This window comes from Lissotriton vulgaris, chromosome 2_1, assembly GCF_964263255.1.
Source record: "Lissotriton vulgaris chromosome 2_1, aLisVul1.2, whole genome shotgun sequence".
In the NCBI taxonomy this organism is placed as follows: Eukaryota; Metazoa; Chordata; class Amphibia; order Caudata; family Salamandridae; genus Lissotriton; species Lissotriton vulgaris.
In genome coordinates, this window is record NC_141687.1 from 1,234,793,196 (window position 1) to 1,234,865,284 (window position 72,089).

The 72,089-nt window shown below is 41.1% G+C and overlaps 1 protein-coding gene across 1 annotated transcript; it reads right to left on the minus strand.

Moving 5' to 3' along the window:
* Window positions 1-10,474: 10,474 nt before the first annotated feature.
* Window positions 10,475-22,682, minus strand: LOC147732423 (uncharacterized). The gene is made up of 2 exons (XM_086956954.1): window positions 22,578-22,682; window positions 10,475-18,507 (listed from the first exon to the last, which is right to left on the minus strand). The coding sequence occupies exon 2, from the start codon at window positions 18,466-18,468 to the stop codon at window positions 12,010-12,012; it is 6,459 nt and encodes a 2,152-aa protein (XP_086813080.1). The 5' UTR covers window positions 18,469-18,507; window positions 22,578-22,682; the 3' UTR covers window positions 10,475-12,009.
* Between the last annotated feature and the right edge of the window lie 49,407 nt (window positions 22,683-72,089).

Here is a 72,089-nt window from a genome sequence, read left to right on the forward strand (position 1 = left end):
CATTCTAAATTAAAATTGTACATCCTAGCATTAAGGGCCAACGGCAAGGTCTTAACCGGTGTCAGATCCCTACTACCAAAACTCTCGCCCTCACGGTGTGAGTGGCGCATGCGCAGAGGACTCTACCCTCATCGCCAACTGTAATTTCCCTTGTCGTGGTGGGGGCCCCCTTTCCACTCGACGCCTTCTTAAAGGTCGTCCGAGTTCCCGTGTGAGGTATCTGTAGGAAGGACAGCGTGGACTCCCCCCATCCCCACACTCTCTATCCGCCGTCGCGGATATCCGGCCCCCGGGAAATTAATAGGAGGGGCATATAGCCGCCTCCTCCCCTGGGAGGGGCCTATGGCCGTCTCCCCTTAGGCGACCCATCCTTAGTGGGTGCCGCCTCCCCGTGGGAGGGGCCAATGGCCGCCTCCCCCGGGCGCTCCCATCCATTCTGGGTGGCGCCCCCCTCTAGGGACCTTGAAATTACTGCTCACCGATCATGACCTTACCGCCCGACCAAAAAAATAAATACGACAGTTGTTTACCTACTAAAGAAGAAAACATTCTGACATTGCCTTGACGTGTCATCGACTGCTCAATCCTACAAAGGAAAAAACATTATCCTACCGGCAGAAGTCACATCCTTAACTTAAACATTCCTTTACTTTCTACAAAGGAAAAAAGGCCTATCTTCAGCAAAACTTTATTAACAAACAAACATTGCCATAAGGGGCTGGTGGGTGGGTCAAAATTGCTGCTTGTTCCGTCGAGGGCTCACGAGCAACGAGTGGGTGCAGCCTTCAGAGCACAGGAACAAGAGGACGCTTCTTCGGATTCCCGCTCTATTTATTCTTCTGCGGGAGGGCGTGTACCCTCCTCTGGTACGCCTACTGGGCGTGGTCATCGGTGTAGGTGTCTAGGACAACCCCTCCTGGGCGGGAAAAGGCGCGCCCCGGCTACGCCGCTTCGGGCATACCAGCCGAGACACGCCCCCCGCCCAAAATGGTTTCCTGGGAGGATCGGGGCACCCAACCATACGTTCGGGGGGACCGAGTGGTCGCCCCTTTCCATATGGCCGGGATGCCCGTCACCCCCTCCCAACACAATACCCAAGGATGGGAAGTCGGACGCAGCTTGAACTTTTGGAAGGCGGGAGGGAATCACCCTCCCGGCCGTATTTATTAAAATATGAAACAAAATTTAAAACGTTAAATAAAAGTTTCATAATCATGTACAATTTTACAGTTATTACATTTCGATGAAGACATGTTCTTTGGCTAACCTTAACAGATCTCTAATACAAAGGTTTCCTAGCCGAGTCTAACATCCTGCAAATGCATACATTCTAAATTAAAATTGTAGATCCTAGCATTAAGGGCCAACGGCAAGGTCTTAACCGGTGTCAGATCCCTACTACCAAAACTCTCGCCCTCACGGTGTGAGTGGCGCATGCGCAGAGGACTCTACCCTCATCGCCAACTGTAATTTCCCTTGTCATGGTGGGGGCCCCCTTTCCACTCGACGCCTTCTTAAAGGTCGTCCGAGTTCCCGTGTGAGGTATCTGTAGGAAGGACAGTGTGGACTCCCCCCCATCCCCACACTCTCTATCCCCCGTCGCGGATATCCGGCCCCGGGAAATTAATAGGAGAGGCATATAGCCGCCTCCTCCCCTGGGAGGGGCCTATGGCCGTCTCCCCTTAGGCGACCCATCCTTAGTGGGTGCCGCCTCCCCCCGGGTGCTCCCATCCATTCTGGGTGGCGCCCCCCTCTAGGGACCTTAAAATTACTGCTCACCGATCATGACCTTACCGCCACAGGCCGGATAGTTGACCGACTATCCGCCCCCCCAACTCCTCCTAAAGGTCATGCTTCCTCAAACCCCTTAGCCATGCTATGAAGTCTCCTATGAGTAAATCATTCCCCTCCCGGGACAGGTGAACCCCATCATTCAGATACATGTGATCACCCCGAATAAGCCCATGAGGAATGCTATGCAACTGCGCAGAGCGAAACAATCTACCAATTTTATAGTTCACCTTCTTCACTGAATGGTTCAGTGCTGACACCGAAAGGCCCCCCCGCCATACCTTCCTGGGAATCATGTGGGACCAGGCAATCGTGCACCCCGGGATTCTTTTCGCCAACCAGCTAACATCAGACAAAACTTGTTCAAACAACACTCGTCTACCCAGTGCCACCAAGTCATTGCCCCCCAGGTGTACTATGACTACAGATGGCGGTGACCTTTGCCGCCCTAAGAGACCGTCAACAAATGACTCGAATTGGTCAAAACAGAGCCCGCCCTTCCCATGGAAGGCCACTCTGTACCCGTATTCCCCAGCTGCGTGAGTCGCGTCACCTGCTTTGAATACGTCCCCGGCACGCCTCACATATGAGTGGCCCACGACCCATACCACTCTTTCTCCAGTCGGTGATCCTTGACCGCTGGTCTCCTGGTGCTGGGTCGACTGCAAATTCCGCCCCGCGTGACAGGCTCGCGAAACTGTAATCCAAACAAAAGACAAGAAGCATGAGTGCATGTCAATTGATCATTACAACATGTGCAATCGCACATACCTTTTGAAGCAATTCGAGGACCATCGTCCCAACTGTTTCACTTCCTCCGCCCCTGGCTGTAGCCTCAGTAGCAGCCCCTATCCTAAAGGAGTGGGTTCCAAAATCGCACGGGTCCATGCCCGCAGCAGCGATTGTCAGTGCTAGCACCCTCTGGAACTGAAACCTAGTCAGTGGGGTGCCATCCTTGTGCCTAAGCAAACTCCCCCCCCATGTAGCCACGCTTAGTGCCAAGTATTCCTCTATACACTTATTGAGCACGTGGGGGACCCTCGCGTGCGCTGCACGACAACACTATCTCCCATAGCCCCCTGGTCGGTCTTGGACCTGGCTATCGAGACCACCATCGAATCACCCCTAATTTGGACGTGATCCCTGCACAAGCCTCCCTCAACGTATTTCTTATTTCTTGCGACCATTTCGCTCACCCGCATAGCCCCATGGAATGCTAATGCGAAAGCTGCCCGGAACAGAACTGCTTCGAAATGGGAGAAGCACGTCTCATCCAGCTTTGCTGAAAGCAGAGACAATCTGTGTAAGCCAATAGGGCGTCTCGCATCTTGCTTGCGACCCTCGAGGCGCTGCCAGCCGCGAAGGGCCTTCTTAACCAAAAAGGAATCCGTTGGGTCTCTTATGCCATGTACCTGGGCCATAAATGAAATGGCCGCCCTATGCCTACTGGCCGTTGCCGCTGATCGGCCTTCTCTGTGCAGCGCTACCAGGAACCCCAGGAAGGCTTCCTCCTGACCCCAGCTCTGACTCCCTGTTGGACCCAAAAATGTGCAATAGGAACGAAACGCTCCTTCGTATGCCATCCTTGTCCTGGGGGCTAAGCTTGCTGCCACAAGGTCTTGTAGTCCGGGGCACCGATTAGCCATAGTGCTTCGGGGAATGGTGCCGCCACTAGGTCCGCTGTAGGCAGATAACCCCTAAACGCCTGCATATGTGAATGAGAGAGTGCATCAGCTGCATGATTCAGTACGCCTGGCACATGTTTCGCCCTAAACTGTACATTCAGTCTCATGCAGAGCAGCACAACTTCCATCAACAATCTCAAGATCCATTTGCAGCGTGCTGCCTGTTGGTTAATGCATTCGACCACAGTCATATTATCGGACCAAAACACCACTGCGCGGTCCCTGAAGTTGTCAGGCCATTCCATCAGAGCAACCCAAATGGGGAACAACTCCAAGAACCCAATGTTACCTGTGAGCCCGCTGGAGTGCCACCAGGACGGCCATGTTTGTGCCGACCATCGACTACCTAAGATGGCGCCAAATCCCACGCTCCCCGCCAAGTCAGTCCACAGACCTAGTTCATCTGATGATACTGGCGGTTTGTTCCACACGACTCGACCGTTGAAGTCTGCCAGAAATGCCAACCAAATGCGCATATCCTGGTGAACCTCTGCCGACAGTCTCGTACGGTGGTGCCCCTCTTTGAGACCGACCATAGCTTGTGCAATAGAGCGTGAGAAGGGGCGGGCCATAGGTATTACCCTCAAAGCAAAGTTAAGCTGACCCACTGTTTGCTGTAACTGGTGCAGGGTCACTTTCTCTTTACCCAGGCATTGCATCAAGGAATCCCTAAACTTGGCCACCTTTTCCATCGGTAAACGGAAACATCCCTCCACAGAATCAAGCTCAATTCCCAGAAACTCCAGTGAAGTAGATGGTCCAACCGTCTTACCTGGTCCAGTGGGACTCCAAACTCCCTCATGAGGATGCAGAAGTTGTGCAGCGCCTGCGCACATCTTGTGTCGCCGGCTGCTCCCAAGAACAGGAAGTCATCGAGATAGTGCATAACATGCCTATGCCCTGTGGCCTCGGTGAATGCCCACTCTAAAAAACAACTGAACATTTCAAAATAGGCACAAGAAATGGAGCAACCCATAGGCATGCATTTATCTATGTAATAACTTCCTTGAAATGCAAAACCTAGCAAGCGCTGATCCTGTGGGTGTACCGGGAGCAACCGGAACGCCGATTCGATATCTGATTTCGCCATCAGCGCCCCGGGGCCCAGGCGATTCAACATGGCCACGGCCTCATCGAACGATGCGTACCGTACCTGAACAAACTTCTGGGGTAATGGCCTCATTCACCGAGGAACCCCTTGGAGCAGATAGGTTATGGATAAGTCTAAACTCCCCTGGGTCTTTCTTCGGGACAACCCCTAACGGGGAACAGATGAAATCCGCCACCGGTGGGCGATGAAAAGGCCCTGCCACTCGCCCTAAGCTGACTTCCTTTGCAATTTTCCTCTCTACCACACTTGGATTATGCTGCGCCGATAACTGGTTTTTACAAAAGGAGTTCCCTCAAAAATCCCCCGCCGGGATGTGGAAGCCGTGCAAGAATCTCTTCCTCAACACCCCAGCGGAGACATGATCGGGGTATTTGTTCAACCAAGGAGTCATAGCCATGAGATCAACGGGTGTAGGCAATTGGTCACAAGGTACTACCTCACTCCTGCTTGGACCCTCCCTTTCCTCCCGCCCCGTTATTTTTTGATCTACATGAACTCTCTGGGTGTGAGGAATTCCCACAGCCCGCACACACATGCTTGAATCTACATGTTCCTTGCGGTCTGTTACAGTTGCCTCGATTGAAGCCCCAACAGACCCCCCGCTTGCCGCCATTCCCGCCGGTTTTCGGCTGGTGATCGATACCGGCGCCTGCCCACTGGCTTTTGGCGGAAGGCCCCTGACCCACTCCCGCCCGGCGAGGATGTTCCTGCCGCCCCCGGCTGGAGCTGCTTATGCCATGAGACCGAGTCGAGGCAGTCCCATGACAGAGAGGCATCATATTCTTTCGCTTTTCAGAATTTCATGTCATAACCTTTCCATTCCTCCCCTTCATACATTGCATAAAAATCCATAATACGAGTTTGATAGCAAGACAGTTCAGTTAACACCTCGGGTTTACGTTCCCCCATAACTGCAGTATAGATTGCAAAGGCCTTCGCCCAATTCGTTATCGTTTCATCAACCCTGAATTCCGCCATCTTGGCGCGCCACATGCTCGGGTGCCACAAATCTTTCTGGGTTTTAGCATACTCCATCTCGCGATGGTCAGTTAATAGCGAAAACATATTGATATACTTGTCTCCCCATATTAACTCTTTTGTGGCCATAGGGATGTGCTGTGCCACCCTCTCCCGCCTTGAGGGTAATGAGCCCTCCCCCGCCACTGGGAAAGCGAGCTTACCCGGTTCGCTCGTTGTTCCCGCCGTTTTCTCGAGGCCAACTGCAGGTCCTACCGGTGTCACCTGTGGGGGAACAAGAGGAAGATTCGCCTTTGCGGCATCTCGCGACTGCCGCAATTGCTGGATTATTAGCTTGGCCTCTTCGGCCGTGTCTCCGGGCGCCTTGGCACCCCCTGCCTTTGTATTGAGCCATGCGGCCAACTGGGTGGCCAATTCAGGAGGCATATCTTCAGCGTTAGCGGGGGTAATTACTACCGGGATCGGTTGACCCGCGTCTGGGATTGGTACCGGGTTGTCTGCCGGTGTGACAGGGGTGGCCGGGGGTACCTCTGGGACCGGAACCTCTGGGACCGGAGCCTCCCCTGAAACCGCCCTCCTCTTGACCCACTTCCCTCTACCCTCGGGGACGATTCCCGGCAAGGCCGGGCCTATTACCTTCTTAGGGTTACCAGGATTGCTCAGTGCAGCCAGTTGTTGCTTGACCTCCGCCAAACCTCGACCGATCGATGGGACTTGACCGAGTTTCCGCTCCATGCCAGCCATCCGGTTCACCAACATGCGTAGCACTTTATCCGTCTCAGAACCCTTTCCTGCTTTCTTGCCAGGCATGGCTTCGATTATCCGCTCCTAGACGATCAACGAGGTCCTGGATTCTTCACCTTCGAGCAACTGAAAGAGAAACACAAGAATTACAAGTTCTCAAAATTGCTGCTTGTTCCGTCGAGGGCTCACGAACAACGAGTGGGTGCAGCCTTCAGAGCACAGGAACAAGAGAACGCTTCTTCGGATTCCCGCTCTATTTATTCTTCTGCGGGAGGGCGTGTACCCTCATCTGGTACGCCTACTGGGCGTGGTCATCGGTGTAGGTGTCTAGGACAACCCCTCCTGGGCGGGAAAAGGCGCGCCCCGGCTACGCCGCTTCGGGCATACCAGCCGAGACACGCCCCCCGCCCAAAATGGTTTCCCGGGAGGATCGGGGCACCCAACCATACGTTCGGGGGGACCGAGTGGTCGCCCCTTTCCACATGTTTTACTAAAGGTTTACTAATAGGATATGAATGATCACCAGATACCTGTTGCACAGTGTATTAAATGTATAATATTGGCAATCTATCCAATGCCACTAATTGAAGGAATTAAACACAGTTGCTGCTAGAAGATGGGAATGATTAATATTTTTAATCACACAGGTTTTATTTTCCTTTTGGGAGTTGTAATGTGGGTTACGTACATTAGAAGAACCACATTTAGAACTTCTGTTACACAATTTTACCTGGTGATCAGCACAGTGATTTTTCAATTTTAGAAGCATTGACCTTATACAGCTAATATGTGATATCGGTTGTAGACTCATAATAGCAACTACTCATACAGGAGCTATACAAATGTAGGCACGTCGCACTTTATACAATGTTATGATATAATTGGCCATTCGGCATCACTAGTGGTACCATTTGCTACCGTATGAAACATTGATCCTGTCTGTTATTTGAACATATGAGATACATCAGTATACCATTTGCTACTTTGCACAAATTTGCATTTTTTGCACATATGAATGGATACATTGGAGAAGTCATTTATTATAAGCATATAGCAAAGTGCAGTTGGAAAACAGATTATGGTTAGTAGATTATTGGAACCAAGTATTATGTCTGTATTCTATGCACTTTCAAATATTGTGACATATTGAGAGATGTTATTTTCATTGCGGAATTGCACAATGGAGTACGCACTTGCACTTTATCAGATATTCAGATTTTGATCTATGATGATTTATAATGTTTACGTTGCAAATTTGCACAACTAAGCAAGAACTTGCACTTTATTAGACAGACAGAATCTGATTGATATAAAACCATTTTGTGATCAACCATTGGTTTTTTTAACGAACTATGATGATATGACCTACAGGGACGAGCAGTATTTTACATGTATTTTTTGGGTTTTTACATTGATTAGTTTGGTTGACATTGATTTTTTATTTATTATCAATGGTTTTAATCAATGTGATGCAAGTGGTTTTTATCGTACCAAATGAAGTGCTGCCTTAATAACATGTATTTTACTATTAGAATGCTGAATATTAACATCAGACACAAATTGTTATTATTTAAAATGAGATATGCTCCGCCTTCTTATGAGTGATATATACCTAACCATACAAGTGTATATCTTCAGGTCATTCTTTCTTTTATATCTATTTTGAGTCACTGTAACGTGGTGTATTTGAAAACTGTCACTGTCACTTTAAAGAGGAGCATTTGTATGATAGACGTTGTCATGTGAGCAAGGCTCCACGAAGCCGAAACGTCATGCGGCATATATCTGCTTTAAATAATAAATAGCATTAACTTTATGGTCCGTGTCCGAGGAGTTTTTTGCGACAGGGCGGGAGCTGCTCTCTGCTGCTGAGACGCGGTGTTGGAGTAAGGATCAAGGCCTCGCCAGGCCGAAACGCGTCATGGCAGAGTGGTGTTGGGTTCAAAATAAATAACACGCACCAGATACTGGGTTTGCCTCGTCTTTTTATCGAATCATTCGCTGCTGAGACGACAACGTACCAGATATATATATACATACATATATATATATATTCACTGAAAAAACCATAGGTTTCACACCAGTTATAGTTAGGAATTAGCATTTAAAAAACCTATTAAATTCACTGAAAAAACCATAGGTTTCACACCAGTTATAGTTAGCTGGAAATTTTACTGATATAAAACCATTGAAATTCCCACGTTATAGTTAGTCGGACTCACTATAACTTGCGCGTGCAATGCACTGCTGATGACATCACATATTACATCACTCATGACATGGTCAGTGACATCACTCATGACATCACTGATGACACCATCCTTGTGACACAGTGACAGACCTCCTTTCAGTGTAATGTAACCCTTGAAACACATATTCAAAAATAGAAACTAATATTTTCAAAAAAGTGGATATACCCATACCAGTTACAACAACCAATTCAGTAATACCACCATCTAATACACATCCACTCATGTGTATGTATATGGGTTATTAGATATTTTTATTAGTATCAGTATGAGTGTCTATATGGTTTGGTGGGGGTATTACTTAGCACATAGATGCATGAGTGACTGACTCTTTGTTTGTATGTGTTTTGAAGACAGCATATGTACAGGACTGTATGGGTGGATGAGTGTCTATATGTGTTTGTTAGTGAGTGAATGACTGTCTCACTAGTGTCTTTATCAGTAACTACATATGTTTTAATCTAGTATATATGAATATTGATGTATATAAGTGAGTATATGTGAGAGTAAGAGATTGTAAGAGTTCCTGTTTAAATAAGTATGTGTTTCTATAAGTGATTGTTTAAGAGAATAAATATGTGTAATTTTAAATAGAAGTAAGGTGGAAGTGTGTGTATAACTCTATATTCAAATAAATGGATGTTCAATAGTTTATTTGCACGTGTGAATATGTGTGTGAGTAACTTTTGGATGAATGTCGGTGTGTAACAGGATGTATAGGTGTATCACTTCATATGATGAGTGAGTATATGTATGAGTGACTATATAGAACTGTTGGTGAATGAGTGGATGTGTATATAGATAGTGGAATTACTGAATTGCTTGTTGTAACTGATATAGGTATCTCCATTTTATTAAAAATTTCAGTTTCTATTTTTGAATATGTGTCTCAAGGGTTACATTATAGTGAAAGGAGGTCTGTCACTATGTCACAAGGATGGTGTCATGAGTGATGTCACTGACCATGTCATGAGTGATGTAATATGTGATGTCATCAGCAGTGCATTGCACGCGCAAGTTATAGTGAGTCCGACTAACTATAACGTGGGAATTTCAATGGTTTTATATCAGTAAAATTTCCAGCTAACTATAACTGGTGTGAAACCTATGGTTTTTTCAGTGAATTTAATAGGTTTTTTAAATGCTAATTCCTAACTATAACTGGTGTGAAACCTATGGTTTTTTCAGTGAATTTCATAGGTTTTTTAAATGCTAATTCCTAACTATAACTGGTGTGAAACCTTTGGTTTTTTCAGTGAATTTCATAGGTTTTTTTAATGCTAATTCCTAACTTTTTATACAGACTCATACCTATGTGTTTTTTAGTGAATTGCTAAAGTATGTTTTTGTAAAAATGAACACTATAATGTATATTGAGATAATATTTTTAATTTAAAATATTTTTTTTTATATTTCGCTTTCGGTGCGCGCACCGGTGCGCGTACCGTCAGCGCACTAACAAAAAAAAAGAAAAAAAAATGAAGGAGGGACTGTGTAATAGATAGTAAGACAGATAAAAAGTGTAAAAGGAAGTAACTGAGAAAAGAAAAATGAATAAGGGAGCAAAAGAAAGAAGAAATAGGAAGAAGACTAAAGCAGAGGTTAAGGGAGATTGTAAATGGATGTTGAAAGTAAAAAGAAGGACAGTTAAGTATGGGAATGTCAGGTAGTGACGGAATCAGAGGAAAAGAATAGCAGTGATTGAGGGAAAGTAAATATCAGTGAATATAAGTAAAAAGGGGTGAAAGAGGGTACATGTAAGTGAATAAGGGTAACACATGGGGAGTAATAGAGACAAACAAGAGAGAGAGTAAAAGAAGGACTGTCACAAAGGGACTAAGTGAACCAGTAAAAAAGGTAAGTGAAGGAGTGTGCATAGGCAGAAGTACTGAAAGAAATTGAATGTGGTCGGAAGTAAACATGGAACAAAAGAATAAGTGAGGGAAGCAAAGTAAGGAAATAGGGGTGCGGTAGGGTGACAGAAAAATAGTGAAAATAAAACAAAAGGTGATAACAAAAAAGATTTTGTAAACACACTTACCATATAATCAATGCAAACTTGTATCTATGAAAGATAAAAGAAAAAACACGTTATAATTTCTTAAAAATATATAATAAAATAGAAACAACAGTTCATGAGGTTTAAAAATCTACAAAAGTTTACTAAGAAATGATGCAATAGTGAAGGATACAAAAACAGAAAGAAAGTAATGTAGAAAGAGAAAAAAAAAGGAAAAAGAAATAGAAAGAGAACAAATTCCTAAAGGTAAATAAGATACTAAAAGAATGTAAGATATCAAATCAAAATCAGTAAAGATAAGAAAATAAAAGAAAAATGAGTGAAAAGGAGAGAAGTCTGATTGAGAAACTATAAATAAAAAAGAGGAATAGAAGATGATTGAGAGTGAGTGAAGTAAAGTAACAGAGTGAAGGGATGAAAGGAATGAAGTTAGTATAGAACGATGGATAAAACAGGAGTGAGAGAGTAAGTACACAGAAAGACAAAAGGAAGAACTAAGTGAACTACAGTACAATGGATGCGAAAGAAAAAAAAAGGAGAAAAAGAAAGAGAGGGTTAGGAAACTAAAGCAGTGGTACTGTGAGAATATGAAAAAGATAAAAAGTGGTGGAAGGAACAGAGGAAATGCAGACAGTTCCTATTAGATTAAGAAGTTGTGAATGAAGTGCACTAAAGAAACAGCGATGAAAAAAGAGTGTAAATTAGTAAAGAGAGGTAAATAAGGGTGAAAAAGAAAATGAGTATAAGACAATGTGAACACAATATAAATTACACAATGCAAACTACACAATAACTTCTACAATATGTTACATTATTTATTTTTGCTGTTCTCAGAATATATTGAATTTCACTTAAATTAGTGAGATCAAAGTCTTCATCATATAACAGCGGGAAAAAAAAAACACAATCTAAAAGATTGTGTTTAAAAAAACCCATTCAAACATACATCTCATATAAGTACACTAATCTTTGATTCACTTACTTTTCCGTGAGACCAAATTGCAGATAGTGAAGGTCCTTTTGGTGGAAAAAAGTCTGCTGTGCTCTATAACTTCCATTTCATCGACTTCCTATGAAAAAAGATCTAACAACATCATATGTTACACTTTCCTCACGGCCAATTTGTGTCAGATATATCAGTATTTTTTACTTTGAGATCCACTTAAAGTATCTACATGAGATTGCAGATAGTGAAGGTCCTTTTGGTGAAAAAAAGTCTGCTGTGCTCTATAACTTCGATTTCATCAACTTCTAACAACATCATATCTTACATTTTCCTCACGGCCAATTTGTGTCAGATATATCAGTATTTTTTACTTTGAGATCCACTTAAAGTATCTACATGAGATAAATAATTTCAAATATTAGATTAACTAACTAACTAACTAACTTTTATTAACTATTCCCGTCTTCAAAGGCCAATTCCCTTTACTAAAACTTTGGTTTTAAAAACACTAGATAAGAATTTGTAGAGTCATAAGGCAAACGTTGTTTATAAGTTAAATGAGAATCATTGCAGTAACTCCATCCATTTTCAGATTTTAAGTAGCATGTATAATGTCCTGAGGTGGTCGAAGATCCATCATGATAAATAATAGCTTCAGTTGTAAAGGTCCTTCCAGAAATTGATAACTGAGAAGCCACAAAATTTTTGATAGAAGTTGTCAATTTAGTTCCATCAGGTCTACATCGTTGGAAAACTAAAATAATATACTGCCCATACCTTTGTATAAATAATGTGGACAGCATTGTACAGTTACATTGGGTACACACCATATTATGATCTGCTGCTTTAACTAGATTTTTAAAAGACACTGATTTACAGTCTGGTAAAGTCAAATATATAAATCTTTCAGTGTCTATTGTAGTAGTACTTGATAAACTACAATTGTGGCAGTCATGCTGCCATTGATAAGAAAGACTGAAAAGATTATCTACATCTACACCTTCATCTTCCAAAACACCAAACATATACATTAAAAATTCCTGACAATCCTGCTGAATGTTCTGTGAAAATTTATCTTGACCAGAACACAAATCTAAAATATTTCGAATTTCTGTTACACTTTCTATTTGTGCTGTAACACTGCTACATTTCTGAAACACAGAATTCAATAAACCACACAATCTTTGATCCCGATTTTCAACAATCTGTTCTTGTAAACTTTTAAGAAAAAAAACAACATTAACCACTACATTAGCATAGCAGTTGACACCAGAACTGTTTTCAAACTGAAATCCAACAACATTTTCTCCACAATTCTTTTTCTTCCTGTTTTCAATTACAGTTTTCTCTACTTTTTGTCTTTTTGCAACTACCTCACTACAATTATCCTCATTTCTTCTTTTTCGGCCTACCACACGTTTTTCAAACAGAGGATATTGAGGCAAATGTGGAGCATACTCTCTTCTTAACCTATTGTATTCTTTAACACAATCTAGATCGGCAGAAATCTTTGTCTCATCACACGCAATCAAGTACAATCCTGATAAAGTTCTGACTCGAGATAATGCCACATATGCCATACCCTCTTTAAACACAGATCTTCCAATGTTCACCAATGCACTATCTACACTTAAACCTTGAGATTTATGAATTGTCACTGCATACGCCAAACAAACAGGAAACTGTTTTCGGCGAACATATAAGTCTTTTACAAGTAAAAATCTAGCAGAACAACGACTTATTTGTTGTACTTGTTCAATGCCATCAAATTTTATTTTTAAAAATTCAATTCCATCTCTATTTCTGTAATTCACAAAATCAACAACATAACCCATTGCTCCATTTACCAGACCGCTTTCAACATTTAAATTCCTTCTCAAAATGATACGACAATTTAAACACACATTCAGAGTCTTTTCAAAACCAGCTGTTTTTGAAATACTTTTCTCCAATGAATGCAATTTAGTTTTCAAATTTTCTGACAAAACAATTGTTGCACCCATATGCTCTATTTTATCTATTGCTTCCAGTTTCACAATCTCTTCATTTTCTAAGTCTAACATTTTTTGATTGAAGATGGAACATTCTTGCAGAGTTGGCATCAAACATATCCCAGATTTCTTCTCAGTCATTTTTTTAAAAATATTCTCTGGAAGAATGTTTTCATTTGCATACAAATTTGAAATTAATCGACTATGCAAAGCTTTTTTCCCTTTCTCAGTCATTTTTCCAATTCTTACATCTTGTAGAATATTTTTATAATCTTCATCCTTGGCCTGTCGCATATTTTGAAGCAGTTCAGCATATTTAAAATTTAGCCATATATTAACATTTCCAATGCTTCCAAGGGACTTCCTGGTATCTTCATGCGTGAGCATTTTAAACACTGGTTGTCCTTTTACTGGAGTCAACTGCAATAGATCTCCAAAAACAATAATGTGTTTTCCTCCAAATAACACATCATAGTCTGTTTTAAGAATTTCTTGCATTCTCAAATGCACAAAAGCAAGCATTAGATTTGAGACCATGCTTACTTCATCTATGATAAGAAGTTTCATTTTCTTCAAGACTCTTGAAACTTCAGAACACGCATCTCCAGATAGCTTGTTGTAATGCAATTTATTATCATGTTCAACTGGCAGCATCAATAAACGATGTAGAGTAATCCCTTTAATGTTATGTGCTGCCAGACCAGTTGGAGCAGTTACAACACAAGACAGTGGTGAATCAGTCCTTTTCTGCAGATAACTTGCAACGGCTTTAATTAGAAAACTTTTTCCTGTCCCCGCTTCTCCACTTACATACAGTCGGACAGGGTCAAATAATATACATGAGCACTCTTTTTTCTCATGTCTGAATCCATGTTCAATCTGCTCTGTGACTTCATCATATATCTTTTTCTGCTCAATGTTTAGTTGCGTTACCAAATCTTCTAAGTTAACTCCATCCTCTTGAGCTTGTTCCATAGCTCTTTCCACCTCATCCATGGCAGTGGCAGCTTCATTTTGGATAATTGGTCCTCCTAGTGGATCCTGGCTCAATGAAGTAGAACTCTGACTATCTTGAGAACTGTTTCTAGCTATCTCTTCAGCAATTGTGGTTTCTTGCTCCATTTCTTCATTCAACATTTGCAGATAATTTAGAAAAATAGGACATTCTATGGTATCCTTAGTTGCATTAAAAGAGTCTTCATAACAGAGAAAATCTCCAAGTAGTTCCTCTTCTGTACGCCATGGCTTAAAGAGTTGCAAAAGAGCTAAATAGTAAAATTCTCTTTTGTCTGGAACTTCACAACTCAATTTTCGATGATTAATCAAATGGCCTTTTTTCTGCTTCACTAGACATCCTTCATAGCCAATGAGTGCATATTTTCCATTATTGATATCTTCTGTGATGTTCCTCTTATAACTGTAGTTTTGAAGAACTTCATACAAACATGTGTTCTCAAGGTGAGTACTTCTATTTGGATAGTATGTATCCAACATATTTGTCTTCAAAATATCTGTACTGTTTGGTTCTTTTTCCGCCAAATATTCAATTTCTTGTACAGATTTCAAAACTCGGTTTCGTGTTGCAGCAAGACCAAGACTCACCCAAATGATTGTTCTTGATTTGGCATAGAGACTTGCTGATGATAACCGATCAGAACATTCATATGCTCCAATTTCTCGATGCGACAACATCTTCAGACTGAAACTGTATAATTTCTTGCTTAGACTCTTTTCATGTGAAATGTCCTCCCACATTTCCTTCAGTTCTGTCTTTTCTTTTTTGGTGATGTAAGATGTCACATATCGAGCCACAGCAATAGAGTTGTCAGCAACGAACTGAATATCCATGTTAGCATTCCACATGGACAAAATCACTGGGTTGTAATCGTTGATGTACTTAGATTCTTCATTTCTTTTCAAATTATATGTGTTTTTGGGAGATTTTCTCGTCACAGTATGTCGTAGAGATGACATCAAATTATTTACTCTTCCTTTAGAAATCACTGGTCGAGGAAATGCAAAACGACATTTCGTGTAGTACTTTTCCTTGTTTTTAAATTTTCGACGACAGTACTTTCCACAACGATGAGATTGAAAACGTAAAACTTGTTGCCTTAAATTGTTTTCTTCAGTAGATTTTGGAACAGCACATGTTGAATACTCTTCAATGAAACTCATCACTGTTTCATCTGAATCTGATCCAAATTTGGGTGCATCTTTAATCCACAACAACATATGTATATGAGGAGCACCTCTCGCTTGATATTCCTTCCTCCAAAAGAAATCCAAAACCTCTCCAAGGGGAGGATTTTTTTTGTTGGTAATAAAAGACATCATAGCTTCAAATCTATGATTAAAATATCTGCAAACATTCACTGGATCTAAAGAACACAGTTCTCCTGGTGTTTTCAATTCTATATTTGGTATGTTTTCATTTGCCTCTCGTAGAAATTGAAGTAAATCGTCCCAGGCATACTCAGCACAGCTAAGAGTGAGGAACCATGTAGGAGTTCCTAAGTTTCTTAGCATACATTTCAATTCTCCATGACGACGAAACCAATACTCGTTGGTTCCACGTTGACATGCCATGAGATTGATTAGCTGAGATTCCAAAATACTGTCTTGCAGATTAACTTTCTCCATAAAGTCCCTTGCACATACATTTTGCAAATGAGGTCCACTTTTTAATATATGATTAACTGCATAAGAAAGCCCAGACAAATCACTTTCAAACAGTAGATGAAATAAATATGGAATGCATTGACGAAACCTTGGATCTTCTGCATATAATCTTAGAGTCCGGTATTCAGCTGCAGGAATTTGAACTGGTCGATCATCATATCGTCCACCACAACCTGTTGGAAATAATTGTGGAAAACAACGAGCTTCCAAACTTTCTTCCCATACACTAATGGGACTTCCTTTTGCTGCCTTCATTTGAAACAAGTCAATTGCATTTCCCATTACTTCTTTGGAATGCAAAGGATGAACAGTATAATGTTCATATATTTCTTCAGTTCTAGACACATCAACTTTTTCAATTTGACCAACTGAAGAATCACTATCTTCTTCTGTAGCTGTTTCCTCTACTCCAACACTTACATGTTTGTAGTACTCATTGTTTTTAACTAAATACAACGTTGCCTTCTTGACTTTTTTAACATCCACTAAATCTTGCCAAATTTTCTTACTCTTTGTTGGAACCCCATTAACTAGAATAACTAAAGGATCTTCTTCTACTCTTTCTACACCAATTGTATTAATATTTTTCTTTACATCTAGAGGCAAATAAACAACTCTTCCCTTTAATCCTCTCAGTAAATCTGATGGAGGCAATTTCCCTGTCTTAGGCTCCATGCGAACAATAGCCTGAAAAGGATGGACACATTGAATCAAAATAGATTCATAAGTATTTAGATCCATCAATTCAGAAGGAATATCTATCAACTGAAGATTATTATAAACTGCTCTTGCAGGCATTCTATTTTCATTTAATTTTTTCAAACAATAAGTGCAAATACGCTGATCCAAACTCAAATCAAAAGAATTCTCCACCAACAAATAACTTACAAAATCCTCCCATTCACTATTATTTTCCAATTCACTTTTTGCATATAAATCAACTAACCTAGTCTGAATTTTATAATGAGTCCGTCGACAACACACACAAGTTACATTAGGCCTCTCACTTGATTTCACCTTAAACTTGATAATTTCCTCATCAAACTTTTCAATACTTGAAATTTGTCCATTATCTTCTGCATTACCATCCATTACTATATCTATTTCTACACTGTCCTCTTTGTTCCCAAAATAACAAAACTCAATTTCTTCACAAATAGTCTTCACATCCACTTCAGATCCATGCAAAAGAGCACTATTTAACTGTTTAAGCTTAAGTGCAGGACTTTTTGCATAATACAACTTCCTCACTAATTTCCTTACGTTATTATGATGCACTGCTAACATCCTAAAATGATGAAAAACACTCCGACAAACTTTTCTAGAAAGACATGCTAGTGAATGCCCTTGCAAACCTGTGCTTTCTCTCACTCTGCAAGGATCTAACTCTTGCAGGATCTTCATTTTTTGTTTGAGACTTTTTTTACTATATGTACGTAAGAAATTTCGAAGCAAATCAATTGATTCCTGTCGCACACTACAAATACTACTGCATTTCCATGTGTACACTGGACCCTTAGTACGTCTCCCTAAAACTTCATCAGCTAAGACCTCTTCTGCATCTCTAGATACAAGTTTCTCTTTTTCCATCACACAACTATCTTTCACCTCATATGCACGACCACTGGTGTCAACTGCATGCACCAAATCATTTTCCTGAAAGTAACTCTCCTCATTAAAAAAAGGCTCAGAACTTGAACTATGCATCCATTCACCAGAAAATACTTCACAAAAATTACTCCGATTAATAATTCTTTTCCATCTACTGTTCGATTTGAAAACATCCATTGCCTTATTAAGTATCCTAATTCTATTGATTATTAAAATAAATAATTTTTTCTTAACTTCAAAAGCCTGATCAACAATCTTTTCTACACTTTTCTTTTTCTTGTAAAAAGCAGCTTTTAGTTTACTTTTCTTTTCATTTTTTAGCAAATTTAAAACTACCCTATTGCGAAACATTCGCCTACGAATGTCCCTAAAAACATTTACCCTTCTATTGCTAACCATTCTCTTCTCTCCTGGTCCAATGGAAACATTTTTTGTGGGCTTCTCTTTCCTTTTTAGATTTGTTGACTTTTTCTGTATATTCACATTAGCAATTTCATTTTTTTTCCTACGACATATGTTGCGAAGAAAAGACTTAATTGGCTTACCAGAAGCTTTTCTGGTGTTTTTTGAAGTAGTTGTTGAAGAGGATTCCATAAACTCTGTTGTTGATGTTCTCCTTTTCCGTATGGTATTTTTGATATTTCTTTGCCTTGAAGGCATTTTTGCTTCCTTTTCAGAAGTTGATTTGAATCTGTTGTTCTGTTAAAAAAACACATGAAAGACCACTATTAGCAAACAACAAAGTAATGTTAAAAAGCAAACAATATAAACAATAAATTGCAACATATTTAAGTTTATACAATAGCAACACATGGCTTTATTTTTAAAGGCCTTGCGCCACCAGTGCGTCACTTATTACCCATGTTTAAAGTCAAGCATCAGCTGCACATGGCATTCATAAATAAGGGCCAAATGCAAATACCAATCAATTGCACCCAAAAATCGATTTTTCAATAACATGTAAGAAACACTGCGCAAAACCTAAGTACAACCACTCAATATCATCAAACAAAGTCAGGGTCTGATTTATAAAGGCCTTGCGCCACCAGTGCGTCACTTATTACCCATGTTTAAAGTTTTGCATCGGCTGCACATGGCAATCATAAATAAGGGCCAAATACATATACCAATCAATTGCACCCAAAAATCGATTTTTGAATAACATGTAAGAAACACTGTGCAGAACCTATGTACAACCAATCAATATCATCAAACAAAGTCAGGGCCTTATTTATGAAAGCCTTGCGCCACCAGTGTGTCACTTATTACCCATGTTTAAAGTCATGCATCAGTTGCACATGGCAATCATAAATAAGGGCCAAATACATATACCAATCAATTGCACCCAAAAATCGATTTTTCAATAACATGTAAGAAACACGGCGCAGAACCTATGTACAACCAATCAATATCATCAAACAAAGTCAGGGCCTTATTTATGAAAGCCTTGCGCCACCAGTGCGTCACTTATTACCCATGTTTAAAGTCATGCATCAGCTGCACATGGCAATCATAAATAAGGGCCAAATACATATACCAATCAATTGCACCCAAAAATCGATTTTTCAATAACATGTAAGAAACACGGCGCAGAACCTAAGTACAACCACTCAATATCATCAAACAAAGTCAGGGCCTTATTTATGAAAGCCTTGCGCCACCAGTGGGTCACTTATTACCCATGTTTAAAATCATGCATCAGTTGCACATGGCAATCATAAATAAGGGCCAAATACATATACCAATCAATTGCACCCAAAAATCGATTTTTCAATAACATGTAAGAAACACGGCGCTGAACCTAAGTACAACCACTCAATATCATCAAACAAAGTCAGGGCCTTATTTATGAAAGCCTTGCGCCACCAGTGCGTCACTTATTACCCATGTTTAAAGTCATGCATCAGTTGCACATGGCAATCATAAATTAGGGCAAAATACATATACCAATCAATTGCACCCAAAAATCGATTTTTCAATAACATGTAAGAAACACGGCGCAGAACCTAAGTACAACCAATCAATATCATCAAACAAAGTCAGGGCCTTATTTATGAAAGCCTTGCGCCACCAGTGCGTCACTTATTACCCATGTTTAAAATCATGCATCAGTTTCACATGGCAATCATAAATAAGGGCCAAATACATATACCAATCAATTGCACCCAAAAATCGATTTTTGAATAACATGTAAGGAACACTGCACAGAACCTAAGTACAACCACTCAATATCATCAAACAAAGTCAGGCCTTATTTATGAAAGCCTTGCGCCACCAGTGCGTCACTTATTACCCATGTTTAAAGTCATGCATCAGCTGCACATGGCAATCATAAATAAGGGCCAAATACATATACCAATCAATTGCACCCAAAAATCGATTTTTGAATAACATGTAAGAAACACTGTGCAGAACCTATGTACAACCAATCAATATCATCAAACAAAGTCAGAGCCTTATTTATGAAAGCCTTGCGCCACCAGTGCGTCACTTATTACCCATGTTTAAAGTCATGCATCAGCTGCACATGGCAATCATAAATAAGGGCCAAATACATATACCAATCAATTGCACCCAAAAATCGATTTTTGAATAACATGTAAGGAACACTGCACAGAACCTAAGTACAACCACTCAATATCATCAAACAAAGTCAGGCCTTATTTATGAAAGCCTTGCGCCACCAGTGCGTCACTTATTACCCATGTTTAAAGTCATGCATCAGTTGCACATGGCAATCATAAATAAGGGCCAAATACATATACCAATCAATTGCACCCAAAAATCGATTTTTGAATAACATGTAAGGAACACTGCACAGAACCTAAGTACAACCACTCAATATCATCAAACAAAGTCAGGCCTTATTTATGAAAGCCTTGCGCCACCAGTGCGTCACGTATTACCCATGTTTAAAGTCATGCATCAGCTGCACATGGCAATCATAAATTAGGGCAAAATACATATACCAATCAATTGCACCCAAAAATCGATTTTTGAATAACATGTAAGGAACACTGCACAGAACCTAAGTACAACCACTCAATATCATCAAACAAAGTCAGGCCTTATTTATGAAAGCCTTGCGCCACCAGTGCGTCACTTATTACCCATGTTTAAAGTCATGCATCAGTTGCACATGGCAATCATAAATAAGGGCCAAATACATATACCAATCAATTGCACCCAAAAATCGATTTTTGAATAACATGTAAGAAACACTGCGCAAAACCTAAGTACAACCACTCAATATCATCAAACAAAGTCAGGGCCTTATTTATGAAAGCCTTGCGCCACCAGTGCGTCACTTATTACCCATGTTTAAAATCATGCATCAGTTTCACATGGCAATCATAAATAAGGGCCAAATACATATACCAATCAATTGCACCCAAAAATCGATTTTTGAATAACATGTAAGGAACACTGCACAGAACCTAAGTACAACCACTCAATATCATCAAACAAAGTCAGGCCTTATTTATGAAAGCCTTGCGCCACCAGTGCGTCACTTATTACCCATGTTTAAAGTCATGCATCAGTTGCACATGGCAATCATAAATAAGGGCCAAATACATATACCAATCAATTGCACCCAAAAATCGATTTTTGAATAACATGTAAGGAACACTGCACAGAACCTATGTACAACCAATCAATATCATCAAACAAAGTCAGAGCCTTATTTATGAAAGCCTTGCGCCACCAGTGCGTCACTTATTACCCATGTTTAAAGTCATGCATCAGCTGCACATGGCAATCATAAATAAGGGCCAAATACATATACCAATCAATTGCACCCAAAAATCGATTTTTGAATAACATGTAAGGAACACTGCACAGAACCTAAGTACAACCACTCAATATCATCAAACAAAGTCAGGCCTTATTTATGAAAGCCTTGCGCCACCAGTGCGTCACTTATTACCCATGTTTAAAGTCATGCATCAGTTGCACATGGCAATCATAAATTAGGGCAAAATACATATACTAATCAATTGCACCCAAAAATCGATTTTTCAATAACATGTAAGAAACACGGCGCAGAACCTAAGTACAACCAATCAATATCATCAAACAAAGTCAGGGCCTTATTTATGAAAGCCTTGCGCCACCAGTGCGTCACTTATTACCCATGTTTAAAATCATGCATCAGTTTCACATGGCAATCATAAATAAGGGCCAAATACATATACCAATCAATTGCACCCAAAAATCGATTTTTGAATAACATGTAAGGAACACTGCACAGAACCTAAGTACAACCACTCAATATCATCAAACAAAGTCAGGGCCTTATTTATGAAAGCCTTGCGCCACCAGTGCGTCACTTATTACCCATGTTTAAAGTCATGCATCAGCTGCACATGGCATTCATAAATAAGGGCCAAATACATATACCAATCAATTGCACCCAAAAATCGATTTTTCAATAACATGTAAGAAACACTGCACAGAACCTAACTACAACCACTCAATATCATCAAACAAAGTCAGGGCCTCATTTATAAAAGCCTGGCGCCACCAGTGCATCACTTATTACCCATGTTTAAAGTCATGCATCAACTGCACATGGCAATCATAAAAAAGGCCAAATAAAAATACCATTCATTTGCACCCAAAATCGATTTTTAAATAACATGTAAAAAACACTGCGCAGGACTTATATACTAACATACAATTTCACTTCTAAAACATAACTATCTGCTTCCAAATATTCTCCATAGAGAAAATAAATCTCTATCTAAATTAAATGAATCATTACTTACCTTTAGAAATGCTTTTGGAGATTGAAAACAGTGTCAGACACACACACCAATTTTTCTTTAGCAGAGGAGAAGGTGTGCTCTCAATACACTGAAACCAAGACTGGCATAGAAAATCTCTATCTTTGTACACATATGCCTTAATTCAACCAATGAAAACTCTTCCCTCACTATTTTCAAACCAACACCCATCCCCCTCTCAAACCTTTCTATCTGTTACCATAGCAACTCCCTCCTAACTGAACTGTAAGGTTCAAAAGTTTATCTTACAATGTTGCAAATTAACTCAGCAAGGATGTTTGACCTGTCAATACAGCAGCCTATACAGGGTATTTTTGCTTTTGGTGACTTTTTTTAAACCATTCAAATTGCTTCTTTCACACAACATAACCATACACCCTAACTTTCAGTTTTCAACTATCTGAATCCACCAATCATTGCTAGTGATTCAAGAGCACAGAAACTCCACAATTATTTTTTTGTGAACTCCTACTGTTCCAACTGCCATTTCATTCCCACACTTCATCTGACTGGACCAGAACCTTCTCACATCATGTACTCTGTTTGGGTTATTGGACATAGCTACATCCACTGGGCTCAAAGGTATGCAGCTAGCAGAAATTTTCATAACCTTGATTTATCAAATGTGGAAATCAAGTGGATTGGCCACAGAGGATTAAAATGTCACCAATTGATACCATTGGTGAAAACCTTTTTGCATCTGCCAGAACCTGACCTTATAATTGTGCACTGTGGTGGAAACGATCTAGGCACATTAACTGGGGTAGGTCTGGAAATGCTATTAAAGGACACCTTTCATCAATTGATGATACTTTTTCCCCACACTGCCTTGGTATATTCCAATATATGCCAAAGACAGAAATGGAACTGGTCCAACCAATTTGGTCCACAATTTGAGAAAGCACGGAAACATGTAAATAAATCTGTTTCTGCTTACATGAGAGACTATGGAATGGGTTCATTATACAATAATAACTTGCGTTACAACATGCAAGACATCTACAGAGGAGATGGAGTGCACTTCTCAGATGAGGGGAATAGAATATTCCTCCTGAATTTAAGAATGTGTATTGGAACCTACTTGTAGGTACCTAAATCAACCACAGAACCCAAAAGCTCTTTTCAGAGCTACCCTAACTCTGATCATTCAAAGCGTTTATTTTTTTCTAACTTTTTTCACTATTTTTCACCAAAGTACGCTTTCGGGTACGCTTAAAGGTGCGCGCACCAGGCGCTACCCCCGCGAAAAATTAAAGAATTTTTTTTTTTTTTTTTACGTTTATGAGCCTCCTAAGCCCCCCTCAGAAAACCTACAGGGTCAAGAAGTCTCTACAGTTCCCCCTTCTATCCATTCCGAACATTGTTTACCCTCCATCTTGTGTCTCGATTGTTCCGAAACACAAAATGGAGGACTCCCGTAACGCTGCCAGTGCGCGTAAAGGAGCGCGCACCCCTAAGCGCTCGTTAAAAAAAGGTGGGAAAGTAATTTACGGAAAACCCAATGGAGACACTTTCATCAAATATAGAATACGCCCTACTACATAGCAGTCCCTACCATTTGCCCAAATTTGGTGAAATTCCATTGAGACATTTAGGCTACAGGCCTGTCTAAATATCCTGAGGTAAATTACATGACAAAAACACACTTGTAATGTTAGAATTTACAACCAATTAAAAAGTATCTCTCATTTTCTACGATTATTTCCTGACGTTTGATTGGTTAAGTACAACAATATATATAAAAGAAGAGAGGGAAACACAGCCATTTTGACTACTGCTTCCTGAAGTACACTTGAAAACAAATTTCACTGACAACTTCAACTAATTTCTCTAAGGTAACTTCTAATTATGGAAGTATATTGTACACGTTAAGTTTATTTCTTAAAAAATATTCTGTTAGTGATATGCTATCCCTCTTTAATAGTTAGAGATAGAGATAGACTTCTCTGTAATAGTTATGGATTGAGTTAGGCTTCTCTGGTATACTAGCTCTACTAATATAGTTAATTTATATGCAATTTTCAGAAAGAAAATGGAAGGAGAAAATAAGGCAAATGATACTTCTATCAAAGTAAAGGTGGAAAAACCAGAAGATGAAAAAAAAGAAGTTGATTTCATGGATGACTCTTTGGATGAACAGTTTATAGAATGTTTGGAAGAAATTGAATCATGTACATATAATTATGAGGAAATTCCGGACAATATTATGTTAGAAATTTTATTAAATTATGAAAAAGAATCAGAGGAATAAATTTATCTTTAATAATTTCAATTGTTTCAGACAATATTCTTTTTTATATGTAATTCATGAAGTATTACCAAAAATGTTTAAAATATAAAGTGAGACTTATAGTATACTGTTCAACTATTTTTCTGTTACATAGTAAGTTTACTCATAGTTACTACCTTTCTCCCACTATATTATCTCATATGAATATTTTACACCTCATTTTCATAAGTGAACAGGATAGACTACTCATGATCCCCTAGAAATTCTCAGGGAGTGCTTAAAAGATCTGTTTCTCCTTTCCAGACAGACTATATTATGAATTCCATATACCACAAAAAATACAATAACAACATGCAAGATGTCTACAAAGAAGATGGTGAACATTAAATTTAAGTCTCTTCATTAGTACCTACATGTAGGTACTTACATAAAATAAAAAAATAAAAAAAAAAACAATTCATAAACATACAATTTTTGAAGTGATTATTTTTCCATAGTACCCTCCTCGATACGCTCCCCGGTGCGCGCACCAGGCGCTTCCCCCGCGAAAATCGAAAAAAAAAAAAAAAAATTTGAGGCCCCGCGGGGCCCTTTAATGGCCCCCATATCAAACCTAGGGGGTCAGGGGGGGTCTACCCTGCCCCCTTATGGTCAATTCCACCCTTTGTTTTTGCCACCTCTTATGACTAGATTTTACCGATAGACAAGATGGCGGCCGCTCCGGACTGTTTAGAATGTTTACAGACAACTGAGAGCCAATCAGCTTTCTGCGCGCAAGTCGCGTGTCGCGCCGGGAGCGCTCACCGGTGCGCGCACCGGAGAGCGCCTATAGATATATATATTTTTTTGAACGTTAATTTCTCAAAATCCACTGAAGCACATATCTTGAGACATAGCAAAGGCACATCGGGCTACCAGTCCCTACAATTTTGCCAAGTTTGGTGGAAATCCATTCAGCCGTTCGAGCTAAAAGTGAAATCGACCGCCCTATGGAAATTAACATGGGGAAAACGCGTTTTGGGACCCCCCTTTTATCTCGGCCCCCGCTTGACGAATCCCCCCCAAACTTTCAGGGAAGGACCGGACCGCCATGAGACCATTTTCCTGAAAATTTCAGGCAGATTCGTCAACCGGCGCCAAAGTTATTCAAAATAGAATGTTGAGATTTAACATTGAAAATTATCCTAACTATAACTACCTACTGGCGACCGCCAGTAGGTAATATATATATATATATATATATATATATATATATATACAGCAACAGTCGCGCCAAATCACCAACTCCAAAGGACGACAGCGCACCCAGAGGTTAGAAGTGCTTAGAATTTTATTGTGCTTTTCCCCGTACCTCCGCCATAACGCATTTCAAGCCTAACGGCCCTTGATCACATGTATATATATATATTAACTTTCTGTGTGTATATACTTTTTACTTTCGAACAGTATCCCTATACCAAATGAGCATAAGCTTCATCAATGAATGGAGATCTGGCATTGCTTTTTAAGCATGATCTTAATTACAACAGCATGTGGTTATATTTATTTTTAATCAAGATTGAGTACTGGGGAGGAGACAGTCTCAGGCGGTACTCTCTTGTCACTGACATGAAACTGATCAAAACAGATTTAAAAAAGATAAAAATAAATGTGAATGTAATGCTAATTGCAACATGAAAATACTGCACAGAATGAGTATACCAAGAGACTGGAAGCAGTTATTTAAAATTAGCCTGGTTATTTGAGAAGCACTTATGGTTGTTGAAGGTTTAATCATTTGTCGTTGAGAATGATAATAAATTGTGGATTCTAACCCCCTTAAGCAATTTCATTTGGTAAAGAAATGGATGTTTATATGTGAAACTGGATTTAGACCACTAAAAATATAATACACAGAAATGCACGTGTTCTGTAAGTAAGGATTATAGTTAGACATTTTTCCTTGATTTGTTCTAGACATGACTGAGAAGAACAGCACCACTTCCTGGACTCCACCCAGTGCTGGCTTCGCAGCAACCACAGCAGGGAGACGGCCCTCTTGGCAGCAACAGACAACATCTGCTCAATCATGGATAAGAGGAAACTGCTGCAGTTATTCTGCTTGACCTCTCGGCGGTGTTCGACACTAACTCCCACCAAACCCTCATCGTCAAACTTCAGGATTCAGGAATCCAGGACCCCTTCTAAGTAGGATTACCTCCTTCCTCTCCAACAAGACTCAACGAATCAGACTCTACACTTTCACCTTGCACATAAGAAGCTTGTGTGCGCACTCCCCCAGCGCTCATCTCCCAGTCCAACCCTGTTCAAGGTTTTCATGGCACCTCTTGCCGGTATCATAAGAACCCACAACATCAACATTGTCTCCTATGCTGATTACACTCAGCTCATGCTCTCCCTCACCAACATGAACAACACCAACTGGAACAACTTAACCACCTGCATGTCTGATGTGGCCACCAGAATGCTATAAAACTGTCTCAAACTCAACACAGACAAAATGGATATGCTTATTTTCAGAAACTCCGCCTCGGATGTCACCTGGTGGCTACCTGACCTGGGTCCTACACTCACCCTCACAGAACGGCACTGGCTCCCCATCCTGAAACGCCACTAGTTAATGCTTCTCATCCATGTCTACAAAGCCCACTTCAATGCAGTACTAGCCTAGCTCTACGACTGACTCCAACTCTCCAAACCCTACAGATAGCTATGCTCAACCACTCTCTCCCTTGCATAAATCCCCTGCAGTCAGAGAAGCAAAATAGGGGGATGCGCTTTATCCTTCATTGCTGCCAAAATCTGGGATGAACTCCCTCTAAACACCAGAACTGCCACTTTACTCCTCAATTTCCATAAGAAGCTGAAGACCTGGTTTTTTAACTAGGACCACTGCCGGACTTAAGCTCCTGGTCCAGTGGTCCAGTGCCTGGATCCCCCATACTAATCTACATAAAATACCATCAAATAACATAGAATAGCAAAACAAAACATAACATAGCATAGCATAGCATAACATAACATCACATAACTCATCGCATTACCTAGGGGACCAACTCTTCTAGTCTGTACGTAAATATACTTATGCTTGTCTAAGAGTCATCTCTACTTGTCTTTACCATTTCAAATGCATCGATTGTGTGTGCTCTCTTCCTTCAGTTGAGCATTTTTTGTGTTTTTACAACCGTTTCTTTTAGGAGGTAGAGCTTTTCAATGCCGTTCAAATTTACTACTTTCAACTTTAATTAATTGCTGTATGTCTCAGCAAATATGCATGTAAGACGTATCAACGACATTTTTATTTTTCGATTAGTTTAACTTGTGTTACATAGATTGTATTAAACTAATGTATAGTTCTATCAATTGTTATGTCCTGATAGTGACAGGGCCTGAGGGGCACACTTTTACACCGGCTTTGGAGTACCTCATTGTACAAACATTTTGGGTTTGTGTGAAAAAAAAGTTGGGCAATAATATAGGACCACCATCATGTTTGTATGTTTATTTTGTCTCTTGGATGATCAGTAAGTCATGCAATATCAAATACTACTTGTGAATTTGGATTCAGTGAGAGGGTTTGTGATAGTAAAGGTTTACAGTGATATTCATAACAATGATTCTGTATCAAGTTCTTGAAGGTGTGCATCTGGTTCAGTTAGCACAGGTGGTAGTAAGGAGGAAGAGTTCCTAGTGCAAATTGTGATGCCATTTGTATTAGGCAAGTAGTGTAAATGGTGGCTGTGTTCACATCAATGGGTGAGATTGCATTTCTAGTTCTGGGGCAAGAAGGCAAAGTAGTTAGAGAAATCTGTTCAGAGGCCTATATTAAGTCTGAAAATGTTTATTAACAAAAATACAAACAACTTTCAATCACAGAAAAAAAGACAAGAGGGTTCACTAGCTCATTAGTTTAAATGTTAAATACACCATCACACATCGAGCCAAACAACAAGACTTGCAGCGAAGAGGACAGGCCAGATCAATCTGTGAGTCAAAAAGCTGGGAAGCTCACCTCTACCCTGGGTGTAAGTTGTTCTTGAGTAGTGGCTGGTAAATGTGGAGCCTTGGTTCCTTCCTGCTCTGTTGAAGTACAGCTGCACTATGGTGCAGGAGGAGTATGCGTAGGAAAAGGTTGTATCCAGGGCCGGCGTTAGCGCTGGTGCCCCCAGTGTGACTGTCATTTTTGGTGCCCCCACTCCCTATGACCTCCTCCTCGGATTCTCTCACAACCACTGGCAAAAGTGCCCCTCATCTCTCCAATCATAAGTTATTGCTAAACAAGGCTCCCCCTGAGGTCAGCACCCCCTCCACAGGTTGGTGCCCACTGCGGCCTCACCGGTCGCATTGCCCTCAAGCCGGCCTTGGTTATATCACGGATGTTGGGGTTGCTTCAGAGCTGGAGTCTTTTGGTTTGGTGGCCCTTTTGCAGTAGATGGCCTGTACCCTGGCTGGATTTGAACGCCACTTATAGCAGTGTTCATTGTGAGCAGGACTTAGAAGGGAACACACCAAAGGGACTACAAGGCAGATTTTTTCACATAAACCCATTTAATAGGTGCCTGTTGTTAAGTCAGGTAAGGCATCTCTTACCTGGGAACAGAAGCTGTAGAGACAGTGAACAAGTTGTTTGAAGTACTGAAGAGCCACATCATCATTAACGAACAAGTAAGGTAAAGCTGGAGACACTGGGGCATTGGACAGTTGCTCTTTCTGCTTGTCTCATGAGCAGGAGTGGCTCAGATCGATACTCTATTGGAGTCTCTTTTACATACTGCTCCACACAAAGCTGTTCGCAAGCATTTAATGCTCAAACCTCCAATTCAAAATAATGTTTTATTAGGTACAGGAGAGTCAGTGGTTCAAGAGATGTCTAATGTACCTCAAAATTGGAGGGCAGAGCAGCCTTCTTATGGGTTTGGTCAACAAACGTATTTCCCGTAGACCAGCTGTTCTTAACCTTTTCATTTCGGTGAACCCAGGCTATCACTACTGTGAGCTAGGAACTTTCTAAACATCTAGAATTTGAACCTCAGAACAATACACAAAATTCAGAAACAATATACATCAAACAATTCAAAGCATTATAGAATATTTATTTTCAGTCATAAAAAATGTGCAAAAACACCAAAAATGTGGTTTTATTTCTGAAAGCAATTTGCTAGACTCTAGCATATCACTTTGTATTTTTTGCTACGGTGCATACTCTCTTTTTGTTTGTGATATCAGTGTAATTCAATTGAAGCCACCAATTGTCCATATTAGAATCTGTTCGCTGTACGTGGGCTGCTCCCACAAATCAAGATAGGAATAACAACTTAATATTACATTTCAATTTCAAATTCATTTCAATTTACTGAGCATTTTAACATTTTCAATTTTGTTATATATGTAGATGTACTTTATTAATCAGCTAATGTTATTTAATTTTCGAACTAATTTTCTAACTCCCTGAATAGTTGTAGCAGACCCTCATGAATTCACAGACCACAGGTTGAGTACCACTGCCCTGGGCATTTCATCTTAGGACAATTGATGTTGAGCAGTGACATATATGAGGAAACATAAGGGCGTCATGTACACCTTGGACATGATCACCTTTTTTGAAGGGGTTCCCAACTTCCCACTGAGGTGAGGAACCCATGGTCCAGTCAGAGGAGTCTAGAATCATGGGCTACTCCAAAGACATAGTTTGAATTCGTGAAGAAAGTAAACATTTTTCAGACTGTGAGTATGTAAGCACAAGTGAGGGCAATCCAACAAGCAACGAGCAGAGAATACTTGAGGTAAACACTAACTTTCAGCTACTTCAAACAGGGCACATAAGGCATAATTAGACACCAAGGAGCTACACTCGTTTCTGAACAGGATCCATCAATCTAGTGTACATGTTTGCAAGTCAGTATTGGTGCATCAGTGAGACCAGTACAGGGCTTCGCCTTGTTGGCAGTAGCAGTTAGCTGGGGAGTTTGCTGTCTTGGGCCATGAGTAGTAAAGATGTTGGGTTCAAAACAGGTCAAGGGATGAGATTAATGTGTGGCAGGTGAAACAAATCATATTGTGATAACATTACAATGGATAAATACTGGGATTTTGTGATGAGCAATAGAGCCGCTACGCCTTGATGTAAAGACACTCCAAGGGTAGGGCGTTTGCCTTGCTTAAGAGCAGTAGCGGCTGATGCCCATCTTGTAGAAGCTTCTGAAGGCATTGTCCTTTTCTACCCCCATTTACATCAGGGCTGTTGGTGCAAGATCACAGTGATCTTGCACCAACACCCCTGATACAAACATGTCTTTTTATGACAGTACAAAGTTAAAAGCTTGGTATAACGTGTTCCTCCTAGTGCTGAAGCAGCAGAAAAAAAGTGTTTTCAACTCACAAAAACTGGTTTTATCTCCATATTCCAATGCAGGGGTGCCTTTCTTTACATAATCTAGGAGAAGTTAAAGAAAAGTCGCAAAGCCCAACATCCATTGCTTGCAATAACAAGCCATCCCCAGCAAAGTGCGAACCAAAGACACAGTAACAGGTCTCTGTAACCTACAGATACATTCAGTGCAGTCCATGGCTGAGATGTTGAGATCTAAATATTAAACACTGGCAGGACAGAATTCTAATTTTTCTTTGAAGGTTTGGTCCCCTTCTTAGCTAATATAAGAAAGAAATGCAGAGAATAAGCCTTGATTTGGTTAAACAATTCAGAAGCAATTAATAAATAATCTACATATTGAACCAGAGTGGATCCTCCAAGGAAGACAAGCATGTCCAAGTCCATGAGATCTTGAGGTAAGATAGACCGTGATTTAATAAACCATCATGAGAGTTGAATCCATGTTAATTGGTTCCATGAAAATAAGAAGGGTAATACATACTGGGGTCAGCATGCATGTGAATTGAGAAGAAAGCTGAAGAAAGATCTATAGCAGTGAACCATTTAGCAGTTGCTGAAATACAGGACAATATAGCCACACGATTAGACTCAACAGGTGAACTATATATCACAATACGACCTCCTAATTATTGAACAAGTCTAAATATATCTTTACCAGGGTTTTTGATTAGCAACATGTGTGTACTGCACACACAGTCATGGCTGGACTGGGAACACAAACCGGCCCTGGCAATTAGGTCTGACCAGCCGTGGGGTGTGTGTGGGGGGATGTGGTGTTGTGGGAAACACTGCTATTGCTTTTGGTACAGGGGACTGATATTGCAGCACTGCTGCAAAGCAAGCCCCCGGACCAAAAACTGCCCCCACCAGTCCAAAACCGGCCCCAACCCTTCTGACCCACCAGGAAAATGCCCGGTGTCCACTAGGGCCAGTCTGGCCCTGCTTAAAGTGGGACCTCTTCTTTCAGTAAGGCTGAAAGGACAAGTCAAAGTTCTGCTTCTGCCTCAATATACAACAAATATTGGGGAATGCGATGCAAATTTTTCACAGTGTTCACCTTAATCTTTGCGGGCTCTACTGACAAAAGACAAACTACATCATTAGCCTGTTCAGACCACAATGCAGAAAGCATTCCATTCAGTGTACCAGCGGTGTATTTTTGTTTCCACTTACATTTCATATCATCAGTACAGTTAGTACCTTTAGTAGTTTCACATAAAATATCCAAAACTTAATTTCCATTAATTGTTGTCACATTCAACTAGACACCATCATTGGTACAATACACAGTGCAATTGATTTTACAAAAAATACCTCCTCCCAATAGGACTGTAGTAGAGATTGAGCTCAGTAGAAAGGCATGTTGATCTGAAATGGGACCCAGGGTTAGGGAAACGGTAACAGGAATATGGTGGGGATCACAAGTGTTTGAAATGCCAACTGCATTGATGGACATGCCTGAGAGACGTAATGAAGATGAAATTTGAGTTTTTCAGGGCAGATCATATTTCACATGTATCTAAAATGCATGGCAAGGGTTTCCCGTTGATAACACATTCTACATGAGGTCTGTTTTGGTCCACTGAAATTGGGATATTTTCAGGGCAGTCAGCATCTTTCAGGCTGTCCTAGAAGGGGTAAAATTGGCTCAAAGGGAGTTGGGTAAACTTAGGTTGTTGTGGTTGAAAGGGTGCATTGGAGGTAAATTTGGGACAATCCCATTCCTGCTTACCGCAGCTAAACATCATCGCACTCTCACGTCCCTTTGGTCCCCTTTACCTAATTTCCTAACCCCTCCCTTCTACCGTTTGTAGAAACCTTTCCATTTACAAGGATATCAGATTGGACTCATTCAATTTCTTTTTCCTTTCTTGCACTGCTAAGCATTGATTCCCAACTGGCACCAATTCAGCTAAACCCTTGGCCTATCACCCTAAAATAATGGTACAAATGGGCAACAGGTCTTGAACATAAGCATCAGCTACGACTTCCTGATTATTCTCCGCTCGTTGGACAATACCAGAAATTGTCACGAAAATCAGACAGGGAGATTCAGCATCAGTTTGTTTACATTTAGAGATGTTTGTCCTGTCAATCTTGACCGAACATGCCAGTATGATAGTATTTAACAAAGCTTCCTTTACAGCTGCAGGGGCATCTGCTCCACCAGGGAGTAGGGGTGCGCACAATTTGCATACTTTGCGTTTGCGAAATACAAATTTGTCTTTTTGAGTTATATTTTAAAAATAAAATGCTTCCTCGCTTCAATTTTTAACATGAGGACTCAATCTGCGCTAATGAAAAATGCAACTGCCTGGTTGTTCCCATTGTTATTGTGGACCCCACCTATAATTTCGCTATAAACAGTGGCGTAATTATGAAAATTTGTGTAGAGGTGTAATTTCTAGTATTTGCATAAGAAGCTAATGTGAACTTTCCATAATTATGCAAATTCCTCCAACATAATTTATTTTTACCGGGGACTACCAGTTACTCTTCCCCACCAATAGATCACTAACTGCAATTGGCATAAGTGCAGTAAGTGATCTATTTACATCCACCGAATTAGGTTTACAACACTCAGAGTCTGCAGGTCTTCTTTGAATTTAATGGGATTTTGACCTATACTAGGGGAATGTTACTTGATATTAAATAGATCTGCAGGGAGTGAAAGACCATTAATCAGCCGCGGCCCGTGCAGGTAAGAGCAGTGGGAGGGTGTATTTCGACAGACAAGGGAAAATTAAATAAATAATTACATTTCCCCTCCTCATTGTCTGTCAAAATCCCCCCTCACCCGGCCCCAGCGCTCCTACCTGCACTGGCTGCTGCTGACATTAATAGTGGCTTGGCTTCAAGCCAATGGTCCGAAGTACTTTCTTAATGGAAACAGGGCATCCTGCAGTTGTTATAGGGCGTTTTGGGAATCAGCATTATCTATATTTCTGAACTGGATGAGGGTGTATATTGGTCATTCCGAAACTTTCATTAGAGTTCGCCCACTCTATGACCAACATCGTGCTTCAGACTATCCCTGGTTATATCAAACACAGAAAAGGTGATGGGAGCATGCCTGCAATTCGTCTAACCACTGACAATCACTCAGGGTAGCATTCCATCTAATTATTCTTTTTCCCACCATGCTACCTCATATAGACCCAGCCAAATGAAAATAAGTCTTGACCCTGCTCCAATAGGAACAGTCCAGCCAAAACTGCCAGGCCATGTCTTTTTTGTACTGGAACACAAGCAACCCAAGACCGGTTTCACCCAGAATTGGATGCCTTTAGTCAATTTCCTGCTTGGTTTCAGTGACACAGTGAGCAAGGGACCCTCACCTGGGCATACCCGTGGCCATGTAGGGTGCTACATCAAACACAAATACAGTGATGGGAGGAAGCTTGCATTAAGTCTAATCACTGGCAATTGTTAGAGGTAGCATTCAAACCCATCATTCTTTTGTCCACCGGGCCACCTCAGATTTAAAGCAAGCCATATGTAAACCAGTCATGACATCACTCCAGTAGGGACAGTCCAGCAGAAAATGCAAAGCCAAATCCTCCCTGAACTGGAAACCATGGAACCCAAGCAACCCAAGACCAATTTTGGCCCAGATTGGGGCTCTTCAGTCTGATGCAGCTTGGGTCCAGAAGCACTGTGAGCAAGGGGCCCACGTCTGGGCATATACTTGGCCTTTCAGGGCAGTACATTAAACACCCTAAATGTGATGAGAGGATGCTTGCAATAAGTCTAACCACTGGCAAGGCAATCACTTGGGGGAGCATTCCAAACCATCATTCCTTTGGCCACCATGCTAACTCATATTAGACCCACTCATATGAAAATGAGCCTTCTCCCTGTTCCATTAGGAACAGGCTAGCGCGAAACTGCCAAACCAGACTCGCTCTGAACTGGAACACACACAACCCAAGACTTAATGGGGCTCTTAAGCCAGGTGTAGCTTGCTTCCAGTGACACAGCGCCCGATTCACAGAACTAACTTAAGACAAAATCCTAAACTTACTACCATTTTGGTATTCACAAAAGGCACTAACTCATTTTGGTATTCACAGAAAGCACTTACTCATTTTGACATTCACAGAAGGCACTTACTCGTCGATGAGTAAGTGCCTTCTGTGAGTTCCAAAATGAGTAAGTGCACTTACTCCAAAATGGTAGTCATTTTGGTATTTTGTTTTAAGTTAGTTCTGTGAATCGGGCCCACAGTGAGCATGGGAAAGGACCCACATTCAGGCATACCAGTGGCCACTTAGGGCAGTAGCGTTAAACTCACAAAAAGTGATAGGAGGAAGCTTGCAATAAGTCTAACCACTGGCAATCATTCCGGGTAACATTCCAACCCATCCTCCTTTTGCCCACATTTGCAGTTCGGGCTGGGCTGCTGCCAATGGTTAGACTTATTGCAAGTATCCTCCCATCACCTTTTGTGCAAGGAGAGAATTTTGTTTAACTCCAAATGTCTGAATTGTGACTGTGAAGAAAATGAAGCATATGCTGCTGGAAAGAAAGAGAGACGAACAGGATTGATTTGAAGGGAAAAGCTTTTGTTGGCAGGCACTGTATCTAATCTGTGAAACAGGAAATTAATCCTCTGCTGCATTGTATTGATTTCAGGGCTGCTCTTATTCCTCATTGCAGAGAATTGTAGGAAGCCTGGCTGGCTATCAAAAGATATAAAATATGTTTCACAGGCATTGGGCCAAAAAAAGGAAAGTTGAAGCTCAGAGATTGAGCTTGAGAAACAGAGGGAGACGAGACCTAAAGTAATGAAATAAGGAGATGTGGCATGAGGAGGGTAACACATGAGTGGGGTGCAGACTTTAAGAGAAGAAAGGACTGAATATTCACAGGTGAGAGGTAGGTAAAATGCTTAATTGGTCTCCAAGAGATGTAAGAAAAGGAACTCAAGTTGGAAACATGGTGAAATCAATTAATTGAGTTGAACACACCTAGCCAGAGCAAGGAGACGAGTGAATATCTGAAGAGATATAGGGAGAGGGCGAGAGAGGAAGTAAGCAATACAGAGCTGCACCTTATGAGACAATTGAATTTTGTCCAATGCCTTTCACTACAAAGCAGTTCTGTTTTGTTTATAATATTTGCATCTGACATTGTGTGCATGTGTGTATATATGTGTAAAATATATATATTTGTATATTTCAGAGTGGTTGTATCCACACTGTAGTTATAGTTAGGGGTACCAAATATAGGAATACTTCAGATTTTAAACCATTAATAACGATGTACCCATTTGATGAATTGCCACAAAACTTTACAAACCTATTTTCCTTCTACATTGGTGGGTGATACAAAGTTTCAGGGTGATTGGATAAGGGGATGCAAACATCAAAGTGGTGCCCCAAATCCCGTTTTCCCATCAATATATTTTCCATAGACTTTTGTATTGAATGCTGTGCAAAAACAGCTGAATGATTTTACATGAAATTTGGCAGGATTAGACACTATTTCTGCAAAATGTCATGGAATTTCATGGAATTACCATAGTATTTAGCAATTACATGTCATTATGCGATTGGCTACTGACTGCCTTTACAAAAGTTCAAGGCAGCCATCTTGTCTATAGGTTATCTTTTCTGTATTCTGTGTTTCACCCTTAGATGTTGGTAAGTATTAAGTTTGATATTTTTCTTACCTATTACTACTTTTTTATAGTGTTTATTGGTTGGGAAAATTATTTAGACAGTTCTATATAGTGTAAAGCAAATTACTGATTGCTGCAGTACTGCCACCGGAGTACTGCAGTACCAAAACAAACATATAAAACATTTTTAAATCCACTGTAGTACTCAATATTTTACAAATATAATCTAGTACAATGTATTTTCCATTTTTTACATTTTTAAAACTTTATTAAAAAGTTGATGCTGTACTGAGGTAATACCACACTACTTTGAAAAATAAAACAATGTGCAGTTCTCCCTAAACTGCTGTACAAATATACAAAAAACATAAATACATTTCCTACCTCCGAAAACTTTAATAAAAGCGGGAATAGGTGTGGAACAACAATAAACTACTACTTACCTAGATCTAAAACCCTACCCCACAAGCAGTGAAACAGAGAACGGAGAAATAAAGGGCTAAAAACGACATGGCTGCCTTTTATCTTTGGTGAAAATAAACAATAGTCAATCACATACAGCCTTCAAATTACCACAATATACCCTGCAAAGCATATAAGGAATGGCTATATGTACTTACATTAGGAATAGCAATTTATTAATTGAAATTCTCTCCGAATTGGGATTAGGAAATCGGTATTCGTAATGAATTAAACTCTTTTGAGTTTCATTAGGGATTCCTAGTGGATGGCACATAGATCTACCTCACACATATAAATGAGGTAGGTCACAATTTGCAATCCATTATAAATCGTAGCGATCACAGAGATAGTGGCCTGCTGGGGTAATCAGACCACCATTGTTAGACCTGGCCCTCTTTGCAATGTTATCTCCCAACTTTTTGCCTTCTGCCTCCTTCCTCCTATATTTCTGACCCTGTTTTTATTGGCTATAATATTCTGGGCACTACACTACTTCTGATCAGTGCTAAAGTGCATATGCTTTCTGTGTAAATTGTGAATATGATTGGTTATCCAAGATTGGCATATTCGATTTACTGGTAAGTCCCTAGTAAAATGCACTAAGTGTGCCAGGGCCTGTAAATCAAATGCCACTAGTGGGTCTGCATTAAACAAACAATGGTGTTGCCCACAAATGTGAGACCTCCAATTAATGATATATAAAAAAAGGCACAACATTGATTCTTCAGTCAACTCAAGTAAGTAAAATAAATCACTGGCAATAAATGAAATGTGGCTAGGATTTATATAAGAAAAATCATAATTATCAAAATTAAATAAAGCGACCCAGGACATATACATACAAAAGAACAATCAGGGTTTTACACAATGAAAAAACAAGGTGGTTAAGTACAAACAATTTTTGCACATAAATCTCAGTACAATTAACCCTTTCGCCGTGGGGCTATTTCCGCCACGACTCAGGGGTAGGGGGGCCGCGCGCATCGCCGCGGTGCTTGTGACGAGCTCGGCTCATCATGCAGCATGGTGGCGCTGACTCCGCCCACTTAATGGAATGCCCCGCACAGGAGAGGAATTATCCCCGCGTGGGCGTTCCGCAGCAGTCATGACGAGCTAAGCTCGTCATGAGCACAGCGCCACTGTGCCTCATCATGAGCACCCAAAGTGTTAAATCATAAAAAATTACACATATAACATAATCAATCATATCAGCGTTATATTCTCAGTAAATAACCTCTAGCTAAGCCTGACACTTATTCAATAAATACAATTATAGGGTTTAGTTGGGCAATAACGCTTGATTTTAGTGTACATCGATGTTTCAACCCCTAGAAACATCATAAACATCACCACGGGGTCTTCATCGGGACTAAAAACAAAATTGTGTGATGCTGGATATAGGTTGTCCCAGTGATAAGTCCAAGTGTGCAAACCTCGCCGGCAGTGATCAATTTTCTCCCTGTAGAAGTAGGAAGTTGAGGGGCACAGTGTGCTCCCTAGAGATCTCCGGCGTCAATCGCTGGGATTCCAGTGGGTGAGAGAAAGAAAAACATGCAACTTCTTAAGATAAAAACGGTGCCTCCACCTCCGTTTGCACCAATCAGGAAAGATCCAAATTTCTAAGCACTCCGGCGTGTTAAGATCGGAGTACAAAAGAAAAATCAATTTAGCCCAATGCCTCTTGTCGACTCTGGGATACAATGTATTTGCACGTAGCCGAATGCTTCTGTATGCGTGAAATTCAAATGTCAGGCGCAAGCCTGCTACCTTGACTTCTCCAGCGTCTTGCGCTCGGAGTAACATGAAGAAGCATCCAGTGGCCCTGCAGCGCTGGTTGTGCCACCCACATGATGATTTAGGCCCAGATCTCTGCACTGGGGTGAATGTATGACATTGTTCTGCATTCTGTCCGTCAACTGTTGTTTTTGCATATGTCACCGCGAGTGGGACGGGTATGCTCAGTCGTAAGTCCCGTGCTCTCTATGCCACTGGAATCAAGCTATCCTGGCTGATGAGGGCTGAAAGCCCGAAACCGGTTCTAGGATGCTTGTTTCCAGTCCCGGGAGGACCTGGCTTGGCAGTTCGGGCTGGACTGTTCCCATAGGACACAGGGTCAAGACTTATTTGCATATGGCTGGGTTCCAACTGGAATGGCATGTTGAGCAAAAAAATGATGGATTTATGCCCAGATCTCTGTACTGGGGTGAATGTATGACATTGTTCTGCATTCTGTCCATCAGCTGTTGTTTTTGCATTTGTCACCCCGAGTGAGACGGGTATGCTCAGACGTGAGTCCTGTGCTCTCCATGCCACTGGAATCAAGCTATCCTGGCTGATGAGGGCTGAAAGCCCCGGAACTGGTCCTAGGATGCTTGTATCCAGTCCATGGAGGACCTGGCTTGGCAGTTCGGGCTGGACTGTTCCCATGGGGCACAGGGTCAAGACTGATTTGCATATGGCTGGGTTCAAACTGGAATGGCATTGTGAGCAAAGAAAAGATGGATTTAGGCCCAGATCTCTGTACTGGGGTTAATGTATGACATTGTTCTGCATTCTGTCCATCAACTGTTGTTTTTGCTTTTGTCATCCCGAGTGGGACGGGTATGCTCAGACTTGAGTCCCATGCTCTCAATGCCCTTGGAATCAAGCTATCCTGGCTGATGAGGGCTGAAAGCCCAGAACCGGTCCTATGATGTTTGTTTCCAGTCCAGGGAGGAGCGGGCTTGGCATTTCGGGCTGACTGTTCCCATGGGGCACAGGGTCAAGACCGATTTGCATATGGCTGGGTTCAAACTGGAATGCTTGGTGAGCAAAAAAAACGATGGATTTAGGCCCAGATCTCTGTACTGGGGTGAATGTATGACCTTGCTCTGCATTCTGTCCATCAACTGTTGTTTTTACATTTGTCACCTACATGAGTAGCCTTGTAAATGTATTACAGACCTGCCAATCTAGTGCCTGCATGTGCAGTTGCAAACTGTCATGTGGCCCTGGCAAGTGCACCCACTTGCCAGGCCCAGATTTTCCCTTTCCTTATATTTAAGAAACCCCTAAGGTAGGCCTAAAGGTACCCCCATGGGCAGGGTGCAGTATATGTGAAAGGTAGGACATATACTGGTGTTTGTGAAATGTCCTGATGGTGAAATACTGTATATTTTGTTTTTTACTGTTGAAAGGCTGTCTGCCTCATCATTGGAGCTGTGCTGTAATATTTTACATGTATAACTTTCAATAGGGACAAGATAGAAAATTGAGTTCAGGCTCTCTTTAGGTAAAGGTGGTTTTTAAATTGAGTGTTTTTAAAATAGAATTTTTGGGAAAGTGGGCATTTTCTTACTTGACCATTCTGTGTGCCTCAAACTGTTTTTGTATTCAGCATCTGGTGTTGGAGTGACAAGAGCTGGGGATGTGCATTCACTCTAGACAGTCACAAAGGGGGTTGAGGTGTGCCCTGTCTTGCTTGGGTGACTCCTCGCTGGGCTGAATAGACCTGGTCTGCATTTAGAGTGGTGGGAGGAATTTCACTTGAACCTGAATAGGCTGTGTCTACTTTGCACAATGCTGTCTCCACCCCCTGTGGTCATGTTGCACCAGGGAGTTCTAGACTGGTTTGGACTTGTTTCAGAGACCCTTGCCACAAAGAGAACAATGACAAAGTGGGGTATAAGTATCAGACTTTAAACCCCAGGACTTTAGATTATTTCAAGAAACAAGAGGACCCTACCAAGAAGAAGAGTGGAAGGACTGTGTGAGGAGTGCTGCCTTTTGTGCATGATGGGTGGGTTACTCTGCAGTTGCTGCTTCTTTCTGGGGTGGGGGAAAAGGACTGACTCTTTTTTGCCCTGCTGTGGTATCCTGCTTGTGAATAATCTTCAAGGACTTGTGTGCTATTGCCTCCTGTTGGAAGTCTAAGGGAAATCAAAGACTTCATGGAAAGATCCTTGCTAGATTCCAAAGTAACCTGCCTGGAAGAAGGGCTGGGAACTGTGTGAGGAGCGCTGCTTCTGACATGCATGGGGTGAGATGGCCTGCAGTTGCTGTTCCTGGCTGGAGCAGGAAAAATGACTAGACTGTTCTTTCACCACTTTGCAAAGCAAGTGTGAAGCACTGGATTTTACATCTCAAGAGACTTTCCTGGTGTTTATTTGAATTTACTCTTGCTTTGCTGTGGAGTTTGTGCTCCTTTATAATTTAAAGGTATAAGTATAAGTTAAAAGGTTTTTGTATACTTTAAGTTTTGTTTGTAACTAAAAAATAAATGTACATATATGTTTAAAGGTGGAGGATAAATGATACATGTAAGGTATAGCTGCAACTGAAGAATTTCTAATATTTGAGTATTTTAAGTCTGGCTTGTATGGAAAGAATAAGTAAACCATAACAAACATTTAACCTTTGTTTTTTCATTGAACATAACATATAATTAACCTTTGTAGGTGACAATCATCTTTTAGCTGTAAAGCAATATCCCCCCTAAAATTCACTCTTAGTGATGTCATTGAGAGAAAGGGGCCAATTACAATGTCATTAGGAAGGACTCCAGTTGGGATCTGATTCGGAACCCTTGTTTCCTACCGAATCGTACATTTTTCCCAATGCCCAAACATGATGCCCAGAACCCGGTTGAATAGCCTGAATCAGTTTGCCAAGGCATCCACGCAGCCATAGTCTTTCAGAGCGGATTCGTAAAGCTCTATTGACCCGGGTTCTAGACAAGCAATCACGAGGACAAATTCGGATAGCTGTTCTGATTTGGTTTGCCTGAGACTAAACAGCTTTTCGAATCGGTCTTTGGAGGCCCATTGCGGGTCTCCTCCACCCAGAGGCCCCCGAATGTAGCCCGTGGAGTACCCAATGGACCCCTCTTCCAAACCATGCACAATGTGGCAAGCACCATGAGATGCCCGCCACAGGGTTTAAGGTTTACCCCAACCACCCCTTTTCTCAATGGATGCCTCTGTATGCGTACGGAACAAAGGCTTTCATTTCAATGCGAGCCTGACCAAACAATGTTGGTAGGCATCATAATTGGTCATGTGGACTCACAGAACCCAATTCATTTGGAAACTATTCCGAAACCAATTGGTTTGGGATAGTTTCCAAACGACATCATAATCGGCCCCTAAGTGTCTGAAGATAGAAACAGAGAGAGGAAGTCCTGACTGCTGGAGAGATTGACAGAGAGACACGGGCAGGGAGTGGGAACAAGTACAGATTGAGCAACTGAAGAGAGAGGGAGGAAAAAAGAGGCAAGAGAAAGGGGAGACAGAAATGAAAAAAACTGAAAAAGTGGAGAAGGAGATATGGAAGGATAGAAAGAAAAGTGTAATATACACTAGGTGTAACATGAGGTCAGGTTGTATCCCTGTTTTCTTCACTCTGATATAACCATGGCTCACTTCCCTGTATTTTTATTCATTTACTTTTGTCCATCGATTCTGCCCTCCAATGAGTGAAATTACATTTGTAAATATATTTTTGTGTTGCGTAATAAACTGTTTTCATGTAACCATTGACACCATAATTATTCTGCTTCGTATCTCTTTAAGTAACACGTTAAAATCACCCAACATAATGGTATTCTTATAATTATTCTTGTAAGGATGCAAGGTTGAATCATCCCTGCTGCGATTTTCAGGAGTGAGCGATTAACTCGCTCAGCTATCTGGCTTGTTTTCATGTGTGTAATTTATGTCGTTATCTTGACCTCACTCGATGCTATTTGTCTACGTTGATTGTGCATTCCTTTTCTACATCGTGTCTTTTTATTAAAAGCCTGGGTTTGCTCTTTGTGTGATCTAATTGCATTGTGTTTTTAGTGTAAAGCGGCAGTAATTTGACAACAAGCAATTCCTCGAGGGAAATGAGGCTCTAAAATTAACTAATCCTGGATTAAAATAAAACTCTGTTAATATTTGCAGTCTCAGCTCATGCTTGTTTCTTGACCATCGCAGACATTTACGGGAGGTCTGTTTGTGTGTGTGTGTGTGTGTGTGGGGGGAGGAGGGGGGTTGTTATTTAGAATATAGTGCTCTCAGCTGAGGGCATTAACAGTTATTCATTGTCCAGTTAATTGCCCACCTGCCTCATTATGCACCATCTACCCATTAGCAGGGAATAACAGCAGATGTCAATAATATGTAACTATTATCTGTTTCAAAAGGGAAAATATTTCTGCAAAACTAAAAAAGAAATATAGGAAATCTTTTCATTGGGGCTACTATGACCCATTCCTTGGCAACACAAGCAATTCTTCAAGCTTTCCGTTTTTTAAAATATGCTTTCAGAGCATCTAAATGAATATAAAGCAAATTCGAAAACATTTCCTTCCTACCTTGAAAAATGTCTGAACTTTTTGTCAACAATGTATGTTTTTTAAACGAAAAAATGACAAAGAACTCTTGCCTGACCCACAAAATGCTACATTTTAAACAGCTGATGATATCTCCCACTACCTTGAAAACATCCCTAGTGTCATGCATCTTCTTTACAACTATTCTGTGGACAACTTTGATAGCGCATTTGAGTGGATATTCAACTCACTATCCGCTCACAACTTCATTCGCTCTAGATCATCTTACCATTATCTCTCTCAAAATCCAGGTGTGCACCCTCTTCTAGAAGTTAAGGATGTCCTATAAAGATAGGTTTCTCAAAACATTCAAAGCCACAATCTCTGCTCTGTGGCATTATTAAGTCAGCCCAGTAGAAAGATCACATCACCTCCCTCCAGTCAAAGCAAAACGTTTATAGAGTGGTAAACCCTCTTCGGTTACCCTCTCAATAGTTCAATCTAATTTGCCAATAAGCAACTTTCCTAGCATTTCTACTCCAAAATCTCCCTTCAAAAGGGTAACTTTTGTGCGCTCCTGAGAGTCCATTCATTGCATTCCTACTTTCCTTTCTCTGTCTCCCACTCTGCTAAATCACTTCCTTCTTCTGCCCCAGTGAGACTAATTGTGACTCTTGGACCACCAACTGATTCTTTGCGCATGTTGACTAGGGTGACCACCACACTCTCACCAGTCTCAAACTTTTCACTGACAAATCATTATTTTCAGGTGTATTGGTCAAATTGGACCACAACACCCTTAATGTATAAGGATGTCATATGAAAGTCCAAGTCTGAAAGCAGTGGCTATTGTGACCTGGAGGGAGGTGGTCACCTTAATGTTGACACTTTGAGGAGCTGGCCTGGTATATGATGGCCACTAATGTAAGTGGGCACCTTGCACCAGCTCAGATTTAAGAGGTCTTATACAACCTTAGAAAGCTCTCTAAGTGGTAGCTATGGAGAGCAGCCTTCAGGCTTAGTCCAGAAGGAGTGTCAAGCACCTTGTTTTACCAGATGCAATATTCTAGTATAGATGAAGTGAAAAAGAACCACACCAAGTATTTATAGAAATTGTGTATTTATTATATAAGAATCTCAAGTGTGTTCCAATATCTCCAACACAGAGATAAACACACTGCACAGAATACTTTAGCAAAGAAACATAGTAATGGCACGAAATACACAGTGGCCGGGGGGGGGGGGGGGGGGGGGGGGTCAAACCATATGCTAAGAAAGGGTATAAGAACCACGACTCGAGTCAAGACAGTGCAGAGAGGATGTAGAAATGCTCAGACCATAAGGAACCACCTAAGGTGAGTAGATAGGGACCCCACGGAGAGCATTTGAAATGTGGAAATAAGACCACGTGTTCTGTTATTATATTCCATATAGGTACCCCAATATCGGCTCAGGTACTACATGCACCTTTAACCTACATTGCCCTCATATTGAACTACATAACGGTTTTAGGACTGACCTTTTACCTAGTTGAGGTGATGACTAAAGGACCAGGGGATTTCTCCGAAAGGCCATAGCCTCATTCATTATGCATAAGGTTTCTTGGAATCACAGCTGGAGATCAGGCCGAACATCTCCTACATAAAAACTATGTACAAGGGTCATTCCTTCCATCGTCCTAGTTTGACATGACACAGCGAGGTATATCCCAAGGGGGTATCACTTTGGGTGTATATACCCCATCTCTTGCTGAGGTAGAGAGAGGAAAAAAGGACGTCCATGCTGACGCACTAACGCGAGACGCTGAGGCTCATGCACGCAGACACTCCAGCTCGTAATGGTCTGACATCCCTTGTGAGGTGTCTACCTTAAAACCAGAATGGGGGCCCACAGTCTCTCACTTCAGGTAATGGGGTTGACTTTATCCTAGAGGGATTCTTGGTTTTACACCCACATCCATGCTAGGTACATTCAGGTACATCTAGTAAGGGACGCATCGTAGGAGTACGCTTTTATTACTGTCATGTCTTTTTATACTTGCCTGTATTTATTGTTTTAGCACTATGGTAGAATTCTACCATCCTTTTACTCGGTAAGTGCTTATAATCATTTGTTTCTGTTACTTACTAATGGTTGTTTCAGCACACCTATTTTACACTAGAATGACACTGGTTCAATAAATACTTATTGAGAAATGTCCCCACCATTTATTCTGTGTATCTCTCTCCGAGACAAAGTGAGCATTAGTGACTGAGAGAAAAGTAACATTGTTTCCATGATCCCTGATGGTACAGAGTTGTCATGTTTGATAGTTGCCAAGAACTATTATCTCCTTGTTAAGAGGGGTTTCCATCGACACTGTGAGCTAGCTGGTATACAGGCTTATATACTTGGTGGGGGTGTCCGGAATCAGTTTGGACACCAAGCCCACAGTGTATGTTGTCTAAACGCGCAGATCCTATATAGGTTTCTAGGAACAACACGATACCGCGAAACTCTATGTGCAAGTCGGCGTTGGATTTTTAGAGATTAAGGACTCTTCAAAGTGGACCCTGAAGAAACCCTGGGCAAGATAGAAAGTTGGAGAGCCACCCCACCTGTGGATACCCTAGTTCCCATGTTACCGACACCAGGGAAACCGGGAGCATACGTGTGAAGTGGTGTCGGAAACCGTGTTGAACACAATGGAGGAGTTCAGGAAAGTGCAGTTGCTGAAAGAGGAGAAAGTGTCTGTGGGAATCACAAACATGAGTTATTAAAGAGGAGTATCTGAAAGCAGAGGGGACAGAGTCAATGCCACTCAGGAGTGACCAAGAGACTTGGAAGACGAATGCCCTCGGATTTCGGGTGCTTCAGGGAAGATGATGATGACCTTGACTCTGCAGCTGTGAGGACCGGGTGATGCTGAGGAAGACCAGGAGCCATGCACATGCTGTCCCACGAAGGATGTTGAGTGCTGAGTGGTCGGTGTCCGGCGGGAGCACCAAAAAGCCTTGGTAAAGGCAAGCCATGCAGGAATCAAAGAAGGAGCAAAGTCGAGTTAGCAAGGTCCAGGGGAATCGCCAAAAGCAGGGGAGTCAGGACACGCCCCAGGAAATCAAAGGAGCCCAAAAGAAACAAGTGTGACCCTCAAGCGGCCCCACAGGCCGGAGGCACTGGAGTCGCAAGAGGACCTCAAGCAGTTCACCAAAAGATGCAGACCACAATGCACATGATGCAGAGTGGCTGAAGATTCTGGTCACTGGAGGTGCTTGAGGTTAGGGCTACATGGAGCCCGAAGATCTTTTTGCAAAGAAGCCAACAAGCCTTTGCAACTGCAAGTGGGACACAGTGCACAGCGGTTCGGTTATTGCAACCCCACGAGTCCTCAAACTTGGTGAGAGGGTAGAGCAAGCCTCAGGAGCTGTGGAAAACCATGACCTGTGTTGCAGAGCCCACGGAGTCCGAAGGAGCTCAGGATCTGCAGATCGGTTGACTTAGTTGTGGTGCCTGCAAATGCAGGGGAGCGACTCCACTCCAAGTAAGATTACTTTGGTTGTCTTTGATGTGTCACAGGCCTTGGAAGGTTCCTGTATGATGCACAGGCACAGACGATGCAGCAGACCAGAAGAGAGACAAGGTCAGGCCCAAATGAAGTCCAGCGAAGTCCAGAGTGCCCAGGCGGTAGAAGTGCAGTGGTGTCTGATCTGAATCTTATCCCACCATGAATCTAGGGACTTACACCTAGGTAAGCCCGTAAGTACTCTAGGGAAAAGGTTGGGAATATTCAGGGAACCCTCCCAGGGGACAGTCTGGTCAGGGGGTAGGTAACTCCCATGTCCTTTGTCCAGTCCCACTCCAGAGCGGGAGCAAATGGCTCCCAGTACTGGTTTGACTGGACTATGCATGGGTACAAGTGTGCCCCTCATGCAGACTTTCTAGCACTAGCAAGTGCACCCACCCTGTCCCAATACACTAAATCTTGTCTAGAAGGTGGTCACACCTCCCTGTGACAGAATGCCTATTGTTCCACCTTCCTCTGCTCGCGCTTAGCTCAGCTGCAGGAGGGCAGAAATTTGTCTCTGGTCAGAAGCAACCATTTTGTGCTGTCTGGGTCTGGAAGACTGGTGCCGGGAACACTGAGAGCCTAATGGAGGGCTCTTCCGGTGCTTGGAATCTTACCTCCCACCCTGTTTACAGTGTGGGGGTATGATTCCAACATGTTTGATACCAAACATGAGAGGATTGATTGCAGCCGTTTTCGAGATAGCCATCGCATAATTATGGAGTGCCCCTCTATATGGTATATATGGTATATGGCTGCTTCACTGACAACCCAGGAGAATGGACTCTGTAGGCTGTAGGAGTATCCCGCTATAGGGGTGACTTATAGGTTATAAGTGCAGTGACCCTTAGATATAATAAGCCTATATCTTTAGTAAGTGGTGCATGCACCAAGTTACACAGGCTGCAATGGCAGTCCTGTTGTTCTATTTTGCATGGTCTCCCATGGGTGGCATAATGCATGTTTCAGCCCATGGGAGACCTATGGGGTACCAATGCCATGGCTACCTTGGTACCATATAGTAGGGAATAATAAGGGTACCCCAGTGGCCAATCTGGAGTGTACCTATGTACTCAATACAGCTATTTAAGGAGAAATCAGATAGAATGGGGTCCTGATTAGTAGGATCACAGTCAGACTTGTCATAAAACGGCTTAGTACCAGGCAAAAAGCGGGGGTAACCTTAGAAGTAGATCCTACGTTACTACACAACCACCACCCCAAATGTAATGAGATGAGACTAATCTTGCCCATTCGAGTCTTCATTTTCAAAGTGGAAATATCTGGAAAGTCCATCTGCATTGGCATGGTTACTTACTGTCCCTCCCCTGTAGGGAAATGGACCACCTCAAACGTTTGGGGTTTCCCTTCATCTGTTTAAGCCATAAGAGGGGCTTATGGTCTGTCTGAACAATGAAATGAATGCTAAACAGGTATGGCCTCAACATCTTCAGGGCCCAGATGACAGCAAAGGCCGCCCTCTCTATAGCTGACCAATGTTTCTCTCTGGGGGTTAACCTTCTGCTGATAAAAGCTACTGGTTGATCCTGACCCTCTGCATTAAGTTGTGACAACAAAGCACCAACCTCAAACTCAGATGCATTTGTTTGGACCATGAATGTTTTAGAGTAGTCAGGACTCTACAGAATGGGAGCAGTGCACATGGTCTGCTTGAGGTCATTAAATGCCTTCTGACAACTAACTGTCCACTGATCTTTCTTGGGCATTTTCTTTGATTTACGATCATTCAAGCGAGTCACTATGGACCCATATCTTTTGACATATCTTCTGTAATGCCCAGTTAGGCCCAAGATAGCTCTGACCTGAGTCTGGGTAGTCTGAGCAACCTATTCCATTATGGTCTGGATTTTGCTCTGAAGTGGTTGAACCTGGCCTCCACCCACAAGGTGGCCCAGGTACAAAATCTTACTCTGCCCTTTCTGTCACTTAAAAGCCTTGATGGTGAGGCCTGCCTTTTGCAGAGCCTCTAAAACATTCTTCAGGTGGGTCAGGTGATCCTCCCTGGTGGAGCGAACAACAGCTATCAAGATATACTGCACTATAGGCTTTCAGCCCTGTGAGAACTTTGTTCACCAATCATTGGAATATGGCAGGTGCATTCTTCAAGGCAAAGGCATCACAATAAATTGATAATGCCCACTAGGGGTTGAAAATGCTGTTTTTGGTTTGGCATCCTCAGCTAGTCTGATGATTTGCCAATAGCCAGCAGTAAGGTCAAATGTGCTTAAGAACTTGGCTGAGGCAAAAGTGTCCGTAAGCTCATCTGTCCTCGGAATTGGATGGGCATCAGTCCTAGTGACTGCATTGGGTTCCCTGTAGTCCACAACAAACTCATCTCTCTATTTCCACCCTTGGTGTGAGGTTTAGGTACCAGGAATACTGGGCTAGCCCAAGTGCTATCTGAGGGCTCAATCACTCCCAACTCCACCATCTTTTGGACCTCTGTCCTGATACAATCTCTGACATGGTCAGGCTGCCTGTAGATTTTATTCTTTACAGTTAAACTCTCACCTGTTTCTACTTCATGTGTACACCAGGTGGTTTGACTTAGAGTCAGAGAGAACATATGCCTAAATTGAATGAGGACATTCCTGCAATCAATCTGCTGTTGACCAGTGAAGCTGCCTGCCAAGGCTACACCATCTACTGATCCATCATCAGGGTTTTGTGAGAGGAGATCAGGTAGAGGATCACTCTCTTCCTCCTGCCATGAGCAAGCCCATGTCAGTCCTGGCCATACAAGGATTTAGCCTGTTCACATGGAGCACCCTATGGAGGCTTCTGGGAGTGCCAAGGTCCAGCAGGTAGGCGACCTCACCCTTTTGCTCAATGATAGTGTTGGGTCCACTTCACTTGTCCTAGGGAGCTGCTAGAGCCACAGGTTTCAACACCCACACTTTCTGGCCTAGACGGTAAACAGCCAGGGCAGCCTTTTGGTCATGCCAAGCTTTTAACAATTCTTGGCTGGCCTCCAGGTTTTTACTTGATTTTTTCATTTACTCGGCCATCCTGGAGCAGAGACCAAGTACATAGTCCACTATGTCCTGTTTGGGAGGTTTGAGAGGTAACTCCCATCCCTCCTTCACCAAACACAAGGGACCCCTAACCGGATGCCCAAACAGAAGTTCAAAATGGCTGTATCCAACCCACTTCCGAGGGACCTTTCTATAGGCAAAGAGAAGGCAGGGCAGAAGAAAATTCCATTTTCGCCTAAGCTTTTCTGGGAGGTCCATGATCATACCCTTTAGTGTTTTGTTGAATCTTTCAACTAACCCATTGCATTGAAGATGTTAGGGTGTGGTAAATGTGTAATTCACTCCAAATTGCAGTAATATAACTTGACACCAAGTTTGTACCTCTGTCAGTTCAGACCTCCTTAGGGAAGCCCACTCTGGAAAAAAATCCCAAGAGGGGCATTGGCACTAATGAGCTGTAGTGGTCCTAAGTGGAATAGCTTCTGGGTATATGGTGACATTGTCCACCACCACTAGAATATAACTGTGCCCAGATGCTCTTGGAGGGTTCATGGGACCAATGCTATCAATCCCAACCCTCTCAAAGGGAACCCTAACCACTGGAAGTGGAATTAAGGGGGCCTTTGTGATGCCACCTGACTTGCCACTGGCTTGGCTGGTGGCAAAGGAGCAAAATGTTTTTGTAAATGTTTTTGTACTTGTGTAGCACACAGCTACCCGCAGTGGGTTTCCCGGCGCTTGTACGAATACCGCAAGGGAACCCTTCCTGGCTTTCCCTGTGAAGTGTCCACTCCTGGGCAGCCCCATGGTGCAGACCAGGCATCCCTCACGTTGTGGGGGCCGTTGTGGAGACTAAGCAAGCTATTGCCCAGAGTTGCAGCGTGGGACCCATGATCAGAATAGGCACTGAGGCGAGAATATCCAGTCAGGGGAATTAATGAGCCCAAGACCCGCCGGGGCAGGAATTGAACCCTGGTCCCTGGCCAGAGCTCTGCATCGAGGTCTGCCTGCTCTAACCATTGAGCCACACTTCTCCACAAAACTCCTTTGTGTCCTGGGACATGTGGGGCCAGTGAAAGTGAGGGACATGCCTGTCCCAAGTCTTACTCTGCCCTAAATGTCCTGCCAGGGCAATGTCATGTGCCAGGCTGAGTAGGAAGCCAATGAACTTCAAGGGTATACCCAACCTCCTGGTGGCACCAGGCTTGAAGTCTTTACCCTCTGAGTACAGATGTCCATCATCCCAGTAGATCCTATGGGACCCACTGACAGTTCCAGCAGCCTCAGTAGCAACTTGCTGTCTGAGGGGTTCAAGAGAGGGGCATGTTTGCTACTCCAAACTCAGGTCTGCCCTGGAAGGTCCCCTTGCCCCCAAAAAATCAACCTGATCAGGATCAAGTTCTCCTGGGGCAGGTCCTTTACAGGGACTAAGATTATCCTCCTCAGGATACTGAACCTCACACTGAATCTGAGGGGCAGAAACAGCCTTAACCCTCCTGCTCCTTCTCTTGGAAGGCACCTTGTCCATTTTTCCGGGATCCAGGGCCTGTTTAGTGGAGGACAGTTTGACTTGTGACCTGGTCACAACAAACACACTTGCAGAGATGCCCAACATTTCTGCATGAGTCCTGAACTCAACCTCAGCCCGGGCTTAAGTTTCCAAATCATTGCCCAACAAACAATCTACTGGTAGGTCTGAAGATACCCCAACCTTCTTAAGCCCAGTTACCCCTCCCCAGCTGAAATTAGCAACTGCAAAGGAATAGTCAGTCCTTACATTATTAGCATTGGTCACTTGGAACATTTCTCCAAGTATGATTTGGTCAGGAGACACAAGTTTCTCTGTCACCATTGTGACACCGGCCCCTGTGTCCCTGTAGGTCATGGGCCTCTGTTCTATTGATCAAATGCTGTTGCCGTACTTGCCCAGGTTACTGGGACTGACAAATAAGGTGGGAAGATCTATGCCACCATCACAAACTAGAACAGCCTGAGCTGGAATTTTGACTAAGCCAGAACCCAACTCAGATCCCAAGGTTAACTCTACTCTTCCCTTGTATGCTGCACCACCACTTGTACTGGAGCTAGGGGCGGAGTTGCCTTAGGGCCAGTGGTAGTAGTTGTAGTTTCCATGGCCTTTGGACAACCAGAATCCCTTTTCCAATGGGTCTTCTGTTTGCAGAGATAATACAAAGGTTTCTTTTTGCCTTTCTTGTTGGATTGTGACTCCCCCCAGATGCAGGTGTTTGGGTCCACTGAGAAGACTCTTCCTTGTCTTTGCCCTTGTCTCCAGCCTTATCTTCATTTTTTGAAGTATCTTGCTTCTTCTAATCACCACTACTGTTCTGGTTTTCTGCTTCTCCCTGGTTCTGACCCACTTATATGCCTCCTTTCTCAATTCTTGGGGAGAAGTCAGACCTGAGTTCACCAGGTACTGATGTAAAGGCAGTCTTTGGCAGTTATTAAGGATCTGCTCCCTGTAATCACATTACACAATCCTTGGTAGTTATGCACTTTGCTTCCAAGCAATCAACCTTCCAGAGCCTTAATAGCACTATCCATAAAGTCTACCTAGTCCTGGGTCTGTTCTTTATGGGTGTCTCTGAACCTAATCCTGTACTGTTCAGTGGTTAAGCCAACCCCATCAATGAAAGCACTTTTCAAAACTGAGTAACTGTCAGCATCCTCTTCTCTAACAGCGAGGAACTTATTTCTGCCTTTGTCAGCAAAGGAGAGCCATAAGATAGTTGCCCAGTGCTCTTGAGGGACCCTCTGAACTTTACAGGCCCTCTCTAAAACAGTTATCCATTTATGGATGTCATCCCCAACATGGTAGGGAGGGCAATCTTGTTTAGGTTCCTATGTTCAAAGGAATATTCCTCAACTCTAGGGACACTGTTGCTGCCAACATGGGGCTCTAGTACCAACTTTTTCCTAGCTCTCTGGAATTCCAGGGAACTCTCTGCCAAAGGCCAACGACACTTGCCTAAGCTTAAGCCTTGCTTTCTCAATCTCCAGAAGTTGGTACTCCCTATCCAAAGTGTTCCCCCTTCTCTGAAAAGTGGCAGTCCCTGCTGACTGTCCTTAGCCATTAGAGCCTGCAGATGAGGGTCTAGACCTCCTTGGTCTACTCTGCACCTTACCAGGAGGATCAAATGGGGCTTCCACTAAGCTCTCTGTGTTCTCCTCCGGGAGGTCTGAATTGTCCAGGTGGGAGTCATCAGGCTCCACCTGGTAAGGGTTAGATTCTAGGTCAAAGAGGGGTCTCCCTCCTGACATATCTTCTGGGCCTACCCCACCTACTCTCTCCTGTTCATCTGACCCTGAGGCATTCTTGAGTTCATCTAACAGTAACATCTCTAAGAGGCATTGAGTAGTGGCTCCTTTCCCTGTCTTCAACTTTCTAGATGAAAACAAGAACAAGGGACATCCTACTCACCAGGAACCAGGGTAATTCATATATAACAGAAACAGTGGTTCTTGAAGAAAAATATGCTAATCTATACTGATAATGGTATGCACAATCGCAATTATAAAAGGTTATACTGATGTCAAAAGGAAAGGAGACATGTAGACCTCTGTTTGTATTTACAATAGTCCATACTAATATAATAAAGAGAGAGCCCAAACCTTTGAGGCGGGTAATCTCAGGAACCACAGCACCAATCACAACACCCAATACAGCGTTGGAAAGGGCAGTTGCAGCAGAAGGACATAGGCTATGCATACGCCCACCATATACATTTAAACGGTAAAAGAACCATGCCAGATAAGTAGTCCCTTGTGGGCGTGTCTGTGTTGTGCTGTGGGCGTGTGCTGGGGGCGTGACAAACGCTAGAGGCGTGTGGTACGTTCCCCCCTTCATGCCATGTCTCATATTGTGAGCTAATCCCATCCTGCTCCCTTTAAATACCCCTGCATCCCATAATCATAACCCAACCTTACTCCTTAAAATACCCCAACACCCTTAAACACTAACCCATCTTAACCCTATAAATATACCCTGTACCCCAAAACCCAAACCTATCCCTAAACCCTAAAAATACCCCTGTACCCCAAAACCCAAACCTAGCCCTGAACCCTATAAACACCCCTGTACCTCAAAACCCAAACCTACCCCTGAACCCTCAAAATACCCCTGTACCCCAAAACCCAAACATAGCCCTGGACCCTAAAAACACCACTCTACCCCAAAACCCAAACCTACCCCCGAACCCTAAAATACCCCTGTACCCCAAAACCCGAACCTAGCCCTGAACCCCTAAAATACCCCTGTACCCCAAAACCCAAACCTACCCCTGAACCCTAAAAATACCCCTGCACCCCAAAACCTAAACCTAGCCCTGAACCCTAAAAATAACCCTGTACCCCAAAACCCAAACCTACCCCTGAACCCTAAAATTCCCTTGTACCCCAAAACCCAAACCTAGCCCTGAACCCTAAAAATACCGCTGTACTCCAAAACCCAAACCTAGCCCTGAACCCTTGAAATACCCCTGTACCCCAAAACCCAAACCAACCCCTGAACCCTAAAAATACCCCTATACCTTAAAAATACCCCTGTACCCCAAAACCCATACCTATCCCTAAACCTTAAAACTACCCCTGTACCCCATAACCCAAAACTATATCTGAACCCTTAAAATACCCAAACACCCCAAACATATACCTCAGTACCCCAAAACATATACCCCTATACCCATACTTACCTTATCCAAACATTAAAAAAAAACATGCTTTTACCATTCATGCATTTACAACGAATTTTGTTGTAAATGTATGCATGGTAAAAGCCTATAAAATGTAATGCCATGCATTATAATGGCATTGTGGAGTCATGGTACTTTCGTACTGAAAGTATGCGGAGTGATGGTATGCGGAAAGAAAGTTGCGGAATAATGGGTGTTTACCCTCCCCCGGTAAGTACATTGGTGGCATGGCGGCCCACATCTCCAGCAACATACTCATATTTTTTAGCCACCCAATTGAAAAATGCACAGGTCTCTCTCATTGATGGCCAGCACTGACATACACTTTTAGACTCACCTCCCGCCACAAGTTCTAGAATTGCAAACTTTAGAGCTGGGGAGCTATGTTTGAATCTCGGCATCAGCCCAACATCCTGTGATTCCAGGCCAATCGCTTTGTCTCCCCGTGCCTACCACAAATGAATGTGTTCTTCTGCAATGTAAATTGTGCTCATGCCATGTTGTCGAGTTCCCGCTATATAATATATTGCAAGGAAAAATAAAGTAGGGAAACTCGAGTTCACACACTAGTGAACGCGCACTCTTAAGTGCATCAGCAGTGCACTGTGAATTGGAGCGTTTCACAGGCCTGTCACAGATAAGAAATGCTATCAAAATGAAATCCTAGGAAACAATATACTACTGGCCGTCAGCAATTCATACCCGCACAACGTCGGGACGGGCTGCTAGTTATTTTATATAATTCAAAGAATATACAGGTATGTATGAAAAGAAACAAAACAGTAGTGCTTTGTGTCTCCAGTGTGAAATGGAACCATAAAACACAAAGTGGCAACATTTGTTACATGTACAACTAGGTTTCCACAATTTTTAAACGCAACCATCTATAGATTTTCAATGATCACAGTTACTTATGCAATATTAAGAGCTGTTCAAGTTTTTCGCTTGAAATAGCTGTCAATGACGTTTCGACCCTGTGTGCATTAAAGGGTCTCTTCAGGACCAAGGCACATAGGGACATCTAAGATTCAAGAAAAAGAAAGAAATCACTAAAAATATAGAATATCCACTACAGTACTTGAAAAGGTATGCAATGGACTCTGTAGTACCTGAAGGGGGTTGCGCAGCCACATGAGAAATGTGAATTATGTGAGACACCGGTCATGTGAAATAAGGTAGAGGGAATACTCACACAGGACGCAGCCGGGTGCTACATGAGTGAGAAGTAAATAAGAAGGCAAAGATTACATAGGGAAGCTGTATTTCTTAGAGATACATAACATGAGCCACTGTATAGTCAATTCCTTACCCCAGTGTGAGGAGCGGACTGATTGACTGGCAAACACGAATATACACAATGTGCTGAATAGCAGTGTGTTGGAAGATCAAAAGTAGGTAGAATTGGCCAGTTACAGTTGTGGGTGGATTCCTGTAATTAAGAAGGTTGGCTCTCATGAGTACTCAAAATGCCCAACTAAGGCGTCTTGACTACAGAGGTTGATATTAGTAATCTAAGAAGGCTTACCAGGATCAGTATTGCAGGTGGTGCGGCAGCTCTAGCCAGTGTAGTATGTGTATTTTAACCGAGGTCCCAATCGTGCCATCGGTGCAGGTTTGAATCTGCAAATGTCAATTCATTAAATTAAACAATTTCAGTCATATTTCCACCACCTGTTCACACCGCTGGATGGTGTTAGGGGTAGAAACAGTGGTAGAGCACGCTAAGGCTGAATTAAAGGAAATTGAGGAATTGGAGAAAGAGCTACTAGGTGGTGATGGAGTAGCAGAGGCCAAAACATTATTGGATAAACTTAAAAAGACATAAGAGGAATTCAACACATTCAAACTGAAAAAGAAAGCAGACAAGGTTACTAAGGATATTAAGAGCTTTACCAAGGAGAAGGCTTACCCCTACCTGAGGGAAGACTACTACACTACCGTAGGGTCCCAAAATAGACAGAATACCTTGGGAAGATTTATGAGAAATCAGCCCATCACGTTTTCTGAATCATCAGGGGGCGCAGACGATTCAGACACCCAGCCCGGTCCCAGCCATTCAGAAGGTCACTCAGGACAGCCTTTTTTAGAGCGAGGTGGAAAAGCGAAAGGGAAAACATGGTATGAATTTCGAGGCTAGCGCCAAACGAGGAGGAAGCATTATCAGTGGGGTCCTCAACCATACTAAGGCAGGAAACAGATACATCAACTGTAATCCCTATTTTCAACTTGTCCCAGCATATGCTATCCTCAGCTGAAATATCGTTATTGAGTAAGGGTTTATCCTTTGTCATTACGGAAGGTACAAACTTCTTTGATCTTAAAACAGACCTTTTCCAGTATTTTCAGAAAACTTGCTTGAAACTATTCTTTATGGAGAAAGAGCCCATGGTACATGACTCAGTAACAGGCCTTAGACCCCGTACACTTTTTATTCCACCAACGACAAGATGCCACCTGAGTTGTTGACTTTTGAAAAAATCCTATTAGGAGGACTGGATAGCCTCAAGACAGGCAGATCCTTCATACCATATATCATTACCATAGAAGAGAGACACTGTAATCCAACTACTTTGTATCTAAAGGTGTGTACTATCAGCAATGCCCTGGAACTAGCGTGGGGGCTGTTTTTGCGCCAAAGTTGGCAAATATCTATGTGGACAACGTTGAACATAGGGTTGTCTTGAATACCAATAACACATACTGTTCCAACATTAAATGTTGGAAGAGATACATTGATGATATCTTTTGTTTTTGGGTTTAATAAGCTTTATTGAAACAAAAATTGATACAATATAGCATAGGCCAAAAGCATAATAATATACAAAATAATTGGTGAGTAAAATATAGTAGGCAACTAAACATAGTAGAAAGCTGTTTACATTTTAGGGATATTATGGGAAAAAGAAAATAAGAGCAGAAACAGGGGCGGGAGAGAAAGGAGGGGAAAGAAGGGGAAGAAAACATATTTATAAACTATAAATAAGAAGTAAATGTATGCTTCATAAAACATAAGAAATAGTAAAAAAAGTTTACTGTTTTAAATAAAATCCGTCAGAATCAAAAGAAGAAGGATAGAATGAAGAGAAAGGAATTCAAGGGGGTTGTAAGATTTCAGAACGGTGATGAGAAACCGCATGATTGAAACCTTATTTAAATGAGTAGATAATGGCAACCAAAATACATCTCTATTAACATGTGGATTACATTGGGAGGCATAAGCAACATCTAACCTATGATATTGGCATACAGTATTCCACCAGGACTTAGTTGAAAGTTTTGACATTCCCCTCTCTAGCATAAATGACTTATTACCATTAACAATAGGCCTATATATTGGTCTTCTTGGAGGGCTAAGGGAATTATCTGGGTCAAGGATTTGTTTGATGGTAATTCTCCCTGTACATTTCCTAATTTTCAAAATACATTCAAGTGTCCTCGTTCTTATTTATTTAGGTTCTCAATTCGTATGGAAATAATTCTTAATATTTTTTATTCCCTTCCTTCTGATGTGTCTTCATCTACACAGGACTCACTACTCATAATTTTGGCATTATGTCCAAAAGCTTTCTTAATTTATAAATCCTTCTATTCCACAACTTCAGAACACGTTAAAACTCAAATAGAACTGGCTTGGGAATCGGATTTAGTTTTTCAGTGTACTACTGAAATATGGAATAGGATTTGGGCTTAGTCACTGAGGATTTCGAGGTCTGCATCAACTACTCAATCTCTTTTTTCTGTATCATAGACTACACTTCACTCCTACTTCTATTGCTAATTTCACACACACAGATGATCAGACCTTTCACATATCCTTTTTTCATGCCCCGATGTAGTTTCTTTTTGGACACAAATATGGGCTCGTTTATCCACCTTTTTTAAGTTCCATACTCCCATGTCAAATCTCCTTCTCTTTATCGGAAGTCTATCAGAATGCATCATTTTATCCCCCTGTGAAAGATGGATGTTTGATATCATGTTAGCTTTAGCATTTCAACAAACCAATGATATCTTTTTAATCTGGTCAGGGAACCCAACTGATTTTAATGAGTTTGTTGTGTTTTTTAACACTATCCAGACACACCTGACATTCAGTTCGACCATCCACAAGTCATCCATTGCCTTCTTGTATCCTAATATACAACATGAGAATGGGTCCCTTCATACATCCCTACATAGGAAACCCACTGAGAGGAATACCCTTCTATCTTACGAAAGCCAACATCCGAGAGCATTGCAAGATGGTTTACCGTTTGGCCAGTTTCTGCGCTTGCGCAGAATCTGTACGCACAAGAAAGAATATATGGCAGAGGCAGAAATACGGAAATCTAAGTTAGTGGCAAGAGGGTACCCTAACAGGATAGTCAGAACATCGCTAAAACTGGCTTGGTTTTGTCCCAGAGAGAAATTGTTGAATACCAAAGAAAAAACATCCATTGACAAACTTACAAGTGTGATGACATTTGGAGTACATTCCAACAAGATCCGCAGTATGATCATAAAAAATTGGCACATAATTAGAAGTATTGACCCCCTCAATTGAGACATCAATGTTTGCTTTTAAAAAAAGCAAAAATATTAAAGATCACCTTATTCACTCCTTCACGGAGAGCACTGGACGTAAAACCAACACATGCAATCCACCTGGAACCTACCAGAGATAAAAGGCCATTCTAGATGTGGCATGCCCTTTTACATCAAACACCAACACCTTTGTACACAATAATGTAAAGCATACCCTACACTTCTTTTCCAATTGTAATACATGAAAGGTGGTGTATTGTATATGGTGCCCCTGTGGTTTGCCATATAAAGGACAGACACAACAACCAATCAAAGCATGTATTGGACAACACAGAAGCCGCATAAATTGGTCTGTTTTGAATGCCCCTATGGTATCACATTTCTCTGAAGCTAACCACACGCATGACGATATAAAATGGCAGATCACACAGTACACATGGCAAATATGGTGTCTGTTATTGAAATGTGCCTTTACCTTAAAGAGTACGTTTTGGCAGAGATACCCATTCACATGGGTCCAATTCCGCAATGGTCATGGTCATGCTCTTTGTATAATATTGTTAAACAAACTGTAACCCCAACCTGCTATTTCATTGCCTGCAGACTGCATCTGATGTGGGTTTTTAAAACAACTTTTGCGCCATTGCTACATTCTATAGGGATCTTTTATCCCAATTTTTCTTTTCTCTTCTATTCTACATTGCCTCTTATCTTTTTGACTGGGAAAGCAGATAACCGGATAACATCCACAGGCGGCAATCCGAAGTGATGCCTGCCGTGGTAACCAGTTTGAGCGGGCTGATAGTCTATTTAACAACGCCGCTATAGGAGTGACTTAAAGGTTTTAAGTGCAGTGACCCTTAGATATAGTAAACCTAAATCTTTAGTAATTGGTGCATGCACCAACTTACCAGGCTGTCGCTAATTTAGGTACCTACAAGTATGTTCCAATGCACACTTTTAAATAAAGGACGAAAATTCTATTCCCTTCATCGGGGAAGTGCACACCATCTCTTCTGTAAATGTCTTCAATGTTGTAACGCAATAATATTTACTATTAAAAAACCATTGAAATTCACTGAAAAAACCGTAGGGTATAGACCATATATAGTTAAGAATTAGCATTTACAAAACCATAAAAATTCACTGAAAAAACCATAGGTTATAGACCATATATAGTTAGGGATTAGCATTTACAAAACCTTATTTTACTCGCACAAAACCATTGAAATTCGCATATATAGTTAGTTGCACTAACTATATATCGCGCACCCGCAATCCACTGCTGATGATGTCACATATTACATCATTCATGACATGGTCAGTGACATCACTGATGACATCACTGATGACAACTCAAATGACATCACTGACAACATCACTGATGACGTCATTCATGTGATAATACGATGAATCTGTTCAGACTCTAATATAACCTTAGATACACTCAGTGTAAACAGACACTCACAGATTGTCACTCATCCATAGAGTTACTCATACACCTAGTCAGTCATGCAAAGAATCAATCACACCTCCATTTCCTCAACTATACAGTTATACACACCTTACTTATTGAAACTTATTCTAACACATATTTACTCTCTTATACAATCACTGATACAAGTTTTCAATGATCCATGCAGCCACTCACACATTCACTAGCTCTTATACACAGTAAATTATATATGTCAACTCTCACATGTACTGTGTTTTACATATGTACTTACTTTGACATATAGCACTGGGATATCCATTCACTCACCAATACACTCATGCAAACAGTCAACCACCCATACAGCTGTTTCCACATGCAGTTTTGAACCCATACATTTAGTGAATCAACTGTTCACACATCTATGCACAGAGTCACACACCTCCCAGCCACCCACACACACACACTCACTCTCCCATACAAATACTTGGGCAACCAATCAATAACCCATATAGTTACTCATATAGCTACTGATCAACACATGCAGAAGTTTACAGAACAACAGACATAATGATGCACAAATTAAGACAGTTTAGTCACTAACCCATGCACTCAGTGAGACACATTTAATCACTCTCTCATACAGTCTGTCATGCATCTACTAAATCCTTCATCCAGACACGTATACATCCACTCATTCTTCAATATGTAAGACATATTTTAACTTTACAGAAACATAAAGTCACTGGATGATGTCATCAGTGATGTCATTTTATTTGTCATCAGTGATGTTGTCAGTGATGTCATTTGAGTTGTCATCAGTGATGTCATCAGTGATGTCACTGACCATGTCATGAATGATGTAATATGTGACATCATCAGCAGTGGATTGCGGGTGCGCGATATATAGTTAGTGCAACTAACTATATATGCGAATTTCAATGGTTTTGTGCGAGTAAAATAAGGTTTTGTAAATGCTAATCCCTAACTATATATGGTCTATAACCTATGGTTTTTTCTGTGAATTTTTATGGTTTTGTAAATGCTAATTCCTAACTATATATGGTCTATAACCTATGTTTTTTTCAGTGAATATATATATATATATATATATATATATATATATATATATTCTCTGAAAAAAACATAGGTTTCACACCAGTTATAGTTAGGAATTAGAATTTAAAAAACCTATTAAATTCACTGAAAAAACCATAGGTTTCACACCAGTTATAGTTAGGTGCAAATTTTACTCGCATAAAACCATTGAAATTCCCACGTTATAGTTAGTTGGACTCACTATAACTTGCGCGTGCAATGCACTGCTGATGACGTCACATATTACATCACTCATGACATCACTGATGACATCTCAAATGACATCACTGATGACATCATCCAGTGAATGTGTATCTTTCTGAAAAATAAATATTTTTATATATGTATATCTAAAGGTTGATGGAAGAATAAATGGGTAAATAAATGTCTAAATAGATGTTTTTTTGTGTAAAATTGATAGGTGAACTGACTTATTAAATGTATCTTAGTGAATACATATATTAGCGAGTAATGTTTAAATATTTAAATATCAGTATCTGTGTCTGACTTTGTGTATAAGTGGCTGCATGGGTTGGTGAGTAGCTACATGAGTGTGTATATGGGTTATTAGTTGTTTTTTTGAGTATCAATATCAGTGTCTGTATGGTTCGGTGGGGGATATTACTTAAAGCACAGATGCATGAATGAGTGACTCACTATTTGTATGTATTTTGAAGACAGCATGTGTGTAAGACTGTATGGGTGGATGATTGTGTGTATGGGTGGGTTAGTGAGTATGTGTTTTTATAATTGATTGTTTAAGAGAGTAAATATGTTTCCGTTTCTGTAGAAGTATGTGTAGTGGTGTGTATATAGCAGTATAATCAAGTAAATGGTTATTTGCATGTGTGAATTTGTGTGTGAGTAACTATATGGATGAGTATTAGTGTGTAACAGGATGTATAGGTGTATGAGTACATATGATTAGTAAGTACATGCATGAGTGACTATATAGAACTGTTGGTGAATGAGTGGATGTGTATGTAGATGTTGGAATTACCTAATAAGTTGTTGTAATTGGTATTGGTTTCTCCTTTTTTAAGAATATGCTAGTTTCTATTTTTGAATGTGTGTGTCAAAGGTTATTTTATGCTGATAGGAGGTCTGCCACTTTGTCACAAGGATGTTGTCACCGACAGGCGAATAAAGATTTGAATGCCGCAAATTTGGTCCGTGCTTGGTGTATCTGTGCCTGCTGTGATTGCTACACGCGGCGTATACTTTGGTTTTGGATATATATATATATATGTATATGACGCTCCAACTTGTCCCTGATAGTGCTTCGATGCACTGACAGGTTTGCAGACTTCAAAATAACGCCAAAAGCCAGTCTTTGATTCTTAAAGATAATTTAATCCATTGTGGTCCAAGCAATCAGATGCGTTTCGGACATGAATAAATATATATATATATATATACACAATGCTGGAAATGCTCATCACATGGCCCAAAGTGATTGGTAGAATATATACACTGTATCCACCTTCACCATTGTAGTATTTCTGGCCAATGAGAGGGATGCAAATACTCATGATCTTATGCAAATACAATGGTCTTTATGACCATCTTGCCGTTTTGATATCGTATCCCCCATACTGATTTTTTCAGTCTTGTTATTGGACTAAATGCCCCACATAATGTTTGTGCCCTGGATGGATAGCAATGGGGGTTATGATGCCTCACAACCTTAACTGGCCATTGTCAAACAGCCCCTTTGTATCCAATGCCCTGCATGGGCTGCCACTCTATTCCTTATAGCGGCAACCAAACAACTGTGCACCAACACACCTCTCGCTACAGCCGATCGATTGTATACAATGATGACCCTGCAAACGTCAGTTCAATAACCAAACATACCTTATTTTGTATAACTCACAACTTCTCTGAGGTCATTGGGAAATTCTTGTCAATGGCTGTTCAGGAGCTCAATGTTTATCACAATTTGCAACTCCCGTCTGGATCTCTGAGTATGGGATGGGTGCTTAATCCATAGTGTGAGGGTAGGACCTCACTTGCTGCACAGCAACTCAACTTAAAATTTAGAGCACTCACTGGGTTATATCAAAACTCTCTCTCTCGCTCTCTCTCTTTTATGTGTGTATATATATATATATATATATATATTACCTACTGGCGATAGCCAGTAGGTATATATAGTTAGGATTTTTTCTCTATGGGATTTTTGAAAATTCTATGTCTAATAACTTTGGCGTTTGCGGACGGAATTGGCTGAAATTTTCAGGAAAATGGAACATTTTGCTTCTGAGCAGCCCCTGACAATTTGGGGGGTGTTTCATCAAGGGGGGGCCGAGAAAAAAGGGGGGTCCCAAAACGCGTTTTTCCCATGTTAATTTCCATAGGGCGGTTGGCCTCACTTTTAGCTCGAACGGCTGAATGGATTTGCACAAAACTTGGCAAAATTGTAGGGACTGTTAGCCCGATGTACCTTTGCTAGGTCTCAATATATGTGCTCCAGTGGATTTTGAGTAATTTAGGTTCAAAAAAAGATATATATCTGGGCGGAGCCTAACCACACATCTGATCTGATTGGCTGTCAGCACTTCATCCAAGAAGTGTTGGCAGCCATCTTGGGACCAATATACATGATAGCACCTCATTAAAAAGCATTGTAGTTAATAGAGGGTTTTAGGACTTTAGTTACATTATAAATCATTTGTTGATGGTACCATACTCGTTTTAGGAATTGTGGTGGGTTCTAAGGTGATTTTACCATGTGAAAAAACCTTCTGCTGTGATATCATGAATATTGTTTGAAAGAAAACTAATATCTCATGATTTTCCCACAGTGGTTTGGAAGGGGATCTATAAGCTAAACTGAAAGCATATTTTCTGTAAATTCACATTATCTTTCTCAGTCATGTGAAAATGAAGTCTGACATTCTCAGTAAAACATGTACATCCAACAAGGACAGAGACTGTCAGTTGATTCCTTTGTGTTCTACTGCAGCCTCCTAGAGTGTTCTAAAGAACAACTAGAGCGCTAACAGTCCTACTTATTACAAAGGTATGGCACACCTGAAGCCATCTTGATTGGAATAAAGTGGTAACTCTTAAAACATTTAATTTAAAAAGAAACAACATGAGGGGGTATATTTTGCCATAGAAAGTATGATTAGTGCTGCAGAATGAAAAATTAGGGCACATTTTGAGTGACTTCCCAAATCCTTTTCTATTTCATTAAAACATTCTGACATGTAGTCTCCCAAAATGGCCACCAGAGACAAAAGAGCCCAAATGTAGCCCAAATATCACCCAGATGTAGCCCAAGTATAGCCCAATGACAGAATGTCCCAGAGTGTTCTAAAGAACAACTAGAGCGCTAACAGTCCTACTTATTACAAAGGTATGGCACACCTGAAGCCATCTTGATTGGAATAAAGTGGTAACTCTTAAAACATTTAATTTAAAAAGAAACAACATGAGGGGGTATATTTTGCCATAGAAAGTATGATTAGTGCTGCAGAATGAAAAATTAGGGCACATTTTGAGTGACTTCTCAAATCCTTTTCTATTTCATTAAAACATTCTGACATGCAGTCTCCCAAAATGGCCACCAGAGACAAAAGAGCCCAAATGTAGCCCAAATATCACCCAGATGTAGCCCAAGTATAGCCCAATGACAGAATGTCCCAGAGTGTTCTAAAGAACAACTAGAGCGCTAACAGTCCTACTTATTACAAAGGTATAGCACACCTGGAGCCATCGTGATGGGAATAAAGTGGTAACTCTTAAAACATTTAATTTAAAAAGGAACAAAATGAGGGGTATATTATGCAATAGAAGGTATTATTAGTGCTGCAGAAAGAATAATTAGGGCACATTTTGAGTGACTTTTCAAATCCTCTTCTATTTCATTAAAAAATTCTGACATGCAGTCTCCCAAAATGGCCACCAGAGACAAAAGAGCCCAAATGTAGCCCAAATATCACCCAGATGTAGCCCAAGTATAGCCCAATGACAGAATGTCCCAGAGTGTTCTAAAGAACAACTAGAGCGCTAACAGTCCTACTTATTACAAAGGTATGGCACACCTGAAGCCATCTTGATTGGAATAAAGGGGTAACTCTTAAAACATTTAATTTAAAAAGGAACAAAATGAGGGGGTATATTTTGCCATATGAATTATGATTAGTGCTGCAGAAAGAAAAATTAGGGCACATTTTGAGTGACTTCTCAAACCCTCTTCAATTTCATTAAAAAATTCTGACATACAGTCTCCCAAGATGGCCACCAGAGACAAAAGAGCCTAAATGTAGCCCAAATATCACCCAGATGTACCCCAAGTATAGCCCAATGACAGAATGTCCCAGAGTGTTCTAAAGAACAACTAGAGCGCTAACAGTCTTACTTATGACAAAAGTATGGCACACCAGAAGCCATCTTGATTGGAATGAAGTGGTAAGTCTGAAAACACTCAATTTAAAAAGGAACAACATGAGGGGGTTAATTTTGCCATAGAAAGTATGATTAGTGCTTCAGAAAGAAAAATTAGGGATCATTTTGAGTGACTTCTCAAATCCTCTTCTATTTCATTAAAAAAATTCTGACATGCAGACTGAAACATGCACTTTGAATACCAGCAGCAGACGTCCCTTGTGAGCAGTAGCTTTACTACAGTGATCTAATGTGCAACTAGAGTGCTAACATTCAGAATTTATGGCAAATGTGTGACACATCTGAATGCCTTCTTGATGGAACCAAAGTAAACAAGCATTGAAAATGCAATAGATCTCGCCCTCGTTTAAGTTAAAGCCATTCTGTTTGTAATGAGGTGGCTTTTTAGCTTTGCTTTTATTAGTGCTTTTTCAACTTTCATGTGAATAACATGCATCTGTATGCATATAAGTATATGTATGCATGCATTTATGTTTGTATTTATATAGATATACAGATGATATATGTTTATATATGTATGTATATATATATATATATATTCACTGAAAAAACCATAGGCTATAGACCATATATAGTTAGGAATTAGCATTTACAAAACCTTGAAAATTCACTGAAAAAACCATAGGTTATAGACCATATATAGTTAGGAATTCGCATTTACAAAACCTTATTTTACTCACACAAAACCATTGAAATTTCATATATAGTTAGTTGCACTAACTATATATCGCGCACCCGCAATCCACTGCTGATGATGTCACATATTACATCATTCATGACATGGTCAGTGACATCACTGATGACATCTCAAATGACATCACTGATGACATCACTGATGACAACATCCAGTGACTGTATGTTTCTGTAAAGTTAAAATATGTCTTACATATTGAAGAATGAGTGGATGTATAAGTGTCTGGATGAAGGATTTAGTAGGTGCATGACTGACTGTATGAGTGAGTGATTAAATGTGTCTCACTGAGTGCATGGGTTAGTGACTAAACTGTCTTAATTTGTGCATCATTATGTCTGTTGTTCTGTAAACTGTTGCATGTGTTGATAAGTAGCTATATGAGTAAATATATGGGTTATTGATTGGTTGCCCAAGTATTTGTATGGGAGACTGAGTGTGTGTGTGGGTGGCTGGGAGGTGTATGACTCTGTGCATAGATGTGTGAGCAGTTGATTCACTAGATGTATGGTTTCAAAAGTGCATGTGGAAACAGCTGTATGGGCGGTTGACTGTGTGCATGAGTGTATTGGTGAGTGAATGGATATCTCAGTGCTACATGTCAAAGTAAGTACATATGTAAAACACAGTACATGTGAGAGTTGACATATATAAATAACTGTGCATAAGAGCCAGTGAATGTGTGAGTGGCTTTATGGATCATTGTGAACTTGTATCAGGGATTGTATAAGAGAGTAAATATGTGTTAGTATATGTTTGAATAAGTAAAGTTTGTATAACTGTATAGTTGAGGAAATGGAGGTGTGATTGATTCTTTGCATGACTGACTAGGTGTGTGAGTAACTCCATGGATGAGTGACAGTCTGTGAGTGTCTGTTTACACTGATTGTATCTAAGGTTATATTAGAGTCTGAAGAGGTTCATCGTATTATCACATGAATGATATCATCAGTGATGTGATCAGTAATGTCAAATGAGATGTCATCAGTGATGTCATCAGTGATTTCATTTGAGATGTCATCAGTGATGTCATTTGAGATGTCATCAGTGATGTCATCAGTGATGTCACTGACCATGTCATGAATGATGTAATATGTGACATCATCAGCAGTGGATTGCGGGTGTGCGATATATAGTTAGTGCAACTAACTATATATGAAATTTCAATGGTTTTGTGTGAGTAAAATAAGGTTTTGTAAATGCGAATTCCTAACTATATATGGTCTATAACCTATGGTTTTTTCAGTGAATATATATATATATACATATATATATTCACTGAAAAAAACATAGGTTTTATCGACATTATAGTTAGGAATTAGCATTTAAAAAACCTTAGAAATTCACTGAACCATAGGTTTCAGGGACGTTATAGTTAGTTGGACATTTCACTCCTTCAAAAAGATAGAAATTCCCATGTTATAGTTAGTTCAGCTAACTATAACTCGCGCCCCGCAATGCACTGCTGATGACATCACATAATACATCATTCATGACATGGTCAGTGACATCACTGATGACATCTCAAATGACATCACTGATGACATCATCCAGTGACTATTTGTTTCTTTAAAATGTAAATATGTTTTATATATTTATGCCAAGGTGTATTGAAGAATGAAGGAGTGTATAGGAGTCAGGATGCATGATTAACTATGTGTGTGACTGACTGTATAAGTGAGTGATTAATTGAGTCTCACTTAAATCATGTGTTAGCGCTTGATACAGACATTCACACAGTTTAGGTTGTCAAATGGTATGTAAGTGGTTCCATGGTTTGGTTAGAGCTAAATGAGGATCTATATGAGCTATTGATTGCTTGTCTGAGTATCTGTATGGGTGCCTGAGTGTCTGTGTGCATAGGTGGGGGCTGTGACTGTGCATAAATGTGTGAGTGGATAATTCACTGCGTATATGTGTTCAAGTCTGTATCTGTGAACAGCTGTATGGCTGGGTGAGTTTGTATATGGATGTCTTGGTGAGTGAATGGATGCCTCAGTGGTACATGTGTGAGTAACTGCATATGTCAAAGGCAGTATATGTGAGTGTTGGACTGTATAAATGACTATATGTGAGAGTGAGTGATTGTGAGAGTGACTGTATGGACCATTGTCTGCTTGTACTAGTTATTGTATTAGAGTGAAAGTATGTGTTAGTATATGTTTAAATGAGTGAGGTGGTATGTGTATACCTCTACAGGTAAGTAAATAAAAGTTTGATTAATTATTTCCATTACTGACTAGGTGTGTAAATTACAGTATGAATGAGAATTGGTGTATGAGTGTCTGTACAGATGCATGAGTGGATATGATAATGTTGTATTGATAGCTGACTGCATGTATGAGTGACTGTATGGGTGAATGAATTGATGTGTGTGTAGACATAGGAATTAGTCAATGGATATGTACTAACTGGTATTGGTATGTTCATGGTTCTGAAAATTATAGTCTGTATTTTACAGTGGGTGTATCAAGTCTTACATAGGAATCTGATGAGGTGCATCAGATTGTCACGTGGATGATGTCATCAGTGATGTTATCAGTGATGTCATTTGAGATGTCATCAGTGATGTCATCAGTAATGTCACTGACCATGTCATGAATGATGTAATATATGTAATATGTGACGGCATCAGCAGTGCATTGCGGGGGCACAAGTTATAGTTAGCTGCACTAACTATAACATGGGAATATTAATCACTTTGTATGAGTGAAATGTCCAACTAAACATAATGTCCCTGAAACCTATGTTTTTTTCAGTGAATTTCTAAGGTTTTTTAAATGTTAATTATATGTTTTAATATTTATAAAACCTATAATTTTTCTAATTTTTCGATTTCTTTTTACAATATTTTGCAACTCTATTATCCTTTTAAAATAATGTAATATGTTATATCTTCCCCAAAAAATATGTATATCATTTTTTCTTTTTTTTGGAGAAAACTAAAGTCCCATACCGGTAGTCAACCAAGCTCCACCAGCACGCTAATCCAATCCACCATATTGAAATGATGCGCATTTCGTATCCGATGGGTTTGTGGTACCGCGTAACAACATATACGTATAAGGTCGGGCCAGCTGCTAGTTTGGTATGCAATGGGTACGCAGTACCAAGCCACACATCATGTCATGTACATATGGGGTCGCGCCTGCTGCACGTTGCGTATGCGACGAGTGCACGCTGCCAGGCTCTGTCTTACTTGGTGTCGCGCCGGGTACGCCATTCCCTCATTTTTTTCATGTCTCAAAAGTATATGTAAATAACTTTAAAGTGTATATGCGACCAAGCGATAATCTAAAATATTTTAAACATTTATATATTTCTAACTGCAATAAACTTATATTATAGTAAATATATTGTCTCAAAATCGGGTCGGGTGCGGTCTCCTTGCGCACTGAGTGCGCGATTGTCATGTGACCTTAAAAAAATGCATTTCATTAGTTCATAACATTTCCTATTGTAGCCGTTGCAAAACGCCACCCATTTTAGTCATTCTCTCTACAGCATTTGATGAGACACACCTCTTCTGCTTAGAGAGATTTTTTGAAACTTTTTGCTATGTACACATATCTTACACTACACACAACATGCAACCACCATCCTCATCAATATTCATCATCTGTAAAGTAGCCTTCCACCTGTGATAGCCATATACCTAAAAGTTACATAACCAAAGCTTTCCCCAATACCAGAGGTAACATGGTTGCATACGCTGTCCACAGCACAATGTAATTTAGTACGGTCCAGGGGCAGTATCATGCATAGATAATGAACACACGGACACAGTTAGATAGTGGAAGTGGGTACGGGCACGTGGGCTCGGAACCTTTTTGTTAGCAGGGTCACATATCCAGTGACGTCTGTGGTGGATGCTTGTGGAGTGAGTGTAAAGCAGCCCTCAGGGAATGGTTGCTGCTACCATCAACTACAACAGTAATCATTGGATCACACACAGACATTCAATAATAAAAGAATAAATAGTTTGTGCAGCTGTAAGGTAGGGATTATTAGATGTGAAATAATACAGAAAAATATTCTATTGTAAAAGAACCACAACTTGTGGTATGCTGAGACACAATCAATAGATCTGAAATAATTAACAAAAAGATTGTATCATAAAGGGTCCATCAGTTCTGGTGCACTCAGATAGCCACATCAAAAGGATTCAGCATGTGCACAGCCAGCAATGATACGTGCTGCGGGTGGGCCATACTAGGAGTAATATCTGTTGCCATCAACACAGCATCATCTGCAATAGCGACTCGATCTTAATTGTGAACACTGCTGTCTGCAGTGTAGGCCAGAGAAAGCGGTCAGCAAGGGCCCAGAGCCATGTAATGTGGACTTAAGCTGCCCAATTTCTCATACGAGAAGCAAGAAAAAGCAGGTGCTTAGCCTGCAATGATGCGTATGCGTGGTGTGGACAGAGCGCACTGCAGCAATGTCTTTTCCTACAGGACTACCTCATCTAAAATATCGACTCGATCTGAATTGTAAACACTACTGTCTGCAGTGTTAATTGAAGGCAGTACTCACACAGATATCCATGAAGACTTTTTCTCACTTCCTCTTCATAAAATACAACAACATAAATTACAGAAAACTCTACAATAAATAAATCAAAACAATTAGAATTCCGGTTTCTGCTGTCCACAGTGTAGACTATTCAGTGTTCCTTTGCACTTGGAAGATAAATTTGGTCATTGTAGTAAACCTATAAGTCATAAAAAAATGTCTTCAAGCAAGTATACTAAAAGAATAATGTATATATTTCGATAGACGTTGTAGTTACTTGACTACTGGATTCTGTAATTAAACAATCACCCCTCGATCTGAATTGTGAATATTTCTGTCTGCAGTGTAGGCCAGAGAGAGCGGTAGCAAGGGCCCACAGCTACGTAACATGGACTTGACCTGCTCAATTTGTCGTAAGGGAAGCAAAAAAAAGCATATACGCAGCCTGTAATGATACGTATGCATGGTGCAGACAGAGCGCACTGGAGCAATGTCTTTTCCTACAGGACTGCGTCATCTACGCAACCGACTTGATCTGAATTGTGAACATTGCTATCTGCAGTGTTAATTG

Excerpts from the sequence above, each read along its gene's own strand:
- LOC147732423 (XM_086956954.1), bottom strand. The coding sequence starts at position 18,468 with ATGCCTTCAAGGCAAAGAAATATCAAAAATACCATACGGAAAAGGAGA.